This window comes from Meriones unguiculatus, chromosome 12 (genome assembly GCF_030254825.1).
Source record: "Meriones unguiculatus strain TT.TT164.6M chromosome 12, Bangor_MerUng_6.1, whole genome shotgun sequence".
NCBI lineage: Eukaryota > Metazoa > Chordata > Mammalia > Rodentia > Muridae > Meriones > Meriones unguiculatus.
In genome coordinates this window covers 29,329,904-29,390,851 of record NC_083360.1, presented here as the reverse complement: position 1 = coordinate 29,390,851, position 60,948 = coordinate 29,329,904, and the positions used below count along the sequence as shown (strand labels likewise).

General features: G+C 53.0%; 2 protein-coding genes across 3 annotated transcripts; one reads left to right on the top strand and one right to left on the bottom strand.

Annotated features, from left to right (window-relative positions):
- Positions 1–803: 803 nt before the first annotated feature.
- Positions 804–32,808, top strand: Dok7 (docking protein 7). Its single transcript, XM_060365453.1, has 10 exons — positions 804–1,199; positions 1,291–1,336; positions 8,929–9,159; positions 10,663–10,863; positions 20,195–20,314; positions 23,013–23,132; positions 24,026–24,753; positions 28,404–28,446; positions 31,647–31,799; positions 32,071–32,808. Exons 1-10 carry the CDS (start codon positions 1,146–1,148, stop codon positions 32,199–32,201), a joined length of 1,827 nt encoding a protein of 608 aa, XP_060221436.1. The 5' UTR covers positions 804–1,145; the 3' UTR covers positions 32,202–32,808.
- Positions 32,809–38,230: 5,422 nt separating this feature from the next.
- Lrpap1 (LDL receptor related protein associated protein 1) lies at positions 38,231–47,677 on the bottom strand. Of its 2 annotated transcripts, none has more exons than XM_021629141.2 (8): positions 47,369–47,677; positions 44,367–44,511; positions 43,893–44,014; positions 42,933–43,053; positions 42,278–42,436; positions 40,565–40,647; positions 39,451–39,627; positions 38,231–38,641 (listed from the first exon to the last, which is right to left on the bottom strand). In XM_021629141.2, exons 1-8 carry the CDS (start codon positions 47,579–47,581, stop codon positions 38,579–38,581), a joined length of 1,083 nt encoding a protein of 360 aa, XP_021484816.1. In that variant the 5' UTR covers positions 47,582–47,677; the 3' UTR covers positions 38,231–38,578. The 2 variants fall into 2 exon arrangements, with proteins under 2 accessions (XP_021484816.1, XP_060221435.1); XM_060365452.1 differs by having other exon boundaries at positions 38,231–38,657; positions 47,369–47,662.
- Positions 47,678–60,948: the final 13,271 nt, after the last annotated feature.

Genomic DNA, 60,948 nt, shown 5'->3' with positions numbered 1-60,948 from the left:
GGAAGCAGCCGGAGGAGTCTGTGCACACTGCAAGAGTGGAATACAGCTTTGCCCCTAGCCCCTTCCTACCTGGACCAGAACTCCTTAGGGTTGAGGATCAGGATGGGCAAACACACGGGGCTTCGTTGCTTGTCTGAGTTTATTTTGCTGGATGCAGTTGGTTCCCAACTGCTGGTGTTCTCTGTCTCCTGGCGTGTTCCTAAAACATGGGTCTTCTCTGGGGAGTCTGTGACATAGGTCTGACAAAGCACTTAGGTTCCATAGTAATCTGGGGTGGTCATAGAAAGCTCAGGACAGGCCTTGAGTGACCCTAGTCTGAGCATCAGGCTCAGAAGAGAAATCCAGACGCTGAGGCGGGTTGGCTAGGCAGGGGGTTGTCAGGCAAGGCGGCTGCCATATAGCACAGCCCCTTAAGGTCCTCCATGCTCCAAGGCTGGTGCAAACTGGTTCTCAGAAATGGGAGAAACCAGCTAGGGAGAACTGGGGCAACGGGCTGGCACAGTGGGTCCTGGTCCTGACAGCCACCTGCGCAGACATCTGCTCTGCTATCTCCTCTGTGTGCCTGGAAGGTAGCCACCTCTCCGGGTGGGAAAGGCCTAGGAGCTGGGAATGCCCTGGGCCTGAAGTGTTCTAGGTTGGTCTGTCGTCAGGGGTGACTTGTGGCTCCATGAGGTGGGGGAAGGGCAGGTGCAAAGGATGAAGCCATTGAAGCCAAACTAAAAACCAAAATCGGGACTGAGCACAAAGCCTTCTGTGGGGTCTTGGGACAGCTTCCTTCCCTTTGAGAAACTGCCTCTGTCCCAGTTTCTCCCCCAAGGCTGAGTTTCAGGGTCTTAGGTAGTGGTCCTGAGGCCTGGCAGGAGCAGTAGGGATTGGCAGCCAACTGGCTGTAGAGGCCGCCCAAGCCCACTGCCACCTACTGGCTTGCAGTTTGCTAGGGTCTTGAAAGACCGCGGCCCCGGGGCGCCCCGCCCAGTCTCCCCTGCATCCAGGTCCCGGTGTCGCTGCGCCCCGCCCTCCGCGCCGGGTCCGCCCTCCTGGCGCAGCCCAGGGCCCTCCCGGGAGCTATTTTGAAAGTGACCCTGGGCTCGGGCGCCCAGGGCGCGTGGAGAGGGCGCGGCGGGCGGCGGGAACCATGACAGAAGATGACCGAGGCAGCGCTGGTGGAGGGCCAGGTCAAGCTGCGGGACGGCAAGAAGGTTGGGGCGCCGCGGGGGCGCGGGGCGGGCGGGGGCGGGGGCTCCGGGCGGGCGCGCCCGGGCGGCCTCTCACGGTGTCCTGTCTCCGCAGTGGAAGAGTAGGTGGCTGGTGCTGCGCAAGCCATCGCCGGTGGCAGGTGAGCGGCTGGGCCGCGGGCGGGGCGGTGGGCGGCGGGTCTCAGCGAGCCGACTGGACCCTGCGGGCCCTGCAACGCGTGGCCGAGGTGCCAGCTCTCCCGAAATAGCCTCAGGGGAGCCACTGAAACCCGGCCCCGCGGCGGTAACCGGAGAGTTGCAGCCGTCCGGCGCCGGGACCCTGGGACCCGTCCACCCGCAACACAGCTCCAATCTGGTCCCGAGTGTGGAACTGGAGGTCCTAGCTTCTTTGTGGGCCAACCCCTTGCCCAGAGGGACTGTAGCCTCCCCAAGGAGCAGCAGGCAGAATGTGTTATAGGTAGGGGCATAGGTGTCCTGGTTAAAATGTTTGCATCAGGAGCTCCCAAACCGCATCCCAGGCAGTGCCTCCTCTCCCTAATGTCACCCTCTCAGGTGGGGCAAAGGTGGCTCTGCCAGGTAGGAAGAGTCAGAGTCCTGCTTTTGTGTCTCAGAAAAGTTACATCTGCCTTTTTTGGAGACACGCTTCTGGGAAGAGAAACTGGTACCAGGATCTGCTCCCTCAGGATGGGGAGGGCCAGCAAGGAGCCAGGGCATTCGGCAGCTCCAGCCTGGGCCTGCAGCTGTTTCAGGAGACAGGTGCCTTGGAGCTGGCCCAGGCACCCAGGGGTCTGTAGGGGAAGTTGGGTGGGGTGTGCGTGTGGCAGCCTCACACATGTGCAGGCAGCGGGAGTGACTTCCAGGATGCTGGGTGTCTGTCAGCTCCCAGGAGGGGTGGCACCACACAGTAGGTTGCTTTTGTGGAGAGTGTCTTTTTTTTTTTTTTTTTTTTTTTTTTTTTTTTTTTTGTTTGCCTGGGTCTCAGCTTGCTAAGGATGTCTGGAAGAGAAAGAATGGAGATTGGAGAGTAGAAGGGCCCCTGGACATTGCCAGGCTTGGGGTGGGGGGTGGAAACAGAGAGAAGTAAAGATCATAGTGAGAGTAAGAGGCTTTGGTCAGCTCTGTCCATGTGCAAAACACAGCTGGTGAGGGGTCATAGGGAAGGCTGCTGGGGTAGATGCTACCCCTAAGAGCATCCTAAGGTGTGCTCATTGACTCTGTTGGGCTCTGAGAGCTTCTCCCGTGCTAGGCAGTGAGCAGGCCAGAGGCCCCCAGGGGTGACACTGACAAAGGAACCAGAGGAGGCTCTGAAGTTGGCTGGAATATGTTAGGGGTAGGAGGTGAGTCAAGAGGGGAGGGTGTGGCCCTGCCTCTGTGCCTGTCTCTTCAGAGCCTGCTTGCTGTCCCACTACTGCTTGGGCTTTTTGTGACCTCTTTCTGAGCTAACAGCCCATAGCCCCCTTTCCACTTCCATCCTCACTGTGAAAAATTTTCTCCTACCTCCCTGTCTTGTCCCACCAGAGACTGGCTCTTCCCTGCCCCATCCCTGCCTCCCCCCAACCCCCACCCCAGACCTAGGCTGACACCTGTGTCCTTGAGGACTTGTCCTCTGGATTCTTGATCTGGTATAGAAGGGAGAAGAAGGCCGTGCTTTCTTGTCCTAAGAAATCAAGGGATCCTTGGCTTTAAAATTGTGACTGTCTTTGTGGAGGCTCATGGGAGGTAGTTGAAAGGGACCAGGAGGTTGGGGAGCAAAGAGTTCTCTGTCAACATGCTCTCTCTCATGTGTGTACCGCCAACACTGGCAGCTGTCCTGTGGGAAGGATTTAGCTTGCAGAAAAGAAGAAAATGTTTTGAGCAGAGGTGTGTTCCACAGTGCTAGATCTGTGCTAGACAATCTGAGCTCATGGAAGGGAGTGGTTAAACAAAACTGTAAAATGTTGCAGCCTCCAGCACAAGTGAGCACTGGGCCACAGTGCCCCAAAGGGCTGGTTAAGGTGGACTTCTTCCCACCAAGCCTCTCTCAGTGTGGGGTCAGAGTGTGACTGTGTGTCTGGGGAAGGGTGGGCATCTGGGTCTCCTCTCTGGGCAGGCCTTCAGGAGAGGGGTGCACTGTGCTGGCCAGTGGCTCTCCACGGCCAGAACTTCGGTTCTCAGCCTGTCTTCTTTGTGGTGTGGTCTCCTGATGGAGAGCTCTAGACAGCCCATGGAGGGTCCTCAGATATCTGGACAGCATCCTCAGAGGCTGCTAATCTCCTGCTTCCCATTTGAGCTGTTGCAGGGGCTACACCCAGCTTGGGAAAGCCACCAGGAGGAACCCAAGTCCTGGATCTTGCAGCGAAGATGAGTTACAGACATAGAAGTGGGGGAGTCTCATAGCCCATTCCTGCCCAGGACCTTGCTCTCCATTCCTGAGCTAGGGTTTCCCAGCTCAGCCCCATCGTTAAGCAGCCATGGTCTGACTTTCCCAGAGAGGTGCAATGACCCCACCTTCAGAAGAATACCCCACCCACTGCTCATGATGACGGCAGAGGCCTCAAGTCCATACATAGGGACAGGGAGCCTTGAAGCTGGAGTCCTGTGCCAGCCAGTGCTCAGGAAACTTTAACCTCGAAGTTGGTAGCTCTGATAATGGCAGGTGTATTTCAGTAAGACTGAGATCCATGGGTGGTGGTGGTGACTTCCCAGTGGGAGGGGGTGACACTTCAGCCCAAGGCTGAGGACAGGACAGGATGGCAGCCAGACTTCTCTCTTTATGGGAACATCACCAGGAATGGGAATACCTGGGGTCATGGCCTGGTTCGGCTCCTGTGCTATGTGACCCAGAGAAGCGCATCTTCCTTAAGTATGTTGTCCTTAGCTGGATGCTCTGTGTTGGTCCTTGCCTGGCTACTCCCACAGCTGCCAGGAAGGTGGTTGGAGAGGACAGAGGTGGGCCCTGTCCTACCTGGGCCTCGGCACTGAGCCCAGCTTATGGTGTACACACGCTTAGGCACACCCATGCCTTTGAGTCTTCCTCACTTATGTGAAGAAGTGGACATGGTGTCTTTCCCAGGATAAACTTTGGACCTGGGGCCTCACACTCCATCTTGTCCCCATGTGTCCCCAGGCTCAGGGTGCTCTCAGGCTGCTGCTTGCTCCTAGACACAGCACTTCTGAGGGTATTGCTTCAAGGTCACTGTGACTTCCAGGGCTGGACTTACCTCACAGCCACCACCACTCTGTTCTACCTCCTCACAGCTCCACCCTCCCTGTTCCCTCGTAGCCTACAGGCCTGATCACTCTGTCTTCTCTGTGGTGTGTCCCTCTACCCAGAGACTTTAGTTCTGCCTGTCCCTCCTGCCCTCTGCATGGCCCTGGGCCCTGGCTGTGAGGGCCTCTGTGAGCTCATGACAAGTCCATGGTTATTTTTACATCTTTAGATGCCTTCCAGCTGCCTGCCCACATGCCATCCAGTGTCCAATGGGCTTCTTAGCTTCATCCATCTAGGAAAGACCCCGGTCCCAGCTGTATCCCTGAAAGCCCTCCCCAGGCATCCTCTTCCTGCCCCCATGCTAGGAACCATTTTCTAGTCTTCACTGCCCCCTGCCAACCTACAGACAGTCCAGTGGCTGCTGCCTGGAAGACTGGGGCAGGTTCACATAGCTGGTGCTGAAGCTGCCTCTTCCTATTTTCCCCTTCAGCCTAGGCCCACAGCATCCCTTAATGGGATAGGACAGGAGTGTCTGAAGCTGTGGTTGTCCCTGTGAGTCTGCTCTATGCAGTAGTCAAGGCTGGGGCAGACTTTCATGCTCTGTACTCTTAGAGCTAGCTCTGGCACCAAACCTTTCTGGCTCACCTGCCTGTGACTCAGTCCCCTGTCCTCTTGGCCCTTCAAGTCTTCATAGAGCCTGCTGCGCCTTTGTCCTGACTGTTCCCTGTGGGGCTGCTAAGCTGGATCTTCCGGGTTCATTTATTTGCTCATCCCTGAGAGGTCCCCCCACTCCACAGTCAGGAGGATCCTGCCCACCATCAGTTTACCTATTCTTACAGTTCACCATAGTACTGGGCCAATAGTTAGCTGTTAGCTTGTATGTCCCAGTGTCTCTTCGTTCAGGTTCATAGGAGATGGGACAGGGTGACAGAACTGGAGTAGCAAGGTAGGGGTAGGGCATCTGGAGCAGTTAGTGCTTAGGCTTGGCTCCAGGGAACCATTTTGATCTGTCCATCCAATTGCCTCCATGCCCAGGCCCATGGAGCCACATGACTTAGGCTGAAGACCCTGGCAGTGCCTGGGAGAAACCCCTCCCGCTTGTAAACCCGAGCACCACAAACTGGCTTCCAGCAGCAGACACTTATCTCTTTAGGGCAGAAGAGTGAGATCAGCCATAGCAGGCCACACGCTCACTGCCTTTTCTTGCTCATAGTGGCTCTAAATGTCCTTGACTTACGGCCTTATGGTTCCACCCCCTGCCTGTGTCCACGTGGCCTTTCTCATACCCCATCTTCTGTTTCATCCGAGAATGTGTCAGTGTCCCCAGGAGAACTGAGGAGCTTGTCTCCCAATCTGCAGCTTAAGTCTTTTACCAAGTGTCACCTTTATAGGTCCCCAAGGCTGAAAGTGGTCACCATTCATCTCCTGCTGATATAAGAAGGGGTTCACAGATTCTCAGTGTCCTGAGGCACAGGTTGAGAGTTTGTGTATCCAGAGATCAGATAGATTGAGGGGTGGTACCAGTCCACCAGGAATAAGGTTTCAGGATCAAATACGGGGTCCTTCCCTGTAGCTCTTTAAACCAGGCAACATCAGGCTCAACACCATGCGTGAGCAAATTCTACCCTAGAGTCGAGATGGGCCAAATCAAGTCCGCTGCCTGCTCCTGAGGTGTCACTGTCAGCCTCCACAGTCTTCCCACGCCGTGCTGAAGGCTTGAGATGAGTGGTTGTGATAAAAGCTGCCATCTCTGCAAAGCTAAGGTGTTTAGCTGTCTGGTATTCCAAGGAAAAGTTTATTGATACCCTTCTTGCTCCTACCATCAGGAACATGAACTTTCTGAACAAAGGAGTTGACAGTGGGCTGTCCCTGAAGCAGCAGGCTGTTCCTGGATGAATTTTGGACTCTCTGCTATGCCAGGACAGGTTGAGGTTTGGGCCACCATTGGAGCTTAAGGAACTGGACTGATCTTGATAGAGCTTAAGGAACTGATCTTGATAGCTGTGCTGAGGGTCCCTGGGGTTGCAGAGGAGGAGCAGGATGTGAAGGAGATGGTTAGAGACCCTAGCCTGAGGGTGCTCTACAGGTGAACATGAGAGGAGCTGAGCAGTTCAGTAGGGTGGCAGCACTGGGGCATGAAAGACAGGCAGGTTTATGGACAGGGCTGAGGTGGCCAGTGTGTCTGTTGGGTGGGCAGCAAGGTCAGCCTCAGCAAACAGTAGCAGAAGCAGGACACTGGCTCAGATGCTACTTCTGTCATGGTGGGTTCTCAGGGGAGGAAGGGCCTGGAACTCTTGAGTCCTGCCTGCCAGGGACTTGAGAGGTGAAAGGAGCCAGAGCTTTTTGGCCTCAATGGGGTGATTGGTGCTTGCTGGCTACAAAGCTTACAGACAAAGCTTACAAAGCTCAGCAGGCAGCCTTGTGGGCTGCAGCTGAAAGCGGTGTGGAAATGTGTGAACCCACAGTGAGCACCCACATTCAGTCCTCAGGACATTGGTTCCGGTAGGGTCATAGGTGCTGTGTTACAGATGAGGACGCTGGACCTGACAGCTGGAGGGAGAGGTGTCCCCCTGAGACTGTGGACACACAGGGCCTTGGCTATGCTTACTCCCACTGTTCCTGTGATTGCCTTGGTGGATCCCCAAGTGGATTTTCATTTCTCATGTGACATGCTTGGGGATGCTCTTGAGGGACATGTTCTGTTTTGCTTTCTTGTTGTGTTTATGTCTCTCGGGCCCAGTTTCTTGCTTTGTGCCAGTGAGTCTATCGTTCAGGCCCTTCTCACCCGTGTTTGAGAGAAACTGAGCCAGAACCCGAGGTGACAGGTAGACTCCTGCACGTTGCCCCCATCCTCGGTTGGGAATGGCTTCTCCATTTTTTTAAGGATATAAACAATGGACAAGTTCCCAAACAGGAAGTGGAGCCCAACCCTGTTTGTTTGTTTGTTTGTTTGTTTTTTAGCAGAAGGGAGGCTTTATTTTAGGCCTATGCTCCGGAGGGATAAGAGGCCATCACGATCATGGTAGGAGCATGTAGGCGTGGTACTGGAGCAGACACTGAGAGCTCACATCCCCATCCACAAGTAGGAAGCTGAGAGGACTACTCAAAATGGCATTTTGGAAACCTCAGAGCCCACTCCCAGTGGCATGCATTTTCCAGCAAGAACAGACCTCCTAAGCGTCACCCCAATAGCTCTACCAACTGTAGCTCTATCAAGTATTAAAACAGACCTGTGGCCATGTTGTAATACAAAATGCATTTGGTACAACTTCAACAGTTTCCACAGTCCTCTGTTCCCCTCACCGTTTAAAAGCCCACAGTCCATCTCTCCTGAGGCTCAAGACAGTCTCTCAACTGTAACCCCAGCTTCAGAGAGACAAGACATCATCACCGTCATGGTGAGAAGCATGGCAGCAGGCAGGCAATAGTGAGGGATCACACGATAGTCTACAAACAGGAAGCAGAGGACTTAGCCTCTTTTGGAGATAAGCTCTCAAGTAGTCCATAGTGACTTGCTATATAGCCGAGGGTGGACTGTGGCTCCTGGTCCTCCTGTCGTCACCTCATTGGTTTTGTAAGTGGCACACAGCTGTGCTTACTGGTGAACGTGCTGCCTGGCTGCTTGCCCACCCTGTTAGGGAGCAGAGGAAGAGACTCTGTAGTCCCCAGAGCTCTGGCCCTCATGGAAAGCTTGCTGGGATCAGCCTCCATGCTCCTGGCTCTCAGGCTCTGGGTAGGGAAGGAGCGAAAGCCACAGAGGCTCTGGGAGTCATGGTTGGGATTTGGGTCCTTGAGTGGGTTTGCTGAGTCTGTTCCTAGGAATGTCTGGCTTTACTCTTTGGCCCCTGTGCGGCTTTCTCCATTCTCAGTGTAGCCCAATATATCCATTTGCTGAGTGCCATATGCTATTTGGGGTTGCCTCACACAAAAAGGTGTTTAAGTGTTTGCATTGAGCCTGTGAGCCTACACCCTCCTCATGCGTGGGCACACTGAGGTCCAGGTGCTGCTGGTATGGAAGCCTGGCTACTGGGGGGAGGGGAGGGCTTCTGACTAAGGCTGCTGGTGACTGTAGAGGGCAGGGAGCTATGAACGTTGCCTGCATCAGCCTACCCAGCTTCCATTTGTCTCATGAGGAGTGGCACACCTGGGGTACAGTACAATAGCAGTGCTGACAACTCCAAGGCAGATGAGAAACACACTTGGGGTGGAGTTCCAAGATGTCCTTGTTCTGGGGGCACAGGGAGTTGAGACCCATTTACCACACTATACAGACTGGGCAAAAAGGGGCCAGAAGCATGGGGCTCAGAGCGGACCCCAGGGTCCTGATGGGATGAATAAAGGCTCCAGACATCCAGAGCAAGAGTAGCTGGTTTTGCTCTTGTCCTGTGGCTCTTTTGGGGTGGGTAAGTCATTTGTTCAGGGCCAGCCTTGAACTTGGGTCTCTGTCCAACAGTGCTGAGGCCTTCTAGGGACAGTGGTAAAAGGGTGGAGGCAATGAACAGTATAAGCAGCACCCTGATGACCTCTTGCCTGTCTGAACAGACTGTCTGCTGATGCTGGTCTACAAGGACAGGTGTGAACGCTCCAAGGGCCTGCGGGAGCGCAGCAGCCTCACCCTGGAGGACATCTGTGGCCTGGAGCCTGCCCTGCCCTATGAGGGCCTGGCCCACACTCTGGCCATCATCTGCCTGTCCCAGGCTGTCATGCTGGGATTTGACAGCCACGAGGCCATGTGTGCCTGGGATACCCGTATCCGCTATGCACTGGGCGAGGGTGAGTGCCATGAGTGCAAGGTTTGTGGTGAGGCCCCAGAATCCTTCACCAAATGTGGGCCGCAGAGATGAATGAGACCCCAGGGAATCTGTAGAGGAGATGAAAATGGGTGGGTGTCTCAGAGTAAGAGATTCAGGTGGGCCCTTTTGGGTGCTTGGGCCAGGGGCTGAGGATGGACTTGGTGCCATGGCCCTTTAAGGTTCCCAAAATGATCCTGTTAAAACTAGCACCCTTAGCTAACCGAGCTGGTCCTATGTCATTTAAAGAAGGACCCTCCCCACCCCCATTCTTTGTGACCCATGTGTTCTGTGCCATTGCAGAGCTCATGCAGAGGGATCCATGGAAGCCACAGGATTGACTTTCAGGAGTTCAGGGTAGGAGGAGAGAACCAACTCTAGAAAATTGTCCCCTGACCTCCACAGGCACCCTGAGGCATGTGCACACTTGCACTCCTACATATCTCACACTCGATGATGATGTGATGATGATGATGATGATAAATGAACTAATAAGACATACTGCCCACACGTGCTGAGACTTAGGCAGCTGAGGCGGAAGCTTTGCTTTCATTCATCCAAGAACAATGTAGCCTGGTGGACCAGTCCTAGAGTTGTGGTGTGGACAGTGCAGTGAAGGTCCAGGGCAGGCAGTGTTAGTATAAATGCTCTCATCTTTCTAGAGAGTTCTCTGGTGGTGGTTCATAGCTTGGTTGTACCTCCCACCATCCAGGCAAGACAGAGATCATCCCATTAAGTGGTGGGCTTCCCAGCCTCTCAACAGATGTCAATAGAGAACTGATGTGGCTTGACAGACCCCTGTAGATCTAAGGGTGAGCTTGCCAAGGACAAACCCAAGGCCACAGCTTGGAACAGGACAAGGTGGCATCATTACTAGGGTCCCTCTGGCTCTGGGGGCTAGAGACGAAGTGCCTATACATAGGCAGTGCAGGTAGACAGGCTGTTGTTGGCTCACAGGGATGGGCTTCTGAAGTAGCGTGCCCTAAGAGAGAGGGGAGGAAGGAACGAATCGGACTGTGCTCCTTAAAGGCTTTCGAGGCAAAGCTCTGAGCTGAAGCAGCTGCAGCAGCTTCTAGCTGCCTCTGAGCCATGCTAGTGGCAGGCAGACCTGCCAACCATTGCCTCCTAATCTGGGCGCAGGGTGAGACATACTCCATGCCACACACCGAAGTGGGACCTCCTGAACTTTGCTTTCCCATCTCTGAAATGAGACCACATTGGCTGCTTTGATGGGAAGGGTCCCCAAGGGGTGGCCTCATTGCACGGGACCTACATTAAATATGTTAGGGTGGTCAGTGCCCTCAGAGAATATGCTTGACTCTGACTAAGGAAGATCCTGGCATATGGGCAGGACCTAAGTGGGGCCCGCTGACCTCCTTAGCACTTCTCGACTCTTCTCAGCTTCATCAGCCTGTTCCCGGGATGCTACTTCTCCCCCCTTAGCCACCCCCTGGTAATACCCTTTTGCCCACTGTCTGGCCCTCAGTACATAGGTTCCATGTGACAGTAGCTCCTGGCACCAAACTGGAGAGTGGTCCGGCTACTCTCCACCTCTGCAATGACATCCTCGTCCTGGCCAGAGACATCCCTCCAGCCGTCACGGGGCAGTGGAAGCTGTCTGATCTCCGGCGTTATGGGGCCGTGCCGAATGGGTTCATCTTCGAAGGCGGGACCAGGTGTGGGTACTGTAAGTATGCTGTGTGGGGGGGATACTGGGGACACTCGAGCTGATTGGCCTACGCATGTTGGCTTGGGGACCTGATGGGAGGCTGTGGGCTGGGTCCCCAAGCAACAGAGCTGCAGTGGCTCAAGTTGGGCATGGCATTCAGCAGAGCCTGAGCTCTGGCTGTTTCTGGGGATGAGAGGGAGCTTGAGGGAGCCTGGGAAACTCCAGAGAGCAATCCGGTGTCACTGTGTTGCTTGCGTATGAGGTTGGTGTCAGAGCGCTTCTGTTCAAGTTGAATGAAAACAAGACAAAAAAAGTAAGTGCATGAGTCGGGGGTTCATGGATGCCACAGTCAGAGAACTGCATTCACTGGCCAAAAATTCCTCTCGACCAGTGGTTCTCGGCCCTCCAAACACTGCGACCCTTTAATACAATTCTTCAGGTTGTGACCCCCAACCGTAAAATTATTTGCTACTTCATAACTGTAATGTTGCTACCCTTATGAATCATAATGTAGGTATCTGATCTGCGACCCCTGTGAAAGGGTCATTCGACTTCCAGTGGGGGTTCTCGACCCAGAGGTTGAGAGCTCCTGCTTTAGACAACTCCCACCCCCACCCTACAGCTACCTTCACTGCTGCGCTGCCCAGAGCTGCCTGAATGTCGACAGTGAGATGGCCACATGTGGGAAGGGAGGGTCTGGCCCTGGGTGGTATAAAGGTCCTATCCCTGAGTCTCCAGAGGCCACGCTATGCAGGCCTCAACTCATATGTGAGCAGGCTAAAATGGGTGCTGAAATGTGACAGCCGTGCTAGGATGGTGTCTGGTAGCTAGGGTGGGATCTCAGTGGATGGGTGGTGTTTGGAGGACTGTGAGGCCTTTCATGCTAGGAATGAGTTGGTGCAGTGACTCCACCCCCACCCCATGCTGCTCTCTGAGGGGACTGCATGTATGGTGGGGGAGTAGGGACCTGCAGTGACTGAAGGAACAGAGCCCTTTCCTCTCCTAAGAGGCCAGCTGCACTGCACATTTGTGCTGGTGCCCAAGGTGCTCACCCTCCTGGCAACCTGCCCTCTCATGGGGTTGAGGTGACCATGGTTGGTTGCTGTATCAAGGCCAGGGAGCCCCTGTTGTCTAGAGGCCCAGACCTTGAGTGGTGGAATTCCTAGGTCAGGCCTCTGAGACTCTTGCAACCCGCCCACCCATCCCCACCTTTGTCAGGGATGTCCCCCTGACCTATACTGGGGTGTGAGATATAAGAAGTTGGGGCTTAGCCCCTGTAGAGCATAGCCAGGCTCAGCATGGCCTGATTGGATGTGTATTCACAGGGCTCCAGGAGGGATGCCTCCCTCGTCCTGAGGTGACATTGATATGTGTTGTCTGCTGCCTGGACCTCGAGTTCCGAAAGGGCTGAGTTGAAGTGGACACCATGCCCCACAGTCTCTGTTGGATACTGGGAGTTGACATTGGGCCTCTGAGTGGGAGGCAGTCCTATGAGGACCTTTGGGGAGATGAAGTGTGATCTACAGAGATGCTTAGAGAAGGGACACAAAAGGAGTTGAGGCAAGGCAACATCCTTCCCTGGACAAAGGGACAGCATGACACCACAGCACTGTGGCAACATGATATCACAGCACTGTGGCAAGCACAGCCATTTCCCATGTCAGCTGTGGTACCCAGCCTGCTCCCTTGGCAGGCCTCAAGAGCAGAGGATTCCAGAATGACCTGTGCCTGGGATGGTGGGGTGGCCATTTGGGCCCCTCTGTTATTTGGTAGCTGGGATCTGCAGGCCAGTCAGTCATAGAGCGGCCTCTCTTTCCTGGGAGCCTTTCCATTTAGGAGTTGCCGGGGTCACTCTGATTGAGCAGGGAGGGATCCTTGCTTCAAGGTCTGTGGGATTTCCAGATTAGGGGTGGTGCTGGCCAGCATGCCTTCCAGGCCAGGCAAGACTCCCAGGTGGGCTGGGCTAGAGGACCCATTTCCATGGAGGCCTGTTCACTTTGACTGGGCACATTTCTCCTCTGGGGCCTCTGAATTTACAGCTCGGTTTCTTGGTGCCAATGGGCTCCTTTCTGCTTGTCATCATCCTGGGCACTGCCTGTTAGCTCTGCTGAGAAAGCAAGCACCTGACCTGGGCTGTTGTGTTTTCCCTGTGCCTGTGGTGAACTATTCAGGGCTGACCCGAGGCTTCTGAGCAAGGTCCTGAATTAGCTACGGGAGGCTGCCTGGAACCACTGTGCCTGGAGCCGGCTAGTCTGAGTCCTGCTTCATAGCCCTGGCACTGGCACTGCTGGGAATTCTCTCCCTCCAGCTCAAATCCTACTTGGCCCACAGGTCACTGGCTGCTGGAAAAGGCTGTGTGGTGACCATGGTTAGGTGTTACATCAGGGCCAGGGAGCCCCTGTCATCTAGAGCCCAGATTTTGAGTAGTGTGAGGAGGCTGTGAGACATAAGGTTGGTCTTAGCTCCTGTATACCATAGCCAGGATCAGCACGGCCTGACTGGATGTTTGTCCACAGGGCTCCAGGAGAGATGCCTCCTCTCTCTGGGAAGACCTGAATGGAGGGACTGACTGGGCAAGCCCACCCCTCTGCTCCTGACAGGTGCCCCAGGGCTCTGTTCTCCAATAGAAACACACTTGGCCCACCTCCAACTGGTCACAGAGACTGCTGCAGCCAGCTGGGTGTGGTGGCACACACCTTTAATCCCAGAACTCAGGGAAGCAGAGGCAGGCAGATTGCTGTGAGTTTAAGGCCAGCCTGGTCTACAAACTGAGTCTAGGACAGCCAAGGCCACACAGAGAAACCCTGTCTTGGATTAGAGAAGGGGGGAAAGAGACAGAGAGACACACAGAGAGAAACTGTTGCAGACAAGCTGTGACTCCCTGACACAACCTGGGACACAAGGCAGGTGGGCAGAAGGGTGACTGGAAGCCATGTGTCCACCCTATAAGTGGGCAGACCTAGGAAAAGAGCTGCAGCCTAGTGTGGCTCAGGGAGCAGCAGGTGTCTGGAGTCAACCACAAACCAGGACAGGGTTGTTAAAGCAACAGACATTGGCTCCTTCACGGTCTGGGACCAACAGTCCCCAATGAAAGGGTCAGTAAGACCTTCCTTTAGGGCTCCTGGGATTATTTTTGATTTCCTCATTAACTGCACTTTTGGTGTCACAGCTGGTATCTCTGTCTGTCTGTCTGTCTCTCTGTCTCTGTCTGTGTCTCTCTCTCCCTCTATCTCTCTCTGTCACTGGCTGTAGGGCCAGCTGGATCAGCCAGGATACTATTGTGCTTACATCCCAAACCAGCCCATCTGCAAAGACCCTAACTGTATATACATGTGGACAGGTCTTTTGGGAGCTACCATTTGGCCATGATGGTTATAAAATTTGCATCATGGTGCACATGGCTTGTCCAGCTTGGAGGACAGATGACTAGAGAGCATTATCAGAAGGCTTTGGCAGATCTTGAATATGTAGAATTAACATTCTCTTCCTTCCCTGAGTACAGACCCTGGCATGGTCCTGCCCCCTCCAGAACCTAGCTTGCTCCCCAGAGAGCATAGAGGTGACCCTGTCCCCAGTGTGGTTTTTCACCTACTCAAACTTCTTGGTTTAGTTGTATGTCAAGGACCTTGTGGGGAAGAGAGGTATGGGGCCACTTGCCCTGGCTTAGTGGCAACCGGTAGAAAGGCAACCCAGGTAGACTAGGATGGGGAGACCTGTCATGGAGGGCAGGTAAGGCTGACATTAAGGATGAGCAGAAGTTCCTGCAGAGGGAACTAACCCTGCTTCTGCCAGTTGCAAGGCTTCCTGGGACCATCTCCACACTCCCAGCATGGCAGGGTCCTCTAATGCTAAGAATTTCGTCAGTGTCAGACGGCAAGGGGGTGCCCGGCTGTCCCCGAGTCTAGGTCAGATCATCTTGGTGGCCCTCTCTCAGGTACTGGGCCTGTCCTTCTCCTCCTGTGGAATCTCCTTACAGTCTCCAGGGAGTTCATCTCAAGCCTTGGCATCATTTCTGCCCCCAGCATCCATCCACTCACAATCATGGCCACTGGAGACAGTTTGTATCCCCCTTTGGTGAGATCTGGAAAACACATTTGAAACAAATAGCCCTGTATGATTCTGATACACAAAAGTGAAATATAACCTCACAGGGGTCTCATAAAGACATGGAGTCCTGGGGAAAGGCACAAGAAAGGGACACCAAGGCATGAGAGAGCTGGTCACTGACCCAGGCTGGGCCACTAGAACAGTGTTTGCTGGGCACTTGGGAATGACACTTACAGGCCCCATGGTACAAGTCTGGAAGGGGCAGAGGGACTTAAAAGGTTCTGCTTTTTCTCCAGACAAGAACAGGAAGGTTTAGCTGCACGGCCAGTGGTTTCCAGGAGTGCTGTCCAGATGGCGACTATGGGAGAGGAAGGGCTCCATGCTGAGGTGGGGCAGCAGGATCAGGGCTGGGATGAGGACCCTTGGCTCTTGGAGCTCAGTGCCTTTCTAGCACTATGTCTATGGGAAGCAGGGGCAGTGATGCAGGCATCCCAAACAGGAGGCGTCCAGAGCAAAGCCTTTTGACTTAGAGTGACATTCAAGAGATGTGGCCACTTGTAGGGCCACTGTGGCCTCCAGAGAAATCTTGCATTCAGTGGCTGGTATTGAGCCTGGACTCTGTGGCTGCCTGTCACAAGTCTCCAGGCCTGTAGTTGTGTCTTTTGCTGGCATGGATTTGAGGGGACTCCTCTCCCTTTATAGACATATAGTGACATCAGCATACAGAGTGAGTCCAGGTCCCATCAGTGTGGAACCTGCTGTCACACAGAGCCCAGGCTGGCCACAATGAGAGCCACCCTGCAGGACCCTGAGAGGGACACATCTAAACTCTCACATGCCCTAGCCCATGGGGCCTTGCTACCTGGGGACTTTTGCCCTAGCTCCATTTTGAAGAAGAGAAGACTAAAGCGTGAGCTGCCACGGGTGTTTGTGGCCAGGTGGGGGCGGTGGCGGAAATGGCCCAGCTCATGTATTGCTGTTTGTGTGAGCAGCTGTTCCTGAGGCAGGGTGGGGCTGGCTGCTTACCCCAGGGTTCCATCCGCCACGTGCCAGCCCTTCTTCCTCTTGAGGAACAAAAGGCCTTCTCGGGCAGAGTGGGCATCAAGCTGGGAGCCAGGGAGCAGGACCAGCTGCTAGGTAATTCAGACTCTGCCAGCTGTCAGAGGCCGCCATCTGTGTCCTCAGGGGCTGATTTGCTGCAAGCTGTTTGTTCTAGACAGAAGAGAGTGGAGAGGCACAGGGCCCTCTGACCTCTGAAACAGGCCACATGACCTCCTGGGGTACATGGAGATTTCATGCCTCAGCTCGGGCTGCTACACAGGAGAAATTAGGTGTTGTAGACAGAAACCTCACTCTTTGGAGATGTTGATAATGGTGACAGTGATTTGACTGCAGTTCTTCAGAACACTTGTGATAGAGCCCAAAGCCTTGGCTTCCTTATCTATACAGGAGAGCAAGTAACAACTCCACCATGCCAGGCCTTCCTGTGGCCCTGTGCACTTGCAATGTGCCTGAGCTGGGCCTTGGGGACTCCCCTTCCTACGGTCTGGAAGGGACCCCTCCATGCCTAAGCTGAGCCTGGCTCCTCACTCTCTTCCTGAGGACCAAGACCTCAGCTTGGTCTTCAAGAAACAGAAGAGTCAAGGCCTATGAGGAAGTCTGTACTGGTGTAGGCTGCGTGGGTGAGCAGGCACCCCGAGGCACAAAGAAATGGCAAGAGGGCAGAAGCAGCCAGAGGAATAGGAGTCATGGAGGAGTGGCCTCATCTGGGCCTGCATAGAAGGTTCCATGAGTTGATGAAGGTGCTGTCAAAGCAACCCAGTGACAAGCTGAGAGGGTCTTTGGCTAATGTCCCCATACTCCATTAAGGGAGAAGCTGGTCTCTGCTGAGGCAAGCCTGAGCCATTTGGAAGTGTGTGTATATTTAGGGGTCATTGTCAGAGTGATTTCAAGGACACTCTCCGAGGGATCAAAAGCTGGTACATCCTAAGAGCTCTTGGCTCCCCATCTTTGGGTCCTCGTGCTACCTGTTGCTGCGCAGTGAGCACCCTGAGTGCAGTGTCCGTTCTGGTACTTACAGTTCTGGGTCAGAGTTCTGGGCAGGGTTCAATGAGGTGGCTCATCTCTGTCCCTCTAGGCACAGACTGGGTCACTCAAACAGTGAAAACCAAGATGATAGCAGGGGCTGTGGTTGATAGGGAGGCCACAGTTTCTCTTCTAGCTCCTTTTCCAGCAGCGTAGCTGTTTTCCCTGGGGTGGGTCATTCTAGGTAGGCACAGTGGGTGGTGCTAGGCTCCCTCAGTGATCTGGAAGAGTAGAGTGTTGCTGCTGTCACTTTATACTGTTCAGAGGAGGCTCGGGCTGGCCAGGAGTTGGTGAGGGAAGTGGGACTAGCCTCATGGACAGGCAGTCACATGGACAGGGACATGAACCTGGGCATTGGCCTTTCTTGGAACGTACAATCCAATGAACAACAAAGAGAAGGTCCCTGTAGGTGTCTCTTTACTTTTACCTAAGGGTGGCTCCTCTGGAAGCAGGTCCTGGGAGGTCACCAGGGTCGCTGTCACAGGTGCTTGGTCTGGAGTCTAGTGCAGCGGACAGGAAAAGGGATACGAGGCAGAGTGAGCTTCACGGGGGCTATGTCAGAGGTGAAGGCACCTCAGGGTGGGCATCTGGCTTCCAGAGCTGGGGATAAGGGTCAGAGTTTGGAACTAGTAAAAGGTGGCATCGCAGTGTTTCTCAACCTGTGGGTCACTTAAGACCATCAGAAAACAAAGATACTTATATTACGATTCATAAGAGTAGCGAAATTACAGCTATGAAGTAGTAATGAAATAATTTTACAGTTGCGGATCACCCCGACATGAGGAACTGTGTTAAAGAGTCACAGCATTAGGAAGGTTGAGAACCTCCGTGATACTGTCTTAAAGGTCATTGCTACATGCTAAGGAGTATGGATGGGCATCTCCCATGTAGAGGGATGCCAGGCAGGGCAGGCATGTTTAGGGAGCCCTGGGTGATTCTGGGAGCCTTGGGCAGGTAGGGAGGACAGAGGGGACAGAATAGGAAGTAGAAATGTATCCTGAGGAGGCCTCATCCCTGGACTCTGAAGGCCCAGGTTGATGGACCCTTGCATGTGGTGTCCTTTAAGGATGTAGATGGGGGGAAGAAACGGTGTAGATGGGGTGTCTAGGAAGGATGCCACATGGGCACTTGGGACCTAGGTTGGTAGCTGCTAGGTTCCTGGGCCTTGTCTGTCTGACTGTGTCTTCTGGGTTGGAGCGTGAGGGATATACTCCACAGACGCCGCCGTGGTGGAATGCAGGACCGGCTCCACTCCCTTCGGTAATGTGGTTTTTTATAGTCGAGGGACTGATTGTCCTGTGGCTTCTGCCAGCTGCCTGTAAGCTCAGGATTAGAAGCCTGGCCTTCCATGAGAGCTGGGGCCAGACTGACTGAGCCCTACAGTGGGTGGGGTGGTAGCTGGGGAGAGGGAGCAAGCACGAGATGCTTTGTGTGAAGTGGCCAGCAGATGATGGCCAGAAAATACCTCACTTAACCGGCGCAGTTTTTGGCTTGTAGGACTCTTCCACGAGGTCCACTGGGGCCTTGCTGAGCTGGTGAGCCTCTAGAGGTGGCCTCCTGGTTAGGCATCAGGGGAGCTGTCCACTTTTGCTCTGCGTCCCACCTCTTCTTTTGGTCCACAAAATCCTGGTAGAACCAGTTCTGTGGTGCTGGGCAGTGTCCCAGTGGCCTCTGCCCTAGGCTTGAGATGCCCTTGTCCATCTCATGGGTATTGCTGCCTACTGTGGATTCATTTGCTTATCTCTAAGACAAGAATGGTAGTTCGGGACACCAGGAAGCTTCAGCAGTCACAGGTGCTGTCCCAGGTACACAGGTGTGCAGTGGGATGGCCACACAGGGGGAACTGCAGCCCACATGTCTTGGGACTGGCTGAGTCCCCTGGAAGGCCCATGTTTGTTCAGCAAAGATGGAGTGTGACCTGGAGGCAGAACATTCAGTGAGAAGACTTCTCAGCTCTTACCTTTTCCCCAGCCGTCCAGAGCTGTCCTTGCCTTCTATCCCTGAGAGTCCTCCTGCATGGAGCCTGCCTGCCTTTCTTTGGGCAATGGCAGAGGCCTGGAGCAGAGAGAGATTCTTGTGTGGTGACATACCAAGTGTCCAGCCACGTGGCCTTGGCTCAGTAGGTGGGTGCAGCCATCCTGGCTGCTCTGTCATTCACTCAGCCAGGGAAGGATTTCATTCACCCTTGGTGGAGGCACGGCCCAGCAGGAGGGCCGGCCTGGTGCCTGATGGCACATGGCCTGGGGGTGCCCTCACTGCTGACTCATTGCTCTAGGCTTCTCTGGGCACAGAGGCTCTCAGTACCTGCGTGGTTCCTCTGCCCGAGTGACCCTGGGCTGATTGCATGCCATTCCTTCCTTCTGCTGAGTGGACAGGGGGCCAGAGGCAATCCTGGGACACACGTGCTACCTCAGGGGTCCCCCTTTACCATTTGACCTCCAGGAAGGGGAGAGGTCACTCGATGTGGGGATCACCACACTAGGCAGAGCGACAACTGATTGTTTGTGGGATGGGCACGCCCACAGGTGACTTGGCACAACCCTGGGTGAAGGTCTGAGTCAGTGATGGCCATACTGAGATGTCGGCCTAAGCCCCTGGAGACCCCAGGAGGCCTCCCAAAGTGCTTCCCTTGACCTTAGCACAGGCTGGGGGAAAGCCTCAAGAAGCTGAGGGAGCCTGGAGGGCATACAGTGGCCTGTCCTGTGGTGTCTCCCTGTAGGAGGTACATGCTGTGGGCTGGTGAACATCCTTTTAGGAGAGTAGCCTTGGACAGTGCAGTCGGGACAGGACGCCTGTGAGGTGTGGGACCACTGGGCTCAGGCCATGCAGTGCTATTTGGGAAGGACACCCAGCTGGCATTTTGGCATGAGTTTCCCTGCCAGTCCCTCAGCATTGCTAAAGAGACAGCACTCAACTCAGCACCCCGAGGATAGATTGTTGCAGGTGGAGAAGGCTGCTTCTTTGGCCCAGCTCCAGTCAGCCTGGGGTGGTATGCCCAAGGCATGGCTGGTTCTACATGTGAGGCACTGATGGGCTTCCTTAGCAGCAGAAAAGACAGAAAGGTGGTGCTGTGGGCATGCGGCTTCATGAGGTTGTATTAGGTCACTTAGATTCTGGCTGGAGTTTGCTTGCTCAAGGCCTACTCTGGGTATCTCTCCAACCCCTGCTGGGGCTGGCTGACCCCCACCCCCTGTATCTCTCTGTCTTTCCTCTCCAGGGGCTGGAGTCTTCTTCTTGTCCTCAGATGAAGGAGAGCAGATTAGCTTCCTGTTTGACTGCATTGTCCGGGGCATCTCACCGACCAAAGGCCCATTCGGTCTCCGGCCAGTTCTCCCAGGTATGTGTGGGGATGCTACAGGATGGTACACTTGCTGTCCAAGGGACTGGTAACCTGCTTCATCAGCCTAGTGAGGTAGCCTGCCCTTTCCCATCCACAACTAAGAACCCTAGAGCCCACTGGCCTGGGACTACAGCCCTCTAGCCACTGTGGTTCCTAAGGGGTCTGCTGGCATGTCTCAGGCCTGGCTCTCCTGGAGTTGCCCCTCCTCCATGGACATGGACCATTGGAACCCTAGAGCCTACAGCCTTCTGGTTGAGGCAGGTGAGCCACAGCTACAGGGACTGGGCAGTAAGAAGCCCAAGACCTTGGAGACGGGGCAGAGAGAGCCTGGCCCTAGGTCGCTGGCATGTGGGCAGCTGATTTGTCTCTGCACATAGGGGTCAGGACCAGGGTGTCTGAGCCTGGCATCTGGACTAGAACCACCCTGTGAGGTTATCTGGTGTGTGTGTGTGTGTGTGTGTGTGTGTGTGTGTGTGTGCGTGTGCATGTTCATGTGTGTGTGTTTCAAAGTGTATATTGGGTTCGCTCCATAGAATATGCCTCTTGTCCTACTCCTAATCTGCCAAGGGCATCTTGGCCAGGTGTGCTGCTGGAGCTAACGGGCTGATGGCCCTGGCACTGAGGAACCCAGAGCAGGATGAGTTGGGGGCTTATATGGATGGTTCCCAATGGATGGTGTCCAGGTGTGGCCACACACAGATGGTCCAAGCTCCATCTGCTGTGTCCCTACATGGTCACCATGCCGGGGGTAGGGGACACAGTTTCAAGTGCTGAGCCGGACCCACGGGCACCACCAGGACCTTCATATTTGCTGCCCACCCCAGAGCAGCCAGTGAGTTAGCCGCTGGAGATCCTGAGGACTTTCCTGTGGTCAAAGCCCTCCTGCTGCCCAGTGGTCTGGGCAATGTGGCAGCGCACCCTGCTGGTATCTTTCTACTTTTCAGTTGTATAATAACAAAGGGGAAATGCCAGGGGACCACCAGGGTCTTGGGGTGTAGAGAGACCATGTTTTCCCCCAAAGACATCTTTTGAGGTCCCTAGAAGCATAGTCACCTCACAACACACCCAAGTGTGTGTGACACTGGGGTGTGCCTGGGAGCAGGACTTGGGTTTTAGGGGTACCCACTCTCCTGCTTGTTTTAAATGTTTCTGGGTGAAGAGAATACTGGGCATGGCACTGGGCAAAGGATGGCATAGATGGCTCATCTTGGAAGTGAGTTGTTCCCCAACACAGCAGGGAGTGGGCTGTCCCCAGATAGGGCCATTGGTGACCACTACGGATGGTTTGGCTGATAGGACATCCCAGACCTGCCCCACAGTTGCCCCTGTCATATCACCTGGGAATGCTCAAACAAGGCAGCTGCCAGGTGTCCTGCCCAGTATATGGGGTCTTGGGTCACCTTAGCATATCAACTGTGTGGACCGTCGTCAGCATCCAGCTAGCGCAATTGTGGAGTCCTATAGGGCTGACCCCCTGCAGGGAGAGGTTGTGGGAGGACAAGGGCTCTGTCCTCTGTGCATTAAAAAAGTCCCATTGTGGTGAGGGGATCCTGCGATGCACACTTCTGAGCAGCGCCCGCCCCACTCTGTAGGTTTGCTGCTGTGCAGGCCCAGCAAGGCCTTTGCCTTCCACATGAGAACCCAGAGCCTAGAGAAAACTGGAAGGGAAGGATTCTGGAAAGTCCTGTTCTGAGGACAGCATTCTGATACTTTAGTGACCCTCTCTAACTGGGGAGAGAGGGACAGATGTGTGTCACTACTGCTGGAGGTATGCCATTCAGAGCTGAGGAAGCCCATGGCAGCAAGGTGCCAATCATAGAAGCCTCTCTCAGGGCTCTCTGGGACCAGCTGTGCTTCAGGGTATTTCTGAAGGAAGGAGGGAGGTGGCTGTGAGCTAGAAAGGGGTGGCCAGAGGCTTTGCTACAAGGTAGCTTTTTTTCGTGCCAGTGGCCGTGCAGGGAACATGGACAGAGCCAGAGGAGCAGTCAGACTGCTGACTGCTCACAGCCTGGAATGTTGACATTGTCAAGGGCCGTAGACAGGCAGTATGGATATGTTCCAGGAGGTCCTTGCGTGTGAGCACCTCAGCAAAGGCAGCAGGGGAAGGGTGGGAAGGACAGGGTGGAAATCTTTGCTGTCACCTATAATGGTACGGCTCAGGGATGGGAGATGATAAGGGACCAGGAAAAGGTCCCACCATCCTGCCAGCCACAGAACTATGGAGGTATTTTATTCAGACCAAAGTGGAGCTCCTGAGAAGTGGGTGTGGTGACCCAGGACTGAGCAAACCTCTCCTAAACCAGGGGAGCTGTGGGACTGAGGAGGTGACACTATTGGTGAAGGGAGGCCCATAGCTGGTGGGGGTGGAACAGAGGGATCTGGTTGTCTTAGTGGGGTTGTCACAGGGACAGAGACCCAGGCTGGGCAGTTCAGGGACATGTCCACAGGGGCAAGAACACAGGCTGGGCAGATGGGGTCTTGCTTACAGAGAGAGGCCTGGGCTTGGCATCTAGGGGGCCTGAGTGGCTGGTTTAGGTACCCTGTCTTTGATGCCTTGCAGGTGAGCCAAGGCATGGGGCAGAGCTGGCTCCAAGGAGCCATCTTAAGCTGCCTTGGCTCTGAAGGTTCTGGACTCACCAGGTGTCCTGGTGGTGCAGGGGTGGTTGTTGCCTCACCGATCTCTTTCTCTGCACAGACCCGAGTCCTGGGGGACCCTTGGCCTCAGAGGAACGTGTTGCCCAGGAGGCGCTGGAGGCCCTACAGCTAGAGAAGCGGCTCAGCCTGCTCTCACACTCTGGCCGGCCAGGCAGCGGAGGTAGAGTCAGTGGTTAATTTCATCTGGGCTGCAGGGACCTCTCTCTAAGTACTGTCCTTCCCACTTCACTCGGCCACACAGCAAATCTCTCTGCATGGGCTGTTGGAGTCCCCTCGTGTATATGCTCATGACCTCTGACTTGTGCAGGTAGCTGTCATCTGTTTCAGCCATGCTTTCTCCCATCCATCCATCCATCCACCCATCCATCCATCCATCCACCCATCCATCCATGCATCCATGCATCCATGCATCCATGCATCCATGCATCCATCCATCCATCCATCCATCCATCCATCCATCCATCCATCCAGTCATCGTTCTTCCTGCTCATTTACTGCTTTGTTACCCATACGTTTAGCCACTCATTTCTTCCACTCCTACTCCTGTGTATTCATCTATTCTTCCTTCATCCATTCACATACAATATGTGGACTGGTATGTCCAACCTGGGAAAGGTCTGGGATGGTGAAAGAGGGTGGGTTGCCCCAGGCCTTGGCTGGGCTAGAAGGTGGCCAGGATGGTAGTCACAATAGTTGGGCTAGGAGAGGAGGAGGGAACTCAGGAACTGGGTCACAGATCCACAGCATGAAAGGGCTGTAAGCAGGTACCTGCCTCAGGGGACACTGTAGAGGAGATGGTGGGGTCCAGATGGAGAGACCCAGACTGTGACCAAGGAAGTGGCTGTGGGAGGAAGGTTAGGGGCTCTGAAAAGGCTGGCATTGAAAGCGGGCCAGGGGCTGGATGAGGAAGGGGCTGTCCCGAGGATCCTGGCCTACTGATCCAGCTTCCAGGTGTAGGGGCTGGGGAGGAGTAGACTGTCATAGCACTCGGACGAGAGACCACCCCTCACCTGCTTGGACCCCACAGCAGCCTCAGTTTCTGCTTTGTCTCAGGGGATGATCGGAGCGTATCCAGTTCCTCCTCTGAGGCCAGTCACTCAGACATCAGCGCCAGCAGCCGGCTCACTGCGTGGCCGGAGCAGTCCTCGTCCTCAGCCGGCACATCCCAGGAAGGGCCAGGAGGGCTGGTGGCCGCCCAGGGCTCAGGAGAAGCCATGCTGGGAGGCTCCAGGCCACCCCTCAAGCCACTGCGGCCTCGGCAGTTACAGGAAGTCGGCCGCCAGAGCTCCTCTGACAGCGGCATTGCCACAGGCAGCCATTCCTCCTACTCTGGCAGCTTCTCATCCTATGCGGGCAGCAGCCTGGACGTGTGGCGGGCAGGAGAGGAGTTTGGGTCCCTACTCAGCCTGCCGCCTGGCGCCAGCGCACCTGAACCCAGACTGTGTGCCTGCCCACCGGGGGCGGCCGAGTACCAGGTGCCCACTTCATTGCGACACCACTATGACACACCTCGAAGCCTGCGCCAGGGTCCCAGGGACCCAGGCCCAGCTGCTCAGGGCGGCTCTGAGCACAGTTCAGCCACGGACTTGGGTGGTCAGGCATCCACGGGGTGTCCCTCCAGTTCTATGGGAGCTCGAAGACGGGGACAGACAACGGAAGGCCCAGGCAGTGAAGCGGCGCTGCCCAGTCCATCCCCTGGCGAGTCCTGGGAAGCAGGCAGCCCCCACGCAGGGCTGCCTCCAGCTTTCTTTTTGTCATGTTCAGTCTGTGGCGGACTCAAGGTAAAGCCCCCTCCCTGAGATAGCAGGCTGGCCGCTGCTGCCAAGGGCTGGATACGACCCCTCCAGACAGGAGAGGAGGGGCCCTAGCCTCTTTGCAGAGGGGGTGCTTTGTGCTGTTTTGAGAAGCCACCAGACCTGTAACAGGGGCCTCAGGGGCAGGGTGACAACCACAGGGCTGTCCTCCCCTAGGTAGATGCTGTGGCTGCCAGTGACGGAGGCTGGTCAGGTTGGGGTCAGGAGAGCCCCTGAACCAGCTTCTCCACCTATCTTTTCACCCGGTGGATCGGCACAAGGGTGCTATGCCCATGGGCTCCTGCCATTTATTGCACTGTCAGGGGCAGAAGACCTCCACGGCTGAGGTCAGTTCTCAGAGAAAACAAAGCTTGGCCTGGTCCACTGTCCTCTTCCGGGATAACTGGCCCTCTGTCATTCTTGGTCGTTTCTGCAGTATACAGGTACACTGCCTACCCAAAATTAAATCTACTGCAGCTGTTCTGGAGTCCCTAGTTCTGAGAGACGGCAGCTCTGTGTATGCAGCCCAGAGACCGGGCACGGTCCATGTGTGATCTGTTTTACACGTCACCCTGCAGCACCCACAGGTGGGGGCGGTGTCCCATCCTGTGGGGAGGAAACTGACGCTCAGGAGGCTCCATGATTCGCGGGGTCTGTGGCATTGACGCCCCCTCTGTGCTTCAGATCAGCCTGCTCTTGAGCCCCTGGAGGGCTCTGAGAAGTGGGTGGCCTGACAGGAGTATGCATCACCTCCCAGAGGCTGAGTTTGCCCAGGCTCCCGAGATCAGTTTGCTGGAGGGCGTCTCGTAGAACCCTCCCAGTAGTGTTCCCCTATTCAGGAGTGCCTCCTTGCTGGGACCAGGAAGCTGGTGGCCAGGACCAGGTGGAAAAAGGAAGGGCCGTGCTGGCATTTGGAGGGCTCTGGCCCTGCCCACAGGTCACCCTGGCTCTGTGCTGGGCCGTCTCCTAACCCAGGCTGTGTGTTCCCTTGCACGGAGCAGAGATGCTCTGCTCCCCTGTGTCAGAGGGTCAGTGCGGCTGTGCCCACCCCTTATGAGTCTCTCTGTTGGCACCGATGGTTTCAATCTGCCAGGCCAACTTACCTGTAAAAGCCTTGATTTGTACCTGCATTGCGGCCAATCGTGTTGCTCTATTGAGTTTTTAAGATCTGTTTGTAATACATTCTCAGACTGGAAATAAAGTTATCTTTTCTTACTGCCTTGCCTTGTTCCATTTGGCCCACTTCCCCTGCCAGGCTTGGGACTGAGGAAACTCCAGGGGCCTTTAGCCTGAGGTCTGGGTGTGTGGTTGTGGGAAAGAGGACAGGTGGCTTTGGATAGTCCTTGGGGCCTGGAGACACGTTGTATGTGTGTGTGTGTGCGTGTGTGTGTGTGTGTGCGTGTGCGTGTGCGTGTGCGTGTGTGTGTGTGTGTGTGTGTGTGTGTGTGTGCGCGTGTGTGGTGGGTGGTGGCTTGTGGAAACCACACTGAGGTTGGCAGTGGTTTCTCAAACTCAGGCCCCGGACTGCCCGTGTGCAGTGTTGGGTGTTTCATCTCTCCCCTCAGGGCTTGCTCTGAGCTCAGACTCACTCAACCCTGAATCCAACCCAACCCATTTCATTTTTTCTGTGCAGCGAGAGCTCTGAGCAGGCCCTCCCTGCCTGCCTGTTTCCATCCTTTCTGGCAGCCCTGCTGGAAGTTGGGAGCCTGGCTCCCCCAAGCTGCTGTGTAGGGAAAAGCAGTGTTTGGGGGCTTGGCCACATTCGAAACCCAAGTGACTGGGTGACCCTGCGAGTCACTGTACCTCTGTGAGCCTCAGTTTCCTCCTCCATTGATGGGTAACTGTCCTCACCTCATGGGCTGGCCTGAGGGTCTTGATGGGATCCCTAAGGAAGCATCCAGCAGATGTGTGTTCACTAGAGGGAGCCAAGTATCCCTCCTGCAAAAGGGCTGAGATATCAGTTCTGGGGCCAGGAAGCCAGGGTAATGGTCAAAGGAGCAGGCGCTGCTCTGGCCTGAGCCACGTGTTCTCTGTACTCTGTACTTGCATGGGACCTCCCTGCAACAGGAAGAGGGGAGCCCAGGTGGGTAGGTCTGGTAGGTTCCATCATTGCTGTTGGAGCTTGGGTGTCTACCCACTCACTACCTGGGCCCTGGACCTGGGGGCGGGTGGGAGTTGGCCTATGGGCAGGAAGTCCTCACTTCAGGAAGAAAGGGAACACCATGGCACACTGGGAGAAGGGAGAGGTCAAGTAGAAAGTCTCCAGGGAAAGGCAATCTCAGGCTCTTCTTCTGCCCAGTCCATGCCTCAAGACACTATCAACCCCAGCAGTCTGCAAAGGCATCGGTGGTTGGGGCTCCCTGTGAAACCCAGGGTCACCAGCCATGACTCCTCTTCATGAGATGGGGTAGCTGATGGGGTGGAGGCTTCCCCTCAAGCCAGGGGCCTACGGATGGGTCACTGGTCTGAGACCTCCCTCCTCACACACAGCCCCCCGAAGGGCCCAAGCTGATCATGTACTTTCCTTGTCGCACTGTGATCCACCCATGCCCAGGGTCTGGTGCGGATCCTGTAGAGCCATGGGCCTCCCTGAGCAGATGCTCTTTGCGAGCGCTGTTGAGATTTGTCCTCTTGCTTAGTGACAAAGTACCGCTTGCATGTGGTTGCCTCTGGGCCGTCCACCTCTCATCCTGGGGGCTCTCTTACACCTTGGGCCCCCAAGGTTGCACAGGACTGTTATAAGTGATGCAGTTAGACCTGCGTGGCCCGCCCGGGGGCATCCCTGCCTGTACCGTGGGCACGTGACCACGGCTCTCAAGGCTGGCCTGGGTGGAGCTGGGTGTCAAGTTCCCCTCCCTCTCCTCCCACCACAAGGCCCCACTACCTCGCTGCTCCTTCAGAATCACTTGGTTTGTGTGACTTTATGGTTACCTGCCCTGGGTTGTGTGACAACCTATGGTTATCGGCCCCTTCACAGCAGGCACCCTTGCTGCTTCCGCCTCCACTTCCTCTCAGCTGGAGTGAGGAGGTCCGCGCATGAGATAGCAAATGTGCTCAGCTGAGCCTTTATCCTCCCTCATCTGCCTGCTCAGCTACTCTAAGCTGTTTCCTCTCTTGTTCTATCTACTCCCTGGCCAGGCTCTGCCTGAAGCAGAGGCCCAGGCCTCATTCCAGGGTTGGGTGAATGTTTGTCTCTTCTGTGGGCTCCTAGAAGGCCTCTGTAAGGCATAGAAACAGCATGCCAGGGCCAGAGAGTAAACACTGTGGTCACTATGGGCCAAGTGGCCCTGTTTGTTCAGAAATCTGGTGCCACTCAGGTGAGGGGCAGTGGAATCTAGCTGCACCATAAGCTGGAAGGGAATAGCCTGGGAACCCTTGTTTGTAAACTTCCTCCGAACAGCCTTGGCCTCAACTGTCTCCTGGATTGTTGTGTCAAACCATCGTTTGGGTGGTCAGGGCTGTGGAGTCTAAGAACAAAGGTGTCTAGATGATACAGATATGGCCCTCCAGGTTATAGGTGGTCCAGATCCTTAGACCTATATCATTTTTAGAATTTACTATTCTGTCTCTTGGGGCTCAGGGGGTAGGATAAAGGGTGAGTGGGATGTACACACTGACCCCTGTTGTCTTTGGTCTAGGTCATGGCTACTTCATCCTCTGGACTCACTGCGACACACCCAGGTAGGCACCTGGCTTTGGATCGCAGCGCTCAGTGCAGGCATGGAGGATTTAGAGTTAAGGGAATCTCCCTGTGGGATGGGGAAGGGTTTGGGCAGTAGAGTGACAGTGGCATCTGGGAAGCCTGGAACAGGCGAGCAGAGTGAGGTGGTGAGCTAAGGACAGGTAAATGGCTCTGGGGCATGACTGGATGGACTGTCTAGGAGTGGGCAATGGACAGCTGGGTCATGGTCTGTAGCTCAGGAGTCAGATTTGAGGGGTTGGCCTAAGTGTATATCAGCTAGAGAACGGACAAGGAAACTGCAGCCCATGGGGTTTCAGCTCTTCAGGACAGGTTTGTGGAAGTAGGAATGACAGCGCACTCAACAAGGAGTGGGGACTCCTCGGAAGAAGCCTGCCTCTCAGCAGGTGAAGGCTGGAGGGTGCCCGTCCTGACAAGGGCAGCCCTAAGGGTTGGGAGAAGCTCTGGGTCTTGGGTGGCTGGTCCTGAGCCAGGTGACTGGAGGCCAGGGGTACCTCTGGCCTTGTTGCCTCATGAGTGAGTGCCACAGATTCCTGGGTCCCTTTTTCAGAAGTGAGTGGTGGCTTTGGTAGGCCAAGCCCTGTAGGTAAGATCTCAATCAGAACCAAGGAGGCAATATGATAGAAAGAAGTGAATGGGGCCGCAGGCAGGCAGGGTCAGCACATTGGCCAATAGAAGAGCTCCACACCCATCTGTTTTCTGTCTGGGATGCTCAGCTTCAGTGCTGGGTCTATATGGAGTCTATGGTCCAGGGTCCTCCCTGACATCATGCAGTAGCAGGGGTGGCCCTCACTGTTCATCTCCCTCTGATACCGTCTCACTACGGATGCCAGTATTTTACTTTGGTATAGCTGATTACCCCACCACGGGACCAAAGGGGGGGAGATGGAGAAGGCACCACTTGAGGACAGGGCCCTCTCCCACTGAGGGCAAGGATGGACCCTGAGAGGACGTGAGAGGTAGGACCCTCTGGTGAGGGACACGTAATTTTGCTCTGGAGCAGACTAGGAACAGAGACGTGCCTGGTTATAGCCAGGTGGTGAGCAGCCTGCCGCTGTGGGAAGGGAAAAAATAGGCAATAATATGCTGTTGTCTGTTTTGTTCTAGTAAGTATTTGAGTCTTAAAACGATGCTGGCCAAAGCCAAAACTGAATTAAAGGACTTGGGGTATAGGGGACCCACACCTTCCTGACCAGCTAGTCATGTTCCCTTGGGAAGACAGTGAGTTTAGCTAGAGGGGAGGTACCTCGTGGAATCTCGACAGCACCCCTCTGGCCTATGACTTTGGATGTCAGTTGGTTTTGAACCTTCCATCTCTTTCTCCCTGAGTTTAGGCTGCAGGTTCCTCCTGCTTCTCTCTGTTCCTTTTTTAACTCACCTGTCCAGACCATCTTGGAAAAAAAAAATGGATCAAACCCTAAACAAAATGCCCAGACTTGGGGAACCTGTTCAAGTTCACTGAGGCACAGAGCCTAGCCCCAGCTCTCTGTCTTCAGCCTTCAAAGGCTCCACATTGAGGTCTGGTCTTTCCAGTCTCTTAAGCACTGAGGCTCTATCTAGACTCCAGTCCCTTAAGCACTGGGGCTCTATCTAGACTCTAGTCCTGGCTCACCTGCTTCATCCTGTCTCCTCCTTCCCTTAGCCATGCTCCTTCTCCAGCCTGCCAACCCAATTGTGGGGAGGCCTGCTGTGGGCACTTCCTTGCTGCCTGGGCAGTCAGTGTAGGCTGGTCCTAGCTTTCCCTCCACTCTGCTGGCTGACCCTCCTTGGGGAGGGTCATTTTCCTTGGGGACATTTTCTTTGGCTGTGATTGATTCTCTGTGTTACAAATGCACCAGATTCCCAGAAATCCTTTGCCTCAGGTCAGACATTTTCTGGGGATTGAAAAATGCTGAGCCTGCCTTTGCTTGCCAATGGCTACGACAGGATGTTCTAGGAGTAAGCAATGCCAGCTCCCTGATTTGAGGCCAGTGCAGCAGCTAAGTCCATAGCTTGGACAGTACGGGGACCTTAAAGACCTCTAAGGACATGCGCTGTGTGGTAGAGGGTCTCCCCCGGGGTTTCCAAGGCTGTGGGATTGGGGTAGAAGTGTTCACTTACTTAAGTGACCAGCCAGAGCATGCACCCCCACGACCCTGCCATCTCATTTGGCTGTACTGGCTGATGGATGTGACTTGGGCAGAGAGGCTGAGCCAGGCCTATCTCTCTGGATATGGCAAACGCAGAAACAAGCTTATATGTGAGAATCCCTATGTCCCCATCTTTGAACTGGATTCTGGGGCTTGGCTTGTGCTGTGGGGGCAAGGCCTTCACCAGCCTCTCTGTGTCCAGGCTGCTGGCATTGGAATAGAGGACGAAGGAGTGACTGCCCTTGCCTATCACTCTGAAATAGTGCTTTGTGCCCCATTCTATACGATTGTTCCCGACCCCATAGAGAGAGAATCATGACAGTACCCCTGCAGAAAGGCCTTGACTTTGCCGACTCTGTGCAGGGTCCCTGAACCTGCAGGGAAGGGCCTAGGGGCCATCCAAACAGTCCTCTTAACAGAGTCTACCATGAGCTTCACATGCTGGGCATGGAGGGTCCCTTGCTCCTTCGGCTTTGCCCATGCTCCCCATCAACTGCTAAGATATGAAACAGGGTTAAGGGGTGACATTTTAGAAGAGAATTCAAACTGCTGAGGTGTCCCGGAAGAAGGGGGTGTCCGCTTTGCTGGGGACACAGATGGTGATGTTGGCTATGCTACACAGAGGGGTCCTGGTGGGAATTACCCAGTCTGTTGGGAATCACTCCACCAACAGCCTGCAGAAGGACGGAGAAGAGGGTCAGGCGGAGGCAGCAGGGATATACTGGCTCTGGAGAGGCAGCCGAGAAGGCACTGCATTAAAGAGGGTACCTGGCAGGATGTAAGATGAGGTTTCAAGGACAGAGAACAGGTCTTGTGGGGTCCATAAGGGTAAGTGCTTGGACCAGAGAAGAGGCAGTGTGTGAGTCCTAGAATCCTAGCACTGGGCTGAATGGGGAATGGGAGAACTGGGGAGGGTCTCCAAGGTGAGCTGGAAGGTGGGAGGAGGGCACTGGGCCACGAAGGGTAGGCAAGCTCTTTGTTGAGTGGCCTTTGAGAGACCTGTGCAACTCTCAGCTGCAACTGTCAGGGATTCAGAGACGTTCCCTCCACAGGATCTCCAGGGCCCACGGCTGCTGACAGCCCAGGGCCAGAGCGATCACGCAGTGAGACGCCCATGTATGTGAACATCCCCATCAGCCCCACCTCCAGACTGCAGCTGCATTACCTGGGCCTGGAGTTCTCAGGGGCCAGCGGAAGTGTGCGAGGTGGGTTCCCACCCAGGGGCCTCACGGGGTGGGGGTGGGGGTTGTGATCTTAGCTTTTGAGCTCCAGGAGCACCAACAGCCAAGATCCTTAGCTCCTGCCCTGAGAGATGTCCAGGTCCCGACGGGTGGGAGTGGAGATGGATCAGAGAGCCCTCTGGCCCCGTCACCTGAGGTAGCTGCAGAGAAGAGGGACCTGCAGGCCAGGCAGGACCAGAGGCAGCTGGGCTGAGGGCTATTACAGCTGGGTTCACTCACTGTGGACTGCTTTTAGGGGCCAGCACCTCCCGCTATGCACAGATCGACATCACAGCTACAGAGACAGCGCATCGTGTGGGGGTCCGGCACGCGCAGACTCGGGAGGAACGTTTGCCAGAGTTGGAGCAGCGGAAGAAAGGGCCCTGAGACTGCAGTTCAGGTTGGGGCTGGCTGGGGCACCTGGCCAGCTGGGCTGCCTGATGCAGACAGGCAGCGCAGTCCCATTTGTGGATGATGGCCCTTGGGACTGGGGGCCCTGTCTTGTCAGTAACATGGCTTCCTGCTGTAGCGGAGGCTGTGGTTGGTCTTTGTGTGTCGGAATGAGTGGTCGAAGGCTCCAGGCCCATACCATAGCAGTTCATTCCAATGTGTGAAAGCCACGTGGCAGCCCCCTCTCTGCCATCAGGGCCTCTCGCCTCACTGTTGCCCAAGACTGACCCTTCTTTTGGTCTGAACAAGTTCTCCTAGGCCATGGGGCTACCAAGGGACCCATCTCCAGGTGCTGGTAGCCTCGGTGCCTGCCACAACAGCGCAGCTGCTGGTGCCCAGTAGAACCTGGAAAGTTTCCCAGGCTTGGAACGCAAGCTGCGCTACCCATCCCGGAGGAGGTGACCATGATGACAGTGGAGAGCTCTGCACCAGTTCTGTATGACCGAGGGCCCTGTGACTGGCAACTGCTGAGCCACGGACTGGCTCTGCTCCTTGGGCATGGCAGCCTCTCCTCCCCACCTCCCTCTCCAGTGTCCCTCCTGAGCCACAGGCCCTGTACCTTGGTGTGAAGGCCATGGTAGGGACAGGACTGTTCCAGCTTGTCATCTGGTTGGGATCTACTCCAGCCATTTGGGTAAATTGTTTCAAATCTCTGTGATTATATTTTTTAACAATTCATATTATTTTCCAAAGCTGTGAGGTCTTTCACATGTGATTTCTGCGCTGGACTGGATGGAAACAGCTTCTTGTTACTGGGTCAAGGGGTTCGGGGATAGGGGTGAATGATGGTGCTAGGTTGGCCTTTACAGATGTCCCTGTTGTTTGTTATTTCCAAAACTGAGTTTCTGAGGCGGCAGGTCTCCTGCTCTGCCTCAGCCCTGTGGGGAGAAGTTTTGACAGCGCCTCCGCCCAGGATCTAATCATAGCCCATCACATCCTTCTCTTTTCCCTTCTGCTTTTCTGCAAGGAGTTCACTAGGAGCCCAGTAGTCTGTGATTGGCTGCTGGGTCAGAAGCAGCCTGTTCTTCCCAGGGGCCCTTGGTGTGAGGTAGCTTATGCCACCCATAGGCGTCCACTGCTTAACCCGAGGGCACCAACGCCCACTGACACAGCTCCTCATACATGACTGTCTCAGGGGAGTTAAAAGTTTAGGAACTGATTGTGGTGTGTCTGTCAGTGATGCCAGCTCGTGGGAAACTGGAGCAGCATGATTACTAGGAATTTGAGACCAGCCTGGGTGAATTGGCATGTTCCTGAACAGTCAGGACTCTTACAGATCAAACATGAGAATCAGAGTTCAGATCCCCAGTGCTCACAAAAATGCAGGCAGGTGTGGCGGCCCTCCAAGCATCCCAACATTTGGGGGGGCTTCCATAGAGGGAAGCTGGCTAGCTAGATACAGCAAAATTGGTGAATCCCAGAGACCCCAAGTTGAGTACAGTTAAGAAAAAAGTATTAATTAAAAAAGTATTAATTTTAGATCATCACATATATGTACACACATGTGATCATGCAGCTTCCCCGTATTTGCCCACACAAATAAACATATATACACACATACATGCACACCACATATGCTTGCATTTTTATTTCATACGAATGGCATTCTAAGTAGGCATTGCCTATCTCCTCTCAGTACACCGAGAAGCCATACTGCCACCCTGCCCACCTGCCATCAGTCACTGCGGGAAGCCATGCTGCCATTAAGACTCGGGGTATCTGGTAACACGCCTCGCCCATGGACCTTGGTGGGCCCTTGGCTCACTGATGGCTGCGGAGGCTCAGGTGGCTTGTCCTGCAAGATGCTGCCGCCCAGTGGGTGGTATGCTTCCTGCCAGGCAGAGCAGCTGCACATCTTTGGTTTCTGTCAGATTCTTACTCCCCATCAGTTATAAAAGCCAAGTGTCTGGAGGACTGGGTGTGCCTTCTGCCATTAGGGTGTGTGTCGGTGGTGGTCCTATTTTCATTTCCCTCGTGATCAGAGGATCAGCAGATTCTCGGGCAGATTCTCTGTTCTGTGGCCGCAGAACAGCATCTCTGCATGCGCTTGTGGTTTTAGCTTTCTTGCATTGTGCTGTTTACTAAGACATAGATGGGCTTGTTAACACCTGCCATCAGAGATGCTTCTGATGGAAGAAGTCACATAGAGATCTACAAGATTTTTTTTTTCTTTTCGTTTTAGCAAGATGGGAGCTCCTGTAGCTCAGATCAGCCTCAAGTTCACAGTGTAGCTAAGGATGACCCAAACTTCTGATCTCCCTGCCTCTATCTCCCAAGTACCAGGATCACAGGCTTGCACCACCACACTCAGTTTGTGTGGCTAGGAACCAAACCAGGGCTTCATAGTGTGCTAAGCAAACAAGCCGCCTGTCTAGGCACATACATACCCAGGACCTAGATCCCAGGGACTCGTTGCTAAGACAGCAACCCCATCCAGCCTCTGATTTCAACAGGAGTTCTTGTATTTATGTTACTGTATGACCTGTCAGTCAAGGTTCCGCACATCCATCTCCACGTGGACCGTGAGGATGCTCTGTGCCTCCTGCGTGAACATATCCTGCGCTTGCTGCAGAGGGCTCTGGGTGGGCCTGTACTTGTGCTTCCTCAGTGTTGACAGAGAACTTCAGGGCAGCAACGCCCCGGTCACTCCTCTTCCCTTCTAGCCACACTTGAGCTCTCCTGGGAATGCAGTTTCCTGTGGCTCGCCATTCACACATGGTCAACACTCCTCTAGTTGTGTAACCTCACCTCAGAATGTCCCAACATTGGCTGCAACCCTTCTTGATGCTGTTGACTCTTCTCAGTTTCTGAACCAGTCCAGTCAAGGGCTTACAAGTCTTTGGACTTCAGGTGCCTCTCCTGGGTTGGGTCCCACACTTTCTTGACTTAACCCTTCATCTTCAGTAGCCTCAGCAACTGAAGAAACGGTGTGTAACTGATGCCATCTCTACAGGTTCAGCTGTATTAGCTCAACACAGGGCTGAGGTTCACACCTGCCGTGTTGGCAAGTCACTCATTCAAATCCTGCCCCAGCACACAAGACACCACAAGTTACGTTGCTAACATTCCTGCTCAGTCAGGTTGCTGACAGCTATGTGTAAACTTGCTGTGACACTTTTGCCTTAGGACATGCGTACATGCTGGTGCCAGTTCAGGTTGTATGGTGGAGTGATGGACGCATTTAAGGAGGATTCACCACTGCACACTTTATTGTGCACACACACACATACACATGTCTTCGGACTCTGAGCTCAGCCGTCTCAGTGGGGGCTATATAGTAGCATCTCATTGGAAGACTATGCATTTCCCCACCATCTGCACATTAGCCACGTGGGCATCTTCACCAGCGAAGAGTCCATGCGATCCTTTGGCTCATTAAAAGAACTGACTGGACAATTCTCCATGCAGTTTAGGCTAACCCTTTCTGATGTACTACAAATAGTTCATTTTCAGACATAAGGTCTCATGTGCCTAGGATAACCTTGAACTTCTGATTCTCCTGCCTCTACTTCCTCAGTGCTGGGATTACAGGCATGTGCCACCACACCTAACCCATGAGGTACTGGGGACTCACTGCAAGGCTCTGTGCATGCTAAGCGGGTACTTTGCCAACTAAGCTCCAGCCCTTCATTTTTCTGCCAACTTTCTTAGTGGGATCTTTGCTGAGCAGATCTCCAATTTTGATGAAGCCCAACAAACTTTTGAGTAAACCATTCACCTCATTTAAGAGCTTGGTCTAAGTTCAGGAAAACATTTTCCTGGGCTGTCTTCTAGGGATTTTTTGTTTGTTTGCTTGTTCTATTTTTTGAGACAGATTTTCTTTGTAGCTCTGGATGTCTTGGAACTCATTGGCCTCGAACTCAGGGATCTACCTGCCTTTGCCTCCCGAGTGCTGAGATGAAGGCATGCACTACCATCACCCAGCAATCTTCTAGTTCTTACCAGCATGGTTTACACACTCAGCCTACGACCCATTTTATATTTTGCATGATGCAAGGTGACTTTAATCTCCATCCAGTGAGCCAAGTGGCTCCAGCTTCTTTTACTATGAAGTCTCTCTTTAATCTAGAGGTGCCGCTCAGATCCCATGATCCCTGTCTATCTCCTAACAGGTCACCCAGCATCCATGCCATCTTCTCACCTACCTGCTGGCTCCTTTCTGCTCACTTCTACAAGCTCTCACTCTTAGGACTGGCTGTCTTTTTTTCTCTAGACAGGGTTTCTCTGTGTAGCCCTGGCTGTTCTGGGATCACTCTGTAGAGCAGGCTGGCCTTGAACTCACAGAGATCCACCTACCTCTGCCTCCCTGAGTACTGGGGCCTGGCTGTCTTATGTTTTCAACTGTGAGCTACCATGGGCTCATGGGGTTTTACCTTTGGGTTGAAAAAATAGCACACGGGTCATTTTCCCATAAAGAATGCTTTAAAAGATATTTTATTGTGTGAACACATATGACACAGCACACATGTGTCTGAGGACAACTTGCATGAACTGTTCTCTCCTTCACCACATGGTCCCTGGGGACTGAACTTAGGTCATCAGGCTTAAACAAATGCCTTACTTAACCTGCCAGCCTGAGGGCTTTCAGTAATTTTGCTGGGTGGCAGGGTAGTGCTAGCCAGAACCTCATCTAGGTTTATAGCTTGAGGTTCCCTTGCCATATGACATTAAAACTCACCCAGGCAGCAGTTTGAGGCCTGAGAGCTGGTCAGGAGTGGCCTCCTGATTCCATACCTAGAGGCCAGCTCTGAGGAGCAGGCAGCTCCCGCACTGGTCACAGCTGATTCCAGACTCAGCCGTGAGCTCTACATCACTCACACTGAGATGGTTCACCAGGCTGGGCGCTGCTATAAACACATTTTACTTCAACATGCCCATTTCTAAGCAGGAGAATGCAGCCAAAGCCTCTGGCTCTAGGGGCAGAGCCAAACCTCAGTAAAGGCTTCTCTTGCATCTACTAGCCAGGCATTCCCCCTGCAGTTGACTCTGAACCTGGTATCCGGGGTCTGTCATCCCAGTTCCCTGGGCTGTATGTGGCACAGGACCCTTGGTGGGTACCTATTATATGTGCTGGGTTGAAGCAGGAAGGCAGAGCTGAGATCAAGCATTTCCCTGGGTCTCAGACATTGCTGAGGGCTCGGGCAAATATTTACATACCAGCTGGCCTTAGATGGTGGCAGACATAGCATGGGTGAAGAAACCACGCAGGAATGCCTGCTGTTTCTTGCTGCTGGTGTCCTTAACCCACAGGCCTCTTGCATGCTGCCCTGGAGTGTCTATGTGCTCACCTGTGAATACATGTAACCGTGTGCACACAAGTGCCTTCCCATCACAATCTACTTTTGTTTATTTGGCTGGGATAGCTAGTCAGCTCGCCCCGGCCGTCCTTTCTCTGCCTCTCAAGTGCTGGGACTACAGGCAGATGAACACATCCACAGGCGTTCTCATGGCTCTGTAGATCCAGACTCTAGACCTCAAGCTCGCAGGGCAAGCATTTTATTCCTCTTTCCAGCTTTGATACTCTTATAAACATGGTTAACTAACTGTGTACGCCTGCTAGGTAGATTTCAACTTCTGAGCTGAGATCCAGCGGCTAGCAAATCCAATGGCCTGATCTTCCAGCAGTCAGAGATCCTTTTGGTGACTCTGTGTGAGGGAAACTGACTCCAGACATGGGAGCCAATCAGGTTCTTATGGGAGGCAGAACATGCACCCGTACAAGATCTGCAGGCCTTTACCTCTGCCATCTTTTTCCTGAAATCTCACCTCCTAAGGGCTCTTGATTTAAAACGATCTGGGGTCAGGTCCCCCAGGAGGGAGAGCGTGAGTGAAGTGGGGCGAGGGAAATGCCTCAAATGCGTAGGCTTGGCTAGGCCCCCCTCTTCTCCCTTTTATCTGTAACTTACTTTGCCACGGTGCCACCTCTGGCTGAAGTGGACCCATCCCTTGAAATACCAGGCAAGGACTGGATGGCTTGAAATCCTGCCATGTATTTAAAACCTCCGCACATTACATTTCCAGTGACAGATATAGGTAATTTCAATGTAAACTGTTTGCCGCAGCGTGGAGGACAGTCATATCTCAATAGTAGCTCTACCCAAGGCCTTCAACCAGGGTGGTGACAGCCAGAGTTGCTTGAAAGAAAAGAAGTCCTTGCCAGCTGCAGCGGGATCAGATCGGTGTGTTGAAGGGTCCTCTGGGCCACCGTGGTCAGCCACACCAGTCACCACAGGTCTAGGCATGCAGATGACGCCCTGAGAGCTCCCAGTGTCTTCAAGACGCCTCTCTGGGCTGCTGCTGGTGGCTTCTGGTCCTCAGAGCTCATTGTGTCGAGCTCTTGAGACCCTGCTGGACAGGTCCTGCAGGTGCTTCTTCACCTGTACAAGGGGACACCTGTCAGTGGGGACAACATGGCAAGCCCAGCGTCAAGACACGCCAGGAGACAGCTGAAAACCGGTACTAGACACTCTGGCTCATCTTCCACCACAGCCACCCAAAATGTGCCATAAGTAATGACAGAGCTCAGTGCAGACTAAAAAAACAAACAGCTGGAAGCCGATCACCCCAAAAGACAATGAAATGGTGGCATGTGTATGTCCTATTATCTTTAGGAGACCCGGTGAGGGGCCATGAAGGCGGGATGGATGCCTGCAGGGATGGTCACAGAGAACTCTGCCTTCCAACCCCTTCACATCCCAAGTGCACAAAGAACCACAGGCCTGCAGATGGGCCAGGCTTAATCTGTGGTTTCTGAATTCTCTCAAAGCGGCGCCTGCTAGCGCTACCCTTCCATAAGAGACCCGTGGTTTGGAGTCCGTAGCTGGCAGGTCTCCAAGCATACCCGGGGGCTCCAGAACCCCCAGTGGACTGCCCAGTTTCACAGGGCCCCTTACACATTGCAACAAATCTCTTGGTGGCCAGGAGTGGTTGAGAACGTGCTTGGATTTTAGCCCCGTGAACCCCCCAAACCCTTATAGAAATCACATGAACGGCCTCTGAGCCCCCAGGCTTTGGGCCCCACTGTTCTGCTGTACCGGCACCTGACGCACTGAGCACCGGCCATGCAGGGTTCCCATGGACTGCGTACGTGTTTCCCTGAGCCAGGAGGTCAAGGGTGTGAGACCCAAGTGGAGGCCACACAGGACTGTGTGCGAGGACGGAGGGAGCGAAGGACGGCATGTCCCACCTTGTAGCCCAGCTCCTTGGTCTTCTCCTCCAGCAGCACATACTTCTCCTTGTTGCGGCTGATGTGCTCGGGGTCACCAATGCTCTCCACGTGTTTCAGCTTCTGGTGGGAGATCTCCAGCTGCTTCTGGTAGTGGTTATGCTTTTCAATTTTGGCCTCGAAGTGCTTGAGCTCCTCCTAGAAGGGGCCAACACCTCAGTTTCCTCCAACATGGAGCCCTGCGGGTGCCTGTCTCCTGTCCAGCAGCGGTCCTGACCACCACTGGCGCATCTGAGAACAGTACGTGCTTACTGCCAGGAGTCTCTAAACTGGGACTGTCCATCAGAACCTGGTGGTAGCAGGGACCTTTGCACTCCCATCCCTGAATACCTCCTTTCCCATGCTGGTTCTGCTCTCACGTACATCTGGACATCATACATCTGGGAACAGCAGCCCTGCCTACTGGGCATCCAGCTCCCTCCTGACCCTGTGCCCAGGCTGATGGCCCAGGGCTTAGCTTTACCAGAGGTGCTCTATACCCTCTTTGCTCCCTTCTTCCCCCAACACGGACATCATCCCCACTCCTGGTGGTTACCCCACCTTCCACCTTCAGGAGATCATGACCGAGGCAGCCTGCATCTTGGGAATCTAAGGTTTCTTCTCAAGCTCCATGAGGATGGGCTCATGTCCATCTCACAGCCCCTGCTCCCTAGAGCTCCTTGACTTATTTCTCACAGGCTGCCTGCTCCCTTTTACCCCATGGGTCCAGTGCTACTGGCAGCCACTAGAAGCCCCACCCCTGTGGCTCATCAGCCTCCTGCAGCTCTGCCCCCACCACACACCCTGGCAGCACAGTGCTGGGTAGACCTCCCGACGGCCAGGTGCTCACACAGGAGGCACTGAGACTGATGGCATGGGAGGTGTGTGCCCACTTGCTACCACTTGGCTGCCAGCCAGGATGACAAGGGCTGCAGAGGCCAGGGGCAGGAAGGAAAAAGGGTCAGGGCAAAAACACAAATGCACTGCGCTATGAGAAAAAAGAAAAGAAAAAAAAAAAAAAAAAAAGAACAGAGACCCTGATCCCACTGGAGACCACAACGGAAGGTGACACAGCTTTGCCTACCAGTTTCCTTACCCGGAATGACTCCAGTTCCTTTTCTGTGAAGTTGGCAGACTGGGCCAGGTCCCACAGATCTATCACTCGGGGCTCTTCAAATTCTGCAGGAAAGCAAAGACTGACTGTACGGGTAGGTAGTGTGGCCGGACACATCCTGGCAATGGGGTCCACGTGGCCTGTTAGCTCAAGGGAATAAATAGTGTGTGCTGCATCTCGGGAGCACTAAGTTCCTGGTCTGTGCTGACGGCACCAGCTTAGATGTAGCCTGATGGTAACCTCCCTGCCACGGTGAAGGGGGTCACATCCCCGGAATCAGAATTGTCTGCTGTTACCCCTGGGCAGAGCCATTAGCACGCTCTTGGCTGTCTCTGAGGTGGGAGTGAGTGAGATCAGGGGGGTGACAGGATCATGAATACCCAGATGGGCACTGGGGAGGGCTGACTATCACTGAGTCAGGGCTGGGGTTCGGCCATTCACCCTCTAGCTCCCACCATCCCTGATGGCACCCCACCTTTGGGGTAAACAGAGAGCCATCCAGCAAGGCTCCCAGACTTCTGGTCACCCCTGGGCCACAGCAGAAGATCCTGCTCTCCACAGGGACCTTCCTGTCCAGGACCCAAGGGAACCCTAGTTTTCCAGGAAGTAAAGCGGTTAGGAACAGGCAGGCCAGCGGGAGAAGCCAAGAGACTATCTGGATGTAGCTCCTTAGGAGATAGTCCATATGGTGGTCAAAGAAAGAGGTGACACCCAGTACACTAGCCGTGGCTGCATTATCCCAATATTAAGTCCTCACAGCGGCTCTATAAGAGAGATTGGTCACCTCCACAGTTAGTGGTCTTGGGAAATGGTGCAATGGTTTCACAGCACACCTAGAGCCCAACCCCACAAGAGCACAGCAAGCCTGCAAGGCGTTGCAGGTGCTGCCCCAGAAGGAGGCTCTGCCTGGGCCTGTGCTCTCTAAGGCTGTGCATGTAGGATTTTGTCCAATGCAGGCTACCACCTCCACGTTTAGACACAAAACTAGGCACCCCTGCCGGGAGCCGTAGGGACAGAGAACCTGGCCCTAGAACTCTAGTAAGTCCTGAGAGGGTGGGGCTGTCACCGAAGCAGAAGTGCCATCCCAAGGGCCATGGACGAGCATGAGATGCAAGGCTGGCCTCCACCGACAAGGGGATGGGGAGACAGTCCTGTGTAAGATTACCAAGACTGAAAAGACAGCCTGGATAGGGCCACCAACCGGAGGATCACTCTGCTACCACTTCAAACAAATTCTGGTGACAGGGATGAAGGCCAGCCCAGAACATTTTTTTTTAAAAATTGACCTTTATTTTTATTTTATGCGTATGAGTGTTTTGCCTGCACGTACGTCTGTGTATCACAGGTATATGGTGCCCATGGAAGCCATTAGAGGGCATTGGATCACCTGGGGCTGGAGTTACAGGTGGTTGTGAGCTGCCATGTGGGTGCTGGGTGTCACCTCTGGAAGAGGCCAGTGCTCTTAATCACTGAGCCATCTCTCTAGTTCCTGGCCCAGATGTTCGTATTACAGTAGGGCCCAGGGCAGGCCATTATTTAACACAGCCAAGGCCTGAGTGTGACAAGTCTCCTAGGCACTCCTGGGTCCATGTACTTGTCCCTAAGCATGTGTCTGTCTGTCAGTCTGCCTACCTCAAACAGAAGCAGACAATCCCAATCAGTAGACATAAGCAGCACACGGGGCACAGGGCTTACCAGTGGTGGGGCTGTAGCCCTGGTGGCTGACCTTCCTCAGGCGGTCCAGGCCCTGGTTGATACTACGCAGCCTGTCCTTCAGCTCACTGTGCTTGCTGGCCAGGGCGTCGCTCTTGATGTGGTTCATGTCAGAGGGACTGAGCAGGTTCTCATAACCTTCTGTGGAACAAGACGCAGAATGTCTGACAAGGACTGGGGTCCTAGTGGCCAAGATGGCCCTAAGTCCATCTACTGGTCATGCCTCCGCAGCCCTCAGTGCTGGCTGGTGGATGTGGTTTCTCAAACAAACATCTAAGCATGGATGTCTCAGCATCTGTACCCAGAGGCCTGCGTACAGGAGGAGGGGCCTCCGTGGGCTCTAATGGCTCGATCTCTCAGGACCCATACTTGGCAAGATCACACTAGTCAGAAGTCACGGCGGTTAGGTTAGGTTAGAGAGTAGTGGCCTGCTACATCAGGGTACTTCAATCACCCCAGAAGCAACCCTCCATCTGTGCAGTCATACTGATACAACACAACTGGCATAAAACCTGAGCAGTCAGAACATGAACAGGGTAGAAACATGAGAAAACATGAGAAAAGCTTCTCCACTCCCTCCTTGCCACCCTAGGCAACAATGGCACACTGTGCCCAGCAGAGGCGGGCATGGGCATACCTTCAGCTCTGCTCAGTGTGTCTAGCAGCACATTGTACTCGTGGACCTTCTCTTTGTGGTGCAGGAACTCCCGCCACAGCTTGTCCAGTTCTTCACTGGAGAACTTCCCTGATGTTTTTGCCTGAGAGGAAACAGCCTGGAGTGAGCTTGTCTGTCCTGTCATCAGCACTACCCAAGGAGTTCAGGCGCATGTCAGCTGTATCCTTGCTCCAGGGCAAAGAGCTTGGGGTTGTTCTCTTCCTCTGCACTCACTGTGACCCTCTACTAGGTAGGTATACCAGGCAAGAAAAATCAAATTGGAAGTGCCTGATAGGCAATGCCCCTTTTCCTTGATGTCCCCAGATTTACAGTGTTGGCCAAAGAAGGGGGAGGAAGGGCTTGAGGAAGGTGCCTGCATCTGCTTAACTCTTCTGAACAGCAGGCCCATCTCCACGGTCCAGCAGAGACCAGAACAGTAGAACCCAGACAGGCTACCCGCGTAGCTGGACCAAGGGAGCCCGTGGCACTGAATCCCTGCCATATCCCAAAGCAAAGATGGGCCAGATTTAGCACTGCCCACTTTTGCAATCACAGTACCAAGAGCTCACGCCAACATCTGCACGCAGCTGAAGGCCCCTTTCCTAAGCACAGAAGCAGGACCACAGGCCAGAACCAGAGGTAAAGTAGAGGAAACACAGCCGCCTGACCTGACACCTGTGTGATGTAGCCACACACTGTGAAAAGTATGTCTGATGCTACAGTCCTGACAGCTACGAGTGCCAGATGAGCTACCAGGACAGGAAAGAGAATATGAGCATGTCTCATGGGGAACCAGTGGCCCGACTTGGTTCCCACGCACCAGCCTCCACAGCAGAAGAGGCAGCAATATGATAGCAGAGATATTCCCAGTAGGTCCGCATCCCAACTCTCCACAGGCCTGCACAAGTTTCAGAAGGTAAGGGGAAAAAAGGCAAGTGGTACCTTGTGCCACAGCTTTTCCAGCCTGGGGTCCCCCAGCTCATCCTGGGTGTCTTCATTGAGTGCGTTGCTGTGCACCATCTGGGTGTCCTTCCTCCCATCCAGTCCATACCTGGCCAAGATGACTAGAGAGAGAGGGGACATTTGATTTTTATTGACAGGCAGGCGCTGCCACAGGAGCCCATACAATAAGCCTGCTTCTCATTTTCTAGAAGATTCCTTTCAGCACTCTCCTAAGTGGCCAAAACAAGATCTGGGGAGAACGTGCAGCAGCTTAGGTGTTCGGGTCCTCCAGTGTTTATGAGCAATGGCTAGGGACTCACAGGACCTCCTGGGCTCCACCGCAGACAACCCCCTCTTGATCGAGCTTTCCTGAATGAGGAGCTCATGGGCCGGGAGGGTGTGCACTTGCTGTCCCAATTTACCCGTCCTTCACCTTAGCCTGGGGGCTGCACCCGCCAGAGAATAGGAAGGTACCATTGAGGTTGTGAACCAGTTTTGCTTCTTTCTCCCCATCCTTGTCTAAGCCTTCCGCCTTCAGTTTCTTCCAGTTGAGTTCGTCCCTTTCTTGTATTTTCAGGTCAGAATGGAGCTCAGCCAACTTCACGGGAGACAGATGAAGCTGCCCAAGAAAGGAGCAACATGTGATAAGGCACCGTGACAGGCCAAGGACAACAAGACTGATCCCGGGGGAGGGGTGGCTGGGATCATAGTGGACAGGGGTGACAAGGCGCACAAGCACTTCTAAGACTGGCACCCTATGTCAGGAGCCCAATTAGAGACACAGCTGAGGCAAGGTCTGGAAATCCCAGCTGTCAGCAGGGCACCATACCTTTCCCATTCTGACATCTGGAGCTGTGTACCAGGGAAAGGGATGGACTTGAAGAAGAATGAGCTGGACTTGGAGAAGAAATGAACATTTTCTTCAAAAAGTATGAGAAGAGAAAAGAACTACTCTAGAGTAGAAGAAGACTGAATTTACTGAAAACTTCCCAATTAATTTTTTTTTTTTTGCGGTCCTAAGACCAGATCCAGGGCCTTGTGCATACTAGGCCTACTACCACAGAGGGATCCCGTCTGAAAAGGACTCTGCTCCCAAGGGCCCTGAGAAGTCAGCTGCTGTCATCTGAATACATTTTGTCTAAGAGGAAATGGGTCTCTGGGATTGTGTGGTCATCTGCTGAGGTTCCCCTACCCCTGACTCCAAGGACAGTCCTTTGCTCCCCACACTGCCCAGAGTCTTCATCTTGCAGCACACTAGGCATGTCACAGCACTGAGTCAGGACAGATGTGACCCAAGTACCCCACTGAATGGCTCACGGCTCATCCTATGAAACAGGAACCGGGCAATGCCGGCATGAAGCAATGACCCCTCCACCCCCACTCCAAGTCTCAAATTGCCCAATCTCACAAGATGGAGGTGGGTTCCATGCTTTTGCAGAGCCCTCCCACACCCAACTCCACTCCCTGGAGTCTCAAGACGAACCTCAGTTCTTCTGAAGGTGGGTTGGAAATGAGGGGAGCCAAACAGCTCCTACACGATAAACTGTATTCCACTCACTACAGTGTAGTTTTGTATTTGGAAAACAAGGAAACACAGACTGTTTAAAGGATAAAATCTCCCCGGATGAGGAAGGACGGTCATTGAGAAGCCTCAAGAGGTTATAAGCCAGGAAGGGCCTAGGTGAGCATCATATCTACCTTAAGCAATGTTGGTTGGAACTGACAGCACTGATAACCATCTCATCCCAGAGAAGCAGAAGGCCCATCCCAAAGGTTTACATGAAAGATAAGAACCTGAGAACGACCCAGCAGAGGTGACTTAGCAGGTAGCACACAGCTGCAAGCCTCCATGTCTAGAACGAAGAGCAGCAGAGCTTAACCTGTGTCCCCAAGGCCTAGGCTCTTTGGAAGTGGGAAGTAGATGCAAGACATCCTATAAAGGAAGCCACCTGGAAGAATGTCCCCTTCCATTCAGCAGAAAAAGTGACCACACATCCCCTGCAGAACTTTAGGGCCAGAGGGCTGGAAGGGACACGCAGCCCAAGGCTTAGGCAGGATGAGGAGGACAGCCATTCCAGCAAGTGACATGGAAGTGTGGACAATCAGGAGAAATAGAATCAGATGCTGCAACGGATCAGTGCATATGGCAGAGGAGGACCCAGGAACCCCACAGGCACAGAGTAAGGACAAGTGACCTGCCACAGTAGGTCTGAGAAGGTCACCTGGACATGCAGGTAGAGAGGACTTGGGGCCAGCTTCTCAGAAAAAGGGATTCCAGGATCTATGGGCACCAGAATGCACTGCGCCTATCCTCGGCCTATGTATAAGCCCGGGTGAGCACACCCATCACAGTGGGCACTCGAAGACAGCTGTTTTTCACTCTACATAGCTCCCACTGCTCTGTCACTCTTCTCACATCCACCCTCAGCTCTGCTCCTGGCCCTTTTCTCCAGGGAGCTGAACTGCTTTTCCAGGGCACAGAGTTGCAGGTTTCAGACACTGCACACTGTCCCCCTCTTGGCAGCATCACCTCAAAGACACTGGCTGGGCCCCAGAGCAGTCCAGGAAGGGCCTTCGGGGGCTGCCTGTGAGGCAACACTCCTCTTCCCCACAAGCCAGCCTCCCAGCCATCTCTCCATCTGAATCCTCCAGGGCCAAAGTTCCTCCACTGTTTTCTTTTAAAACTCACTATTAGTTTGCAAATTATTTACTCTCTTTCCAAACTCGGGAATTTTCAAGCTGGAGGGCTGAAGGGCCACCTTCTTCAAGCTAGAGAGGAGGATATTGCGGCCCTGAGGGTCTACTTATAAATGCCTCAACAAAAGCTCAAGACCTGGCCTACAATCACAATTAGGGACGGGTTTCAAGTTCCAGACCAGCCCTCACGGTCTTATCTCCATTCCAAAAGAAAGAGAGATTAAGATACCTGCTAAATCTGACTTTAGCATTCTCCAGGTCTCAGTGGCCACAAGGAAATCCCAACCCCCTTGGGAATCGCTTCACCCAAATTAACCAGCTCCACTAGCAAAGGGGACTTCTGCTGTTTCTGTACTGCCTCATCTCAGGTCACCTGCTTTTCTTTTTTCCATAGGGGTAAATACAGATAACAGAAAAGGCTTGCAAGCCAGGCCCCATATAGAGAGCGCCCGACTACCTCCATCTGAATGACTGGCTCTTTGGAAAACTGGCTTTCTGAACAGAGCGAACTGGTGTGCACAGCCAAAAAGGTTATCACTCCACTCTCTGGGGTCCCCAGCTGCAATAAAGGAAACCATAGCCCCATAGGACCAGCACCAAGTTCCTTTCCCTTTTGCGTCTCTCCTTATTGGGTCAGGGGGCCCCCACCTGACACTGAAGGGGGGAAGCACTAGGGGTAGGCCGCCTCCCCCCTCGGTCCAGCGGCTACGCCGGCCTCTTCATCAGCATACAAGAGGCTCCTCACCCACGACCCCGCGCCTCTCCTCGGCCCCGCTCACCCTCTGGGCCTTCTCCCAGAGCTGGTTCAGCTTCTCCATGCGGAACTCCTCGCCAGGCTCGCGCTTGGAGGCCATCTCGGGCTCGTTCTTCTCTCGCGAGTACTTGCCGCCATGGCCAGCGATGGGCTGGGGCACAAGCAGCAGCGGCAGCAACAACAGCACCAACAGCTGGAGCCGCGGCAGCGCAGATTGCCTCTCTCTTCGAGGCGCCATCTTCCTCTGCAGAGCCAGCGGCTCGCAGACTGACAAGCCTGGGTGCTGTAGGACCGCCCACCTTCAGCCCCGCTCACCAGACAGGTCCACCTCTAGTCCCCGCCTCCCTCCTTCGTCTGATCCCGCCCGCCTCCAGGCCCCGCCCGTGCCTGCCCACCCCTCGGTCTCTGGCTCCGCCCCGCTCATCTCTTGCAGAGAATTACGCCACGGCATCCGAGCTTTTTCTTGATCTGGGTCTCAGCTGCGGAACAGCCGGGCTCCTGGGTTCCTCTAAGGAGGCGAAGCTGGGAAAGCCGGGCCCTGCGGCCGAACTGGGGCCACTCTGTCTCATCTGCGTACTGACGCGCCGTCCCACTCCTTATAATTATGCAAGAAGCGCAGCGGGAGATGCTTTTGACGTTAAACCCGGGAACAGCTATCTCTGCTCCATCTTTGGGATACATCCCAGACACTTCCTCTTTGCGGGAAGTGCGGCTTTGTGCGAGTTTCTAGTCTCTTTCCACCTGTAGCCCTGGAGAAAATCAAATGGACAGAATGAGGCGAGGCCTGCCTGTTGGGGCCGTGGCCTGGCTTGGAGAAAGCCTGATGTTCAAAGAACCTAGGGTCTGGTACAGGCAACAGCACAGTTTGAGGCCCAGAGGGACCGGCAGAAGAGTCATCTGCTGAGGATGACCTGAAAGGGTCTCCAGTGAGGAAGGACGTGGAGGACAAAGATAGGGGATCTTTGGGGGAGTCAGTGTTTATTTTAAGCTGTATCTTGTGTTTCTCCAGAAAGGGTTCAGGATGCCTGGAATTATGGTGATTTGCCAATATTGCCATTTGTTTTCCAAGGTCTTTTGGTTTTATTTTATTTTTATTTTTTATCTCTTTGGTTTTTTTTTTTTTTTTTTTTTTTTTTTGGTCTTTTTCCAAACAAGGTCCTACTGTGTAGCTCTGGTTATCCTGAAACTTACTCTGTAGACCAAGCTGGTCTCAAATTCAGAGATATGACTTTCCCCCTGCCTTCCAAGTTTGCACCACTATACCCAGCCTAAAATGTCTCCCCTTCAGACGGGGGGGGGGGGGAGTTGTTTTTATTTTGGGGCTTTTTGGTGTTTTTTTGTTTTGTTTTGTTTGTTTGTTTTGAGATGAATCGTCACTTGGTAGCCCTGAAACTCAACTATGTAGACTAGGCTGGCCTTGAACTCACGGAGATCCGTCTGCTGCTGAGATTTTAAGGGGAGTTGCTTCATTTATTTTTTCCAGTTGATTCAGACAAGAGTGTGAAGCCAGTCCATAGTCCTCTGTCTTCTCTAGAAGGCTCCCAGAAGCACAGCCGTTAATGTTTAATGCACCATTCCTGCTTATTTGCTCACATTAGTGTAACTGTAACAAGCCTGGCAATGCAGGAAGGCCCCAGAGGACAGAGGTTCATCTTGACCCTTACTCCAGTCTTAAGGCGGGTGGACTACAGGTGGTGGATTGGAGCCAGGCCAAGTTGACTGCAGTTTCTGAGACTGCTTCCCACAGGCAGAAGGAGGTGGTTGAAAGGCTAGCTAAGTTACTTCTGCTCAGGATTCACTGCCTGGATCCTTCCTGGTTGCACTGTAGGCTGGGAATGCTGTGTAGCAGTTCTGAAAGGAGAGGGGTTGAGAGGATGGAGGGCTTCTATCCTTTTTCTTAGTGTGAAGAGAATCTGCAGTAAAGCGGTTCCATGGAAGCAGATTCTTGTCAGCCTTTGACCTTCATGCTCCTTACTGTGTGCCGCCAGATAAGGATTCCTAAAACCTAGAGGATGCTCTAGCAGGAAAGAGAAAAACAGAAACAGACAACCTCAGGAAAGCAACGGGAGGAAACAATAAGGAGGGATGTAGGACTGGAGCAAGTTCAACACAGCGACCTTGTATGCCTGGGTTTCGGTTCCCAGAAGTGGAAACAAACACAAGAGAAATACGAGATAAAATACACACATTGAGAAGAAAAAATGAGAAGAGATGTTATTCTTGTAGAGACAACAGAAAGTATTAGACTGTGGGAGGAACTCACATACATAGTCATATATGACATATAATTATACGGAACATATAAAACATGTTAATAGGGCTGTGGTGGCGAATGCCTGTAACCCCAGCATGCATGGGGGGCAGATGTATGCAGATCGCTGTGAGTTCGAGGCCAGCCTGATCTACAAAGTGAGTCCAGGACAGCCAAGCTACACAGAGAAACCTCACTCACAAGCATGTTAGAAAGCAGAAAGAGCGCCCAAAAACTTCGAGCAGAAATTAAAACCTAAACAGTGATAAGATCATTGAAGAAAACCCTGAAAAAGTGGATTGAAGTTACAATGAAATGGTCAACAGGGAGGGAACAAATTGATTTCCAATCCAGGGGACCTATTATTTGATTAACAGGAGTTTCAGAAAGCGCAGAGGTGAGACGGTCTAGGATGTAAAGGATGCTTGTCGCCATGGCTATGCTTCCTGAGTTCAAACCTGAGCTCCACATGGTGGGGGAGAGAACTAGCCATCAGGTGTCCTCTGATGGCCACACGTGTGTCCTCTGGAGTGCTTGCACCTACCTGTCCCCAGAAGCCGTAGTGGAAATGGGAACTGGTAAACTAAAAAAGCAACAATTTAAGACAATCTCTATACACAAAAGGGATGAACAGTTGTCAGGTTAGAGGAGCCCAGTCCGTGGGATGACTCTTAGAACGAATGACATGAACCTTACAGCCACACGTTACTGTAAGAATCTGCAAAGCAGGAGGCAAAAAGATTTACAAGCACCTTTTAAAAGAGAAAAGCAAATAAACAGAAAGGTCTTTAGGTTTCTCAATAACAATACTTAAGAAAGACAGTGGGTAAGGGGCAGGGGTTCAGGTGTTAAAGTGCTTGCCTGACATGCAGAAGCTATAATATTAACACTTGGGAAGTGGAGACAAGATGATCATAAGTTCAGAGCTATCCTTAGCCACATAGTGAGTTTAAGGATAGCCTGGGCAACATAGCCTCTGTCTTTAAAATAAAAAAGAAAGAAAAAAAATTGAGTAAAACAATAGTTTCATATTACGAGGAAAATTACTTCTGACCTAGAATTCTATACCTATCCAAACTATTGAGAAAATGGGAGAGAACTTCATGAGAGAAGATTAATAAAGACAATGCAGATAAAAATCCTCCCCCAAGAATTATTAAGACCTGGAGAGGACAGGAGCTCTACAAGGACCAAATATATCAGGGCACAGGGGTCTTTCATGAGACTGTTTCTCCAACCAAGGACCATGTATGGATATAACCTAGAACCCCTGTTCTGATATAGCCCATGGTAGATTAGTGTCCAAATGGGTTCTCTAGTAAGGGGAACAGAGACTATTTCTGACAGGAACTCAATGGCTGGCTCTTTGACTCCCCCTCCACCGAGGGAGGAGCAGCCTTGCTAGGCCACAGAAGAGGACATTGCAGCCAGTCCTGAAGAGACCTGATAGGCTAGGGTCAGATGGAAGGGGAGGAGGTTCTTCCCTATCAGTGGACTTGGAAAGGGGCAGGGAGGAGATGAGGGAGGGAGGGTGAGATTGGGAGGGAATGAGGGAGGGGGCTACGGCTGGGATACAAAGTAAATAACCTATGATTAATATAAAAAATAAAAAAATTAAAAAAAATCCTCCCCCAAAGTAGGAAAATAAACCAAGAGAAGGAGGAGGGGAGGGGGCAACAACACATACGGGACCCAAGGTGGAGAGTATTAAGAGGGGGTAGAAGGAATTCCTACGAGAGTGGCAGTGGGAGGGTGGCCCATTAGAGTTGACTCGAGGGACAAACAGATCAAATACTGCCATTTCCATTAGTCTGTGTTTTTAAACCTTAAGAAAGTATGCTCAAGTTAACCTCTAATTCCTTACTGGAAAACCCAGGAGCCACCCATTTCTCCCAAAGAAGAAAGAGAGAGGGAAGGAGGAGATAAGGGAAAGGGAGAAAGAAAGAGAGGTATGAAGAGCAGGATATGTACCAGCAAAAAGAACTTCAGATTCCTTCCAGGTTGTGACCCACACAGCTTCAGCCTCATCAAACAGGGCTTCAGGAGACGCAAATCCACTTCCCAATCATCCATCTTGATGCCAGAGCCATTAGGTATTTTATGTAGCTGCCTCACTGGGTTATGGAGAAGGATTAGACCATTTGGCCAGAGGCAGTTCCCAAGAGGGACAGCTGTGAGCATCTGGGGTGGTTGCTCTGGCTGATAGAAAGGCATCAAAAAGTGCATAGAGCCAACTCTATGATGTTTCTCCCTTTGTGTGTCAAATAAAGGCCCTCAAAGTTATCCCTTATTTCATACAGCTCTGTATGTCTTCTCTGACCCCTGATCATTCCACATAGGGGATCATAGGCCTCTTCATAATGACATATAACATTCCCACATTCCCCATGATTGGCCATGAGCAGTACCTCCTGTATAGTCAACATTTGGGCCCTCCTTTGACCCTGTTATAACTGGAAATACTACTATCTTATTGTTCAAAGACAAGCCAAGGGTAGAGGTGCACATTTGTAACCCCAGTTCTTGGGAGGCTGAAGTGGTAAGATCATGAGTTTGAGGACATTATGTTTCTACAGATGCTTCCTGTTGCTCAGAAAAGGGATACGAGGCAGAGATGAGCGGATGGATGTATAAATGCATGAGTAGATCAATGAATGCATGGATGGAGATCTGGCTGAGAGATGAGTAGATGGAAGAAGGCATGGATAGATTCATAAATGGATGGACGGATAGGTTGAGCGGGTGGATGAGTGAATGGGTAGATAGTAGGTAGACGGACAGACTGATGAATTGATAGGTAGACAGCTAGGTAAAGGAATAGATGATAGATGAGTAGGTAAGCGGATACACAGATGAATCCATGAGGGGTTGGGTTAGGTAGATCAGAAGTTGGTGGGTGGGTGGATAGATAGGTAGAGGGATAAACGGCATTGGCAGGACTAATGATCAGTTCCTCTCTTTTCCCACTTCTGTCACAGTATGCTGTCTTTTCTCAAAAATAACTTGCCATGCCAGGCATGGTGGTGTATGCCTTTAATACCAGTGCTCCAGAGGCAGAGGGAGGTGATTTCTGTGAACCTGAGGCCAGCCTGATCTACATAGTGAGCCCCTGGCCAAACAGAGCTATGTAGTGAAACCCTGTCTCCCAAAACAAAAACAAACAGAACCCTAAATACCACCCATACCTCCAATGTTTTTGAGGCTGGAGAGCTTAGTGGTTCAGAGCACTGGCTGTCCTTGCAGAGGACACTGGTCCATTTCCCAGCATCCACATAGTGGCCCACAAACATCTGAAACTCAGGTTCCAGGACATTCGATCACCTCTCCTGACTTCTTTGGGTACCAGGCAAGCACTTAGTGTACAGGCGTACATCCAAGCAAAACATAAATCTAAATGAAACAAAACAACAAAATCCCAAAGCCCCCAGGGGGATGGAGGAATAGACAATGAATGCCTTCTTTTAAATTTTTTTTAATTTTATTTTTATTAATTACAGTTTATTCACTTTGTATCCCAGCTGTAGTCCCCTCCCCCATCTCCTCCCAATCCCACCCTCCCTCCCTCTTCTTCTCCTATGCCTCTCCCCCAGTCCAATGATAGGGGAGGTCCTCCTCCCCTTTTCTATCAGGTCTCAGCAGGACTGGCTGCATTGTCTTCCTCTTTGAATGCCTCCTTTAACCACACATGTGGAAACCAGCAGAGGTCACCCAGCTGCTGCTGCTGCTGCTGCTGCTGCTGAAAGGGGCTGGGGCTGGTGGGGGGTTACTATAGATCTCTCAGAACAGGCAGCCCTCCCCCCTCCAGTATACTGTAGACAGGGCACAGCGGTTCTGAAGGGACTGGGGTGGGTTGGATCCTTCACTTGCGGTGTGTAGTGGCCCTCAGGATCCCAGTCTCCTCTGCCCTCTGCCCAGAGGTGCTGTTCTAGCAGACCCAGGAGGCACCTCACCTGGGCACGGGGATCAGAGATCAGCGCTCAGCATCTCGCCCCTACACAGGGGTGATTATCTTGTCTGTTAGGAACACCTACTTAGTAATTCTGACAGGAAACTCCCACCAGGCTGAAACTTGACACAGAACAGCAATTACTGAAAACATATTTTAAAAAAAGTTGACGTTCTGTGAGAGCTCTCCCTCCCCCGCTCCCAGCCTCCCCCGAGGAGATAGCTATTTAGGTCTTCTCTGAGTGAGTCTGACTTCCAAAGTTGCAGTTACATTGGCTCTGGCTGCTCCCCACTGCCAGGGCCCTGGGCGGGTGGGGGCCCCAGTTACCCACCATTGCTCCCTTGGGAAACTTGTCCTCCACCAGGGCTGCCTTCCTGTCCCGAGCAGCAGGGCCTCAGCCAAGGAAAAACCTCATTATGGTACCAGTAACTGAGACGGACACTGCAGCAGTTTTCAGATGACAAGATTGACTTTATAAAGCCCTAGGAAGGTCTTTCTCTGGTGGAATAATGATGGGGCCTCCTGCTTGCAGGAGGAGGCTGCAACAGCTCAAACAGGCAGCGGTGTGCGGCGCTTGGCTTAGGAGCACCTGGTGAGGGCTTGCCCTTACCCCACTTCACAGATTTACAGGTGAAATTAAGGAGGAGACGGGAAGGGGAGGCCGTTCCTCCAAGGTCAGTCAGGATTTGAACCCATACCAGCAGATCTCTTCCAGGCTAGAGGCAGAATACTCTGTGGGGGTCTCTCCTGCCTCCCTCCCTGCCTCCTGTTCCCACCTGAAACATCACACTTCTTTCTTTTTTTAAGATGGGAACTCTAGTCCAAACTGGCCTAGACTTCTCTATGTAGTCAAGGATGACCTTGACCTTCTGGCCATGCACCACGTGGCTTTTATGTGGTGCCAGGCACGGAACCCAGGGCTTCATCCATGCTGCTCAAGCACTCTACCAGCTGAGCTACATCCGAGCTCGAGATCCCCATTTCTTTTAGTTTTCAATTGTTACTTGTTTATTATTATTTACGCGCATGTATGATGTGTGTGTGTGTGTCGGCCTCTGTGTGCCAGGGTGCATAGCTTAGAATAGTTATCCGTGGATCCCAGGGATGGACCAAAGGTCACCAGGCTTGCACGGCAGGCACGTAACCATCTGTGCCAAGCTCTCCATTTCTGAGACCCTCCTACGGTTCACTGCTTCGTGTTAGACAAACATTCCTGGCCATTCGGGCGTGGGGCAGTAGCAAAGGAGGATGGTCCTGTGCTAGGTAAGCTCATTTGCCAAGGCCAGTGTATGAAAATACAAAAAGCAGCAGCTAAGTAGCTGATGTTAGGCATGGATAATTGTGTCACTCCACCACCTGCAGCCTGCTTCTCTCTAGGGGGATCCCGCACCGGACACTGGAAGTGCTGTCCCATTAGGGCAGTGACCACCCCGTGGCGTCTCACTTCTCCCCTCTTACCTGGGTGGCCCTGCCTCGCAGCTCTGCTCCGAGGTCACCTTTGGGTCTGTGGTCATCTACAAGGTGTGGACGTAAGAGCAGCTTACAGTGGTGCACACCCAGACTTGACTTGGCTATGAACCGAACCGTCATTTACATTGCTCCTTCCCAGCGTAGGCAGGGTGCTACTGAAAGGCTCCCCAGGAAGTGAGGAGACGGTATAACAGCATATACTTCCGGGTGGCTCATAGTTTGGAGCAAGAATTAAGAACCTGTAAGTGCTGAGCTGCAGTGGGGCGTAGGTCACTGGACAGATTCCCTTTGGCCTGCCTGTCCTGGAACTCTCATGCATAGCAGAAGCCTTTAGGCAGGAATCTGGCTGGGGTGTTGAGCAGGTAGCCACTTAGAGACTGTTAGAGTCTGCTTCTCACCACAGGGGTGCACAAAGACACCCTCGGGGGGGTTGTGGGGGGAGGGTCTCCTCAGTAAGCTTAAGGAGAGCCTGGGCTTGACATTCACAGAGTCACTTCCACATCCGGACCTTAGCACAGCCAAGGCTGGGAGGGTCCACCCAGGTCCTCTTACCGGGTTGAGGAGGTAGCTCACGTGGAAAGAGCTCTCACTCAGAGAACTGGCACGAGAACACTGGGCAACAATAAAGAGCTTACTTTTCCCTGCCAGGGCTCAGCCCCTCATAGCCTGAGTCATTCACTCACTCAACAAGGGCAAGGGCAGGACCCTGCCTGATTAAGATCTGATGTAGGGGATTAGGGAGCTCCCGGCCCAAAAGACAGAACAGGCATGTTCAGGATATGCAGAGCACGGAGAATAAACTCTGACACATGGGGGAAGCATGTAACCCATGTACATACATCTGGGTCACTTACTAGTCCTAGGGCATATGCCCATCAGAACATTATTGACTCCCTGGGCACCCCACACCCCCAGCCATACTCTCCCCCTTCCTCTTAGCAGCCATCACTCCCCTGTGTGTCTCTGTAGTTTTACAATGTTGGTCGCAGCTTTTGAACGTCACACAAGCTATTACACTGAACATACTCTTTCAGACAAAAGTATCCCTCTGTCCACGTGTCACACCGCTCTGGTTCATGCATTCCCAGGCTGGGTGAAATTCCTCTGTGTGGACCTACTGTGCTCATTTATCCCTCTGCTCGCAGTGGGCACTGGGCTTGTGTCTGACCTTTGGGGCTTTTGGCAGTTGTCAGCAGTGCTGCGAAGGGCAGGTGTGCAGGAGTTTGCATTCCTCCGGAGTAATTGTCCACCTAGGAATGGAATTCCCCAGTGGAATTTGTGCATCACGAGCTTGCGTTTCCTCAGCCTGCAGAGGCAGTCCAGAGCTGCCTTCTAGCAGTGGCACTCTGCTAGAAGTGGTCCACTCTGATGTTGGCTGACTGTCCCTGCGTGGTAGCCTGGAGCCCCACCTCCTGCAGGGTTAATCTGTGTCTGTTTGTTTTCAAACTGACCATGACAGTAGCTGTTCTGTGTCAGCCCCTCGGGTTGGGGGGTTCCCAGGCAGTGCTCCTGCCTCTTGTCGTTGACTCAGGAAAGCGCTTCTCTTAGTGGACTCTGCTGTTGGTGCAGTTTTGCTTGTTGCGGGAATCTACTTCCATCTCCGAGGAAGCTCACTCTACTCAGCAGTCTCTTGAAGGCAGACACAGTCCCTTTGCCTCTGTCTCTGCAGGGCAGCAGCTTGAGCCCCGAGACCCACACATGGGAGGCGCTTGCTACCCTCAGCCTAGACACTTGAATACACTTGATGTATCGGCATTTTCCTCCAGTTGTTCCTGCTTCTTGTACTTTTTCTTCTTCGTTTTTTAAAATATTTACTTACTTTCATGTGCATTGGTGTTTTGCCTGCATGTGTATGTCTGTGTGAGGGTGCTAGATCCGCTGTAACTGGAGTTACAGACAGTTGTGAACTACCATGCAGAACCTGGGTCCTCTGGAAGAGCAGCCAGTGCTCTTAACTGCTGACCCAAGCCTCCAGGCCAAATAAACTTTGTTTTTGTTTTTGTTTTTTACTTTCTAGACCTACCTGCCTCTGTCTCCTCAGTGCTGGAATTAAAAGCATGCGCCAGCACGCCCACACCCCCTTTTCCTTCTTGAAACAGGATCTCTTTAAATAGCCCTGTCTGTCCTGGCCTCTGCCTCCCGAGTTGTGGAATTAAAGGCGTGCAGCACCGCACCCAGCTCTTGCACATAAGAATCTCTGCAGGTTCAGGTTATGGCTCTACCTTTCCAGGTGAGTCTCAATCTCCTTGATGTTGGTTTCCCAGGACAGAGAACAATTTCACTCTCCCCTAGTGCAGAGGCCTGATGGCCACAGGCTCTCCCTGAGGGGTCTGTTCTTTGCCTACCAAGTTGTCCTGAAGAAGCTCCGGCATTGGCAGGGGCGGCCTTCTCCTCTGGTGTCCCAGGCTTCTTTATCCAGTTCCATGTCGCCCTGGTCATGGAGGATTTGTAAATACACCTTGCTGCCTGACAGAGCACACCCCACCTTTATCACTTCTGGAATGTCTTAGCTGCTCTTGAGTCCTTAAATATCACCTTCAATTGCAGCCCTCCCAGGACACCAGCTCCATCTGCAAACTGCCCTACCCTGACAGTATCTCCAAAGTATTTATTGCAGTAAAACACTAAAAACAAAACAAAACAACCAACCCTGCTAGTTTCCCCCAAGTATTTATTGCTTTCCACAATACAGCGTGTAGCACTTGTTTTATTTCTCCTCGAAACTTATTTTATTTTATTTATTTAATTTTTACACACTGTGCATACTGGGCTGACCTCAAACTCGTAGTTCTCTGCTTGCCTCTGCCTCTGAATGCTGGGGTTAAAGGTGTACCCCACCAAACCCAGCTTAGGGTGCTGTTCCTTAGGATCCGTGCACCTTGTTTTTTGAGACAGGGTTTCTCATTGGCCTGGAACTTATAGAACTGGGTAGCTGGACTGGACAGTGAGCCCCAGGGCCTGTCTCTGCCACCTCAGCTCATGGTACTACTACCAGCTCTTGTTTCATTCAGGCTCTGGGGATCAAACTCAAGTCTTCCCTCATATTTGTGAGACAAGTGTTTTACCAATGGAGTCGTCTCCCCAGAATGCTTTTTTTTTTTTTTTTAACTTTGTTGCTAATATCAGAGAAGTAAATAAAATCAAGCATATGGATTTTAAATCCAATAGGTTTGCTAAATGCCGAATGAATGAATTTTTACCCCACGCCCCAGACATATACACCTCTTTATAACAAAGTAACAAAGCTTATTCATCCTTGGCGGCTGTAGAAAAGCAGGCTCCCTCGTGCCTTCTTCTATGATGGCATCTCTGTCTTCTGTCGGCCCTCCCTCAACCCACCCGGCTCCTCTGCCTGTTCTTTTCCGGCACTGCTGCCCTCTTCTCTTCCTTGGCCTGGGGTTTTAGGTAACTGCAGTGCCGCACTGCGTAGGTCATGCTGAGGAGCAGGGTAGATAGAGGCCTGGCTTGCTGAGCAGAGAAAGCCACCTGCATCACCTTGTCCCGACCTTGGCGCCCTCTCCTCAGCCTACGACCCGGGCTTTGAACAATGGGGTTTTTGTTGCTCTCTTTACAGGCTCTCGCCAGCTTGCTCCCTGAGCTGTGCGCCACGTTCCAGCTGACACTGGGCAGCGGTGGGCCCATGGGCATCTTTGCTTGCCAATCTTCTCATCGCCTGAGCTATCAGCATTTTCTCATTAACTGCAGCTTTTGCCAGATAGGTGTTATCAGAGGGACATTGAGTCTCTTTCTTTCTTTCTGGATGGCTAAGGCTTTTTTTTTTTTTTTTTTTTTTTTGAGACAGAATTTTTCTGTGTAACAGTCTTGGCTGTCCTGAACTCACTTTGTAGCGCAGGCTGCCTTGAACTCACAGAGATCCCCCTGCCTCTGCCTCCTTGAGTGCTGGGATTACAGGGGTGCATTACCACGCCCAGCTAAGGCTTTTTCTTAAGAACAAAACCTTAGTTTTATCAAATACTACTGAGATAGCCACATGAGCTGACTGCAAGATAGTCCTTTTGGCTTTAGTAGAACACAGTCAACCAGTGGGCCAGGGACAAAGGCAGAGGGCCGGCCCTCCACTGGCAACTCTCCAAAGGGCAGAGTCCAGAGACCTGTCCGAAACACCCCCAGGAGCTGGGCAAGAAGAGGGAAGAATTGGGCCCTTCTTATTGTTAGAACCTTCTGGCTCTCTCCTCATTTTAGCTGTGTTTCTTTCTTATTATTTTTCAAAATTTTTCATGTCTATAGATGTTTTGACTACATGTATGTCTGTGTATCACTGTACCTGCAGAGGCCAGAGGGTGCTGAAGCTGCTGGAACTTGAGTTACAGATTTAGCCACCTTGTGGCTGCTGGGAATTGAACCCAGGTCCTCTGGAAAAGCAGTCAGTGCTTTTAACCGCCGAGCTATCTCTCTAGCCCCCTACCTATGTTCCTCTAAGCTTCTGAATCTCTCTCCTTGGTAGTGTATGTTAATCCCAGGGCATGGCTGTAGCTCAAGAGGCTGCAATCAAGGGCATGGCTTTCCTGTGGTCTGAGCATGTGTCCTGTACTGCTTTCTGATCTAAAGCAAAGACAGCTGGGTGTGGGCATCAGGTGTATCTCAGGGACCCCTGATCTGAAATCTGCACCCCCACCCCCATTTTCTGATGCTTTGGGGTTGCCAGCCAGCATTCTGTCATCAAGGATTTCCTGAGTGACTATTCTGGAAATGAGCTGGGAACTGTTGTCCTTGGAGGAATTCAGCATGTCGAGCCAGCTGGACACAAGCCATAGCATTTTTCCTTTCACTGAGTGCAAGTCCGCTCCCTGGGCCCTGATGGGTAGGGGTCCAGACTCCTACCCACACCAGGACACTTTACACTAGGCCTTAGACCTCAAGCTCTTTTTCTGGCCTTGCAGCCTACCATCCTCAGAGAGGAAGAGATACCTCTGAGCTTATCCAGCTGGCCTGGCAGAGGCAGGGATGATGCCTGGTTTGTCCAGGTCTGTGACTCTACATTTGTTGGGGTCCTGAAGGTATAAGGGTGCTAGGGTTCTATGCAGGAGAGACCTCAGCTCTTCAGTTCCCATGGGTCCCTCAACATTAGTTGTTCGGGTATCATATATAGAGAGCTGGGCGTCAAGAGAGCCTGGAATTCAAATGGGGTTGTGGGGGTGTCCTTGAGGCTGAACTGAGGCTGTGCACCAGCTGCTGCAGGTGCATGCCCACTGCCACGTTACTGGTGGTTTGGGTTTGTGCCTTTGTTTCCAGGGTTGTTTGTTTGTTTTGTTTTGTTTTTATGAGACAGGGTTTCTCTGGTTAAAGAATCGAAGCGAAGGCTCATACAGACTACAAAGTACTAAGGAAACTTTATTCACAGTAACACACACACAGTGGGCATGCATGTGCGGCACACACACACACACACGCACGCACACACACACACACGCTCCCCTCCATATGAAAATCCTGAAGGAAAGCTGAGGAAAATGGCTACACTGAAAATTCTTGGGCTGGGAAGCGGACTCAGTAGTTAAGAGACTTTGCCACTCTTGCAGAGGATGGAAGCCTAATTCCCAGTCCCAACACTGAGCTGCTCACAGCCCCTGTAACTCCAGCTCTAGGGAATATGAGGCCGTCTCTGGTCTCCTCAGGCACTGCACACACATGGCGCACACTCACACAGATGTACACATCGATAAAAATAAAGTACAGAGAAAAATTATTCTTTTCTGTCAAGAGGATCAAAGGCCACATGGGAGACAGTACTCAAGGCCATTGATAATTGTTCCTTTCATGGGGTTCAGGACAAGGGGGAACTGATTTCTAGGGGATATAGAGTGGGCAGTTCTCTGTTTTGACTTTGCTCAGGGCATGTATCCTTTCCCACAATTCATCTGACTTCAGGCATACACAAGACGGTACATAGGGGACTCTTCCTAAAGGTTTACTTAAA

Excerpts from the sequence above, each read along its gene's own strand:
- Dok7 (XM_060365453.1), top strand. The coding sequence starts at position 1,146 with ATGACCGAGGCAGCGCTGGTGGAGGGCCAGGTCAAGCTGCGGGACGGC. Across the intron at positions 23,133-24,025 it reads TGGCCGGCCAGGCAGCGGAG|GGGATGATCGGAGCGTATCC; the intron begins GTAGAGTCAGTG and ends GCTTTGTCTCAG. Across the intron at positions 28,447-31,646 it reads ACTCACTGCGACACACCCAG|GATCTCCAGGGCCCACGGCT; the intron begins GTAGGCACCTGG and ends TTCCCTCCACAG.
- Lrpap1 (XM_060365452.1), bottom strand. The coding sequence starts at position 47,581 with ATGGCGCCTCGAAGAGAGAGGCAATCTGCGCTGCCGCGGCTCCAGCTG. Across the intron at positions 44,512-47,368 it reads TCTGGGAGAAGGCCCAGAGG|CTTCATCTGTCTCCCGTGAA; the intron begins GTGAGCGGGGCC and ends TTTCTTGGGCAG. Across the intron at positions 42,437-42,932 it reads CACACTGAGCAGAGCTGAAG|AAGGTTATGAGAACCTGCTC; the intron begins GTATGCCCATGC and ends CTTGTTCCACAG.